This window comes from Ictalurus furcatus, chromosome 29 (genome assembly GCF_023375685.1).
Source record: "Ictalurus furcatus strain D&B chromosome 29, Billie_1.0, whole genome shotgun sequence".
Taxonomy (NCBI): Eukaryota; Metazoa; Chordata; class Actinopteri; order Siluriformes; family Ictaluridae; genus Ictalurus; species Ictalurus furcatus.
In genome coordinates this window covers 9,211,993-9,284,081 of record NC_071283.1, presented here as the reverse complement: position 1 = coordinate 9,284,081, position 72,089 = coordinate 9,211,993, and the positions used below count along the sequence as shown (strand labels likewise).

Sequence of the window (72,089 nt, the reverse complement as noted above, 5' to 3'; positions counted from 1 at the left end):
TCTATGGGATCTGACGGTGATCCAAATCTAACTGATGTTTCTGTGAGGTTATTTATGAAGCTCGGTGCAGTAGCTGATGTGTAGGTACGTTTTATGCGGTAGCGAGGCGAGGTGGAAATATTATGATCAATACGTATTATGAACGAGATAAGGTAATGGTCTGAGACAACTTCAGACTGCGGAAAAATTATAATATTTTCTATACTTAGTCCGTATGTTAGTATGAGGTCAAGAGTGTGACCACCATTATGAGTAGGCCCGATTACGTTCTGATTAATCCCTACTGCATCTAAGATGGACACAACCGCTAATCTTAGAGGGTCTTCCAGGTTATCAAAATGAATATTAAAGTCTCCGACGATTAATGCTTTATCTACAGACACAACCAGGTTTGAGACAAAGTCTGCAAATTCACTAATAAATTCAGTATATGGCCCTGGGGGTCTGTAAATAATAATTAGAGGAGTTGACTTATTTTTTATGGCTACATAACTTATACTGGTATAAAGAATTTCAAAAGAATTAAATTTATGCTTAGGTTTTTGTGTGACGACTAGATTTTTACTATGGATGAGACCAACACCTCCTCCTCTACCAGTTGAACGAGGCTGATGTACATAACTGTATCCAGGAGGACTGGCTTCATTTAATGCTATGTACTCGTTTGGTTTAATCCAAGTTTCTGTTAAACACATTAAATTACATTCCTGATCAGTAATGATGTCGTTAACAATAAGAGCCTTAGACGCAAGAGATCTAATGTTTAATAGTCCTAGCCTCAGATCAAAAGTGCTGGCTGTGCATTCAATATGATTTAATTTTATGTTAATTAGGTTACGAAGATAGACTTTCTGAGATTTTCTATATATTTGTATAGCTCGGGGAACAGACACAGTCTCTATAGTATGTATTACTGGTGCCGGATTTTTAATTGAACATTGATTATACTGAATGTTGTTATTATTGGAAGATGTACTTACGGTAGGCAGTCACTTGGAGTGTAGCGCCTTGGAGATGTTGTCTGACAGCAGTTCCGCTCCAAGGCTGCTGGGGTGCAGGCCATCAGGACGAAACAACCTAGGACGCTCCCAGAACAGATTCCAGTTATTGACAAACACCAGATTCTGCTCATTACACCAAGAGACTAACCAATCATTTAATGCTAGAAGTCTACTGAACTTTTCTGCTCCACGTCTGTATGTGGGAAGAGGTCCAGAGACAATGATCTTCGCGGTGGGCGATCTGCCTCGTAGCATCTCGATCAGGCTGGAGAAGTCCCTCTTCAGAACCTCCGTCTGCCGCAGCCTGGTGTCGTTTGTCCCCGCATGCAGCACAACCGCTCCAATGCGCTCGTCCTTCTTCAGGATCCCGGATACCTGCGCAGCGACATCAAGGACACAAGCACCAGAAAAACAGTGTGTGCACACCTTACCCTTAGATGAGGCTACACGGACGTTCCGCACAATGGAGTCCCCGACGATCACAGCGTTGGGTCTGGTCTGACGGAGAGGGGCGAAGCGGTTCCTGGTTGGAATCTCGAACACTGGAGGTGGAGAGGGTCCAGCCCACGCCTTCCGCCGCTGGCTCACCCAAGGCCCGAGGTGTGTTGGCGCCAGCGTGACGGAGACCACGGCTGGGAAAGTCCTAGGTGCACGGTCCCTGCACAGAGAAACACACGGCGTAGAGGGGCTGGGAGTGGAAATACCACGCTGTGTGCTTACCTTGGATATGTGGGCAGAGGCACAAGATGTTTCCAGCACAGTTTGTCGCTCCAGCAGCTGGGCCTGCTTGTCGAGTAGGCCGCGGATCTGCTTCTCCACATCCTCCAGTTCCAGCCGCACCATGTGAAGCTCGAGCGAGTCCTCATCTGCACTCAAAACCGGAGAGACAGCAGACATATTTGTTTTTTAAACAAAACAGCGGTAAATGAGAAATAAGGAACGTAAACAAGGCTAGCGGTAGGTGATGCTAGCAGGCTACGGGCTACAAGCTAGTCGCAAGCTAGTCGCAAGCTAGTCGCGGATGTTTGTAAAAAAAACAGATCAAATTTAGCGACAGCGCAACGTTACGATTGTTTTATCTAAAGTAGTGTCAGTTATATTTGTATAATGTAAGGTAAATAATTTTAAAGTATAGAGATTAGAAGAAATTAATGTAATAGCGTTAGCTCGAAGGGTGCTGCTTCCTCCAACTAAAAGTTTTTATTAAAGAATTACAACACAAATCTATTTGTTATTAGACTTTGATTATGCGGAGCATTTGCCATACAAGTCTCTGTGAATGGGTATTATAGAAAGGATAACTTATTACAATGAGCACATTAATATAAACTTGAGATATGAATTGCAGCCTTCAGACCTTCTGACCTATCAGATTCCAGAGTACAACAGCAGTGTGATATAATTTGTATTAAATACATAAAAATCTCTATTGATAGTGCCATGAAATTTGCAGAACATCAGTTTACTGTTACTTATTTATTAATTCATTGATTTATTTATTTTACCTGAGTGATATGACAGTCAATAATTTTGTCATTCTGACTTACAGGTGGCAAAAGTATGTCGTAAACAAGAAGAAGTGGTGAAAGAACAAAAACAACAACAACAACAAAAAACATAAAATGTGTGAGGTTTTAGGTGTAGCACTTGGAACTACTAGCTAGCTGATGCAATACATTTATTAGTTAGAAGTACTAGAATTTTTTGTTTGTTTGTTTGTTTTGGAAATGTATCTATGAAAAATTATTGTAATTAGGCCTACTACAGCGTTCTTACAAGGTGCTTGAAGTGCTTGATTTTGGAATTTGGTAATTTAAGTACTGGAAACCCTTGAAAATAGCCATTTTTTATCTAACAGTGCTTAAAAAGTGCTTGAATGATAAAAAGTCAATAAATACGACATTACTAAATAACTTTAAAGGGTTTATTTTCTATAGAACACGAATACAGTCCTTTTACTCAAAATATGACTCCCCGCTGCAGCCCCTCCTCCTCCAACTTTTTCGAAAAAAGCACCTAGCGTCATATCTAGTGACTTTTTAGACAAACCTTAGCTATTTTCCGTCGAAGAGAATGGCCAGTACTGCCTGGTGAGTGTGAGGTCCTGCTTTCCCCCTGGAGACACGCCTCTCTCTGCGGCTACTCTGTTCAGTGAAGGGCAGAGAGGAGCAGCACATTCATTAGTTTCTAACTTTCTCTCTGAGAGATTATTTTACATGGAAATATAGCACAAAATCACAGTGCACCCGTTGTCTTTAACTTATGTGTATGGTGGTTTTGTCAGATGACGTCGCGGTTATAAAATCAGGATTTTAGCAGTGCAGAGCAGCAGCTTTCAAAAGGTTTGAAAGTGACTGCTGCTGAACCTATAGTCTTTTATTGGGCCGTGGTTCAGTCACTATTTCATACTTGTTCTGTTGTCTGACAACAGAAACAGAAAAAATACATGAGAACAGCTAAAGTAAATGAGAACAGCTTTATTGGGAATTTGGCTGTAAAGGGCTGACATTAGGCAGAAGGAAAATATGATGTAATGATGTAATGAATATGCTAATTAGCACATGACATCATCTAGAAACGTTTGGACACAGTGCTCCTGTCACTCACTTGGAGTATTTTAACATTATGGTGAAGATGAGGCAATGCCTGGGAAATACAAATTTAGTCCATCACAGCAGGGAAAAGGAGCTATATTAAAATTGGCTGTGTTTTTTAAATTCTTATTATTATTAATATTTTTGGGAATTTAAAAAGAGAAATAAAGAATGTTTGAATGACATCTCTTGTATAGTCCATGAAAGCAAAAGCATACACAGTACTTGAAAAGTCATTGAAAATCCTGGAATTTCATTATGAAGCATCTGTACGGACCCTGTTACTATGTACTATGTCATTGATGTATTAAACATGCCCTCTTGATTTCTGGGTTTAGCATAGTTATACCTCGGTTTGAGTTTAAAATAATAGCTAGATTTTCTGGTAGAATAATGCTAGTTAAGTTTCTCTCACAAATATTATTGAGTTATTGAGATACAGTATATTCAGAAGCCTTTCTGGGAAAGTGAGAATTTCTAGGCTAACATAAAAGAAAATAAAACACTCAAATTTTCCTGGTTGTAAGAACTGCTCATTCATCTGTACACCTTTACAGTTTTCATTGCAGATATATCATGAGCTTTACTGAAGTTATACAATACTCCTAATCCTCGTCACCTCCCAGCCAATCAGTCATCACAGTCTTGATGAAATTTGGTATAGTTGGAAGCATGTTTAAAACACAGAAAGTGCTGAGATCATGTAAGAATGAGATTTTACTCACTGGCATAAATGTGTTCACTTTAAACTTTGTTCCTTCCCTTAAACACTTACCTGCTTGAGAATTTCCAATGTTTGTAGAAGGATGATTCTCAGTACAGCACATTAAAAATTATTAATGGGCTTTTAATTAATTACTTAATTAATTAATTTGTTTGTTTGTTTACTTATGTGAGACAATTATGGGATTTTCTGTTTAATACATGTTCTTTTTTATGCTTTTACATGATTTTTTCTTATTTGGTCATCCTTCATTCCCTTAAATCAGCACTTCACATTGTTAGTATCAGAATCTTATTTAACATGCAACATATTCAATGATCTGTAACTAAGACTCAATAAAGAAATTCTCATTACACAGAGTGTCCAGAATGTTTCTGAAATACTTCAGCCTATGATTAGCCATGGATTCCTGGGAGGATATTGTAGCATTCTCTGAGGATTTCTTCTTATCACACCATTGTAAAAACCCATACCACTAAATACTGGCTTCTTCTTTTAATTTGATTGTCAGTGCTCAACTCAAACCAACAACTGAATTATTACAAATATCAGGAATGATTGTGACTGAAATAAACCACTGATTATGTCCTACTTGTTTGTTTCTAGATTGTATGACTTATTTAGCCAAATCTAAACTCACCTCTCTATTTGTGTAACTGGATACTCAGGATAATGAATTTTCACTCTGGTTTCTTTAATTATAAATAAAACTATCAAATAAAAATGTGACGCACTTGCAGCACAATGCGTTCTCAGATCAATAGTGGGTGACTGTGTTCCCTTTCAAAGGGAACTTCACGTTGCGTTAGCTTAACTCTGTGGGTAGCGCCCTTGCACGTGACCGGTATCTGAAGCGTATATTTTTTTAATTAGCATATGTCTACCAATATGTAAACCAATGCAAATATTTTACACTACAAATACAAAATGTCATGCACTATGAAATAATAATAATAATAATAATCATCATCATCATCATCATTTTCTATTTATTTATTTATTTATTTATTTATTATTATTATTATTATTATTATTATTATTGTTATATCATTATTATCATTATTGACAAATAATCGTTAGCAGTGGTCAGTCACTTTAGGGCCCTTAAAGACGTTAAAAGATATTACTTAATATTGTCCTATTAGCACCTATAACAAATAAAAACCAAGATAATTTTAAGAAATATCAGCTTTCATTAAGCTTGTCTATTAGATGCTGAACATTACTCAACCAATGGCAGCCATGTTGTTCAAGATTCACAATTGTCCATGTATATGCTCGCTGGACCTTGGACAAGGACAATTCTTGCAAGATGTATTCATCAAGTCTATTGTACCAGTGGTTCCACATTTACTCTCAATTTCATATTTTGTTCTGTTATAGCGCCACCAACTGGTCACATTCAGTATTTTTTTAGAATTGTCCTCAGGTTGTACCGATACGTAAGAATCCCAAGTTTGGTGAAAATAGCTCATTCTGTTCAAGAGCCACTGTAGCCATTTAAGTAAAAGTGTTATTATTGATCTAAGTAGTCCAAAGAATTATCCTGCAATAGGATTATTACAGTTGAGCAAAAAACCTAGGACTACCTTGTAAAACTAAGTTTCTGAAATAATCTCAAATATTTAACAAACAATTTGATTTATTTGAATGACAGCAGTGGTCCTAGAGGTAAAGTTTTTCAGAATCAGAAAATCTAATGTATGATACAAAGAATATGTGTATATCTGAAACATTGAATGATATACAATCATATTCTCCCCAGTTTTTTTTTTTTTTTTACTATTCTAGTGCCACCAAATGGCCAAACTCCTCCATTTTTGCCACCTTCCCTCAGACTGGGACCCTACATTAGTTTACCAAGTTGGGTGAAAATTCCTCATTCCCTTCAAAAAACCTAGGACTAGTTCCAAAAAGTAGGTTTTACAAACAATCCAGGATGGCAGAAATGAAATCAGAGATAGAACTTTTATTCGTCTGGTCCTAAGGATTCCACAGGTATGAGACACTTGAGTCTCTGACAAACAGGTCAACAGTTATTTCCATTTTTCTGCTCACTAAACATACTCACTATAGTGCCACCATCTGGTCGATTGGGCTGAAACATTGTGACACTGTAATACTCTGGGGTACTACCTTCCCTCTAAGTGTCAGTCTCTAGGCCTTACGGTTTGGTCTGCACAATCAGTTTTATGGCAGAATAATAATAATAATAATAATAATAATAATAATAATAATAATAATAATAATAAATTAAAGCTGCAAGCAGCGATGAACGGGCCCTCGCACCCGGGTGCATGTTGTGGCTGCTCTGTCAGGGGAATGCCATTCCATTTTTTTTTAGCACTTATATGTTGTTAGGAGTGTATCACGATGTAAACCATGTAATTTCCTGTTGGCAGCAGGTGGTGCTATGACTATAACTGAATATTGGCAAGTAGGTGTCTTCAGGTCAGAATTAGTATGGAACATGAGGTTTGTTGTGGATTGAACATTGCATGTCTGAGTTTGTGTAAAACATGTTAGTTCATGTTGCCAGCCGGTGCCGCTGGCTCTTCTTTTAAATAAATATTAACCACTTTTGAGATGTATGCAAAGTTTCAAATGTTGGCATATTTTTGATAATTATTGATGAATGACCTCAAATTGCCAAATAGTAAAAAATGTGAAACTAAATTACTTATTTATTTATTCATTGATTTATTTTTTTATTTTTACCTGAGTGATATGACAGTCAAGAATTTTGTCATTCTGACTTACAGGTAGCAGAAATATATCTTACACAAGATGATGATGATGATGATGATGATGATGAAGAAGTGGTCAAAGATAAAGACCATCAAGTGTGTGAGGTTTGGGTGTAGCACTTGGAACTGATGTTATATATTTATTAATTAGAAGTACTTGAAGTTTTTTAGTTTGTTTGTTTGGGAAATGTATCTATGAAAAATTATTACTACATGGTTCGTACAAGGTGCTTGAATTTGGCTTTTTGAAATTGAAGTACTGGAAAACCTTTATAAATAGCCTTTTTTTTATGTAACAGTGCTTAAAAAGTGCTTGAATGATAAAAAGTCAGTGAATACCAAATAGTTAAATAACTTAAAGGGTTTATTTTCGACGGAATACAATCCTTTCACTCAAAATATGATGCCCCGCTGCAGCCCCTCCTTCTCCCTCTCCTCCTCTCACTGTTCACTCACTTATTTTAACAGAGACAGCTCTGGTCCACTTCTCAGACACCTTTAGCAACTTTATTGAAAAAGCACCTAGTGACATATTTAGCGACTTTTCGGTCAAAGGTACTTTCCATGGAAGAGAATGGCCAGTACTGCCCGGTGAGTGGTCCTGCTTTCCACCCGGAGACACACTTCTCTCTGCGGTTACTTTGTTCAGTGAGGGGCAGAGAGGAGCGGCACATTCACTCACTTCTAACTGTCTCTGAGAGATTATTTTATATGGAAATATAACATGAAATCACAGTGCACCCGTTGTCTTTAACTTATGTGTATGGTGGTTTAGTCAGATGATGTCGCGGTTATAAAATCAGGATTTTAGCCGTGCAGAGCAGCAGCTTGGAAATGGCTTGAAAGTGACTGCTGGTGAACGTAGTCTCTTATTATTATGAAAGCAATATACATACAAAATACATTTTGCTCAAATTAGCCTAAAAATAATAGTTTTCTTCAGAGTAAACAGAAATTCCTGTAGACATAAATTCCTGCAGATTTTACACAATTAAGTTCCCAGTAAACTACTGTAATGATTACAGGATGCAATTATAAAATGACCTAGTACAACACGTTATTTTACAGCTCAAGAAAAGTTCCATAATAATTCATACCATTACATGGTTGAAACAATGATGAGAATCAGTTGAAAATCAAACACACTTTTCTTCAAGAAAAGGTTGAAAATTACTAAAATATCCCAGAATGCATCTCAATATTACAGTGATTCATCGCACATTTTTAATGCAGGACCTTAATGTGAAATTTTAATGTAAAAATTAAAGCAGTTGCCTTAAATGTGATAGATCTTTAAACACTGTGTACAGTATCATAGTACAGTGTCCCTAAAACACAACACTGTACATATACACATAACACTTTTGTTTAATTTTAACTTACATGACATGTCAACCATACAAGTCCATGTAAAAGTTGTTCACATAAGCACATTACTATTACATGTAGCACCTTCTGACCAATCAGATTTGAGAATTCAGCACTGCTGTGGTATAAATTACACATAATACCCTCTTCTCTTTTCCTCTTTCAGTATTCTCTTCAATCTTCTACAGGCTTTCACTCGCAGATAAAACTGTTGGACTACATATCATGTTCCATTGAGAATTCATATAAGTACAGGGTACCAACATTCTGCACAAAACTGTGAGTTATTTCATGGCAATTTTTATATTAGTGCATATTTGTATACAGTATATAAAGTCCTGGTTAATTCTTTTCAGAAATATGTTGCAAATAGTATTGATTAAATTGCATTGGGTTGATTATTCTAATCCCAGAATATTTTTTAAATAGCTATTAGAAAACGTCGGGGTTACGCATGTAACCCTGTTCCCTGAGAAGGGAACGAGACGTTGCATTTAGCATAACAGTATGGGAACGCCTTGTGCGCGTGACCGGTATCTGAAGCTTGTTTAAAATCATGCCTCTACTTATAGGCCTGCCATGATCAGGTGACGTGGCAATTAAGCGCATCGCATGATATACATATATGGCACCTGTGAACCACGCCGCCAGCCTCTATTATCTGAAGCGAATACACAATTCACAGGCCTGCCCTGGTATGACAGTGCTATGCAACATCTCGTTCCCTTCTCAGGGAACAGGGTTACATGCGTAACCCCGACGTTCCCCTTCAAAGGGAACTTCGACGTTGCATTTAGCATAACAGTATGGGAACGGGAATACCCACTCCGTCATACCGAGGGTACGGCCTGTTCAAAAATACCCAAGCCCGAGGATCACTGCAAGACACTCGGGCCCGGGGTGGAATGAATATCCAGGCTGTAATAACGAATGACTGTGTGTGGCGTAGACCACCCTGCAGCCGCACACACATCCTGCAAGGATACACCTTTGGACAAAGCCTTCGAGGAGGCGACCGCCCTAGTGGAATGAGCTCTTATGCCCAGAGGCGTGGCGAGACCGCGTGTCGTAAGCCCTAGAGATTGCTTCCACTATCCAAGTAGAGATGTGCTGCTTTGACACAGCATCACTTTTCTTGTCGCTGCCAAAGCAGACCAGTAGCTTCTCCGACTTACTCCACTGGCCGGAGCAGTGGACGTAAGTGCAGAGAGCCCTTACTGGACACAGCAGGTGCATCCTCTCTTGTTCCGGTGTGAGGAACAGAGGAGGGCAGAAAGCCTGCAACACCACAGGGTGGGCAGCCGATGTAGGCACTTTAGGAATATAATCCGGCCTAGGATACAGGAAGGCCTTGGCTAATCCAGGGGTAAAGTCAAGGCAGGAAAGGGCAACAGAGAGAGCTTGTAGACCTCCCACTCGCTTGAGAGATGTCAGGGCCAGTAAAAGAGCTAACTTTAGAGTCAGAAGCTTCTCAGAGACTGACTCTAAGGGCTCAAATGGGGCCCCTGACAGACCTTCCAAGACCACAGCAAGGTCCCAGGAAGGAATACATGGCCTGCAGATGGGCCTCAGCCTTCTGACACCACGCATGAACCTCGAAGTTAGAGGATGTTGCCCCACAGAGGCTCCATCAACAGGGGCATGGCTGGCCGAAACGGCGGCCACGTAACCCTGATTGTAGAAGGAGCCACCCTGCTGAGCACTTTCTTGTAAGAACTCCAGTACTGTAGCTATTGTGCAGTTCACTGAGTCTAGCTGATGTTCCTCACACCACAAGACAAAAGCCGCCACTTGAGCGCATACAATTTCCTTGTGGATGGGGTCCACTCTAGGGGCTCGAATGGGGCACCCAAGAGACCTTCCAGGACCACAGAAGGTCCCAGGAAGGTATGCGCGGCCTGCAGATGGGCCTCAGCCGTCTGACACCACGCATGAACCTCGAAGTTAGAGGATGTTGCCCCACAGAGGCTCCATCAACAGGGGCATGGCTGGCCGAAACAGCGGCCAAGTAACCCTAATTGTAGAAGGAGCCCAGCCCGCTGAGAAACGTTCTTGTAAGAACTCCAGGACTGTAGCTATTGCGCAGTTCACTGGGTCTAGCTGACGTTCCTTACACCACAAGACAAAAAGCTGACACTTGAGTGCATACATTTAACATGGTTTCTACAATCTCAGTTGTGAGACCAGAATCTATGAGCTGGTGCCCCTCAGGGGCCAGACCCACAGTTTCCGTAGTTCTGGCCGAGGGTGATAAATCAGCCCTCTGGCTTGAGACAGTAGATCCACTCTAGGGGCTCGAATGGGGCACCCGACAGACCTTCCAGGACCACAGAAGGTCCCAGGAAGGTATGCGCGGCCTGCAGATGGGCCTCAGCCGTCTGACACCACGCATGAACCTCAAATTTAGAGGATGTTGCCCCACAGAGGCTCCCTCAGCAGGGGCGTGGCTGGCCGAAATGGCGGCCACGTAACCCTGATTGTAGAAGGAGCCCACCCTGCTGAGAAATGTTCTTGTAGGAGCCCCAGGACTGTAGCTATTGCACAGTTTACTGGGTCTACAGTGGATCCCTGCAGACGGGAATCTCCCAAGGAGCGCCATCTCGCAAGGATATTATTCCTCAGAACCATGTTCGAGCTGGCCAAAAGATGCTACTAGCAGACTGTCTTGACGAACTCTCGCTAGAGCTTGTGGGAGCAGAGCGATGGGGGGAGCAGCATACAGATGTGACCTCGGCCACATGTGTGGACTCCACCCCAAAGTCTCCCAAGATCCAGCTTTATCTTGCTCAGTGTTGATAGGATTGACACTACGCATATTGTGGATAGAAACGTCCTCATCGTAGTAGAATCCTATAACCCCTAGAAAAGTTGTCCACTGCACTGGGGAAAGCATACTTTTCTGAGATTCAACCTGAGCCCCAAGCTCTTCATGTGGGCAAGAACAACATCTCGACGTTGAACCGCCAGCTCCCTGGATCGTGCTAGAATTAACCAGTTGTCTAAGTAGCTTGGTACATGGATGCCCTGGAGTCCCAATGGAGCCAGAGTGACATCCATGCACTTTGTGAAGGTGCGAGGGGATAAAGCTTGCAATATACCTATGTGGAAATATGCACCTTTAAGATCTATCGCCACAAACCAGTTCTCGAACTGAATCTGTGGCACGATAAGTTTGAGCGTCAGCCTCTGAACCTGTATGTCCGAAGGGTACGGTTCAGATGACGCAGATCTAAAATTGGCCGCATACTCACACTTTTTTGCGGAACAGGAAATAATGTCTGTAAACCTCCCTCCCTTCAGGAATGGGGTACATGTTCTATGTCCCCATTGTCCAAAAGGGGGTTCACTTCCTGCGCTAATGTCGGGCTCTGGACTGTGCTGACTGCTGTGGTGAGTACACCTATGAACGGGGGGGGGGGGGGGGGTCAAGCTATATCTGGACCCGGTAACCCTTTCTACAGTAGACAGAACCCATGGAGACACATTTGGCAGTAGTTGCACGCTGCCTGACTGGTCTTTTAGTGACGTTAACTATTCCACATTCTATTGGAGGGAAGCATCAGATATCAGATTTTCGTTGCCCTGTGACAGCTCGCTGACCAGAGAACACTGAAAACCTGGGGACCGCCTTGGCTAGGGGAGGCCCTACAGTAGCACTGGGGGATACCTGCCCTAACAACCTCACGTCCCCAGATACATCCCTCCACGGCCCCTCAGGACTGCTCTTCTTTGCCTGCTTGGCCTTTATGACCATTCTCAGATCAGGTCTAGTAGCAGACCGCGACTGTTTCTGCAGTGTGAGGGATTTCCTTTCACTGGGTAATCACTTCAAGCAGCTCTTTATATGCTGCTCTCAGTTTTTAACACATCCATCTAACTCCTCGGAGTCAGAGAAGAATTATTACCCTTTTGGCTTTCCATAGCGGAAGGAGGAGTCGCGACGCGAGCTCCAAAATCCAGCGGAGAGCCGAACCCGGAAGACAGAGCAAGAGATAGAGCAGCGCTCGTCCTTGGCTCATCTTCCGGATCTATAAGAGATCACCCGAACCTGAGACAGCTGGCTGCCTCGGCAGCGGCCGGCCCAGATCCGCGAGGCTCTGAAACCCGACTCGCTTCGGCTTCCATTTTTTTCGAGAAGAGCGCGAGTTGCGAGCCGAGCTGCTTAATGTAGGCGTTACCATGCGCAGCCTCTCGACGCTGCCATCGCATACTACACCGCTAACACTTCACCCAGAAAGTGTGCACTTTTCCCCGTGATGAAACGGGAGCAAGCCGTAACACACTTCTTGAATTCTTTCTCGCTCATTACTTACCCCCCTTATCCTCTAAAAAAGAGATAGAAAAGTTCAGATATTTTGAGAAAATATCGAGTAGAAATGAACCGTTTTTGTCACACAAACAACAGACATACGGTCTCGCTGAAGATAATAAGGCTGGCAGCGTGGTTCACAGGTGCCATGTATATATCATGCAAGGCGCTTAATTGCCACGTCACCTGATCATGGCAGGCCTATAAGTAGAGGCATGATTTTACACAAGCTTCAGATACCATTCACATACACACAACACTACACAAGGAGACCAATGAACACTTCATAATGTCTTCATAATTCTAAGTAAAATTGTAGCTGGACAAATCAAATGTTGTTCCCTTTCAAAGGGAACTTCGAAGTTGCATTTAGCATAACAGTATGGGAACGCCTTGTGCGCGTGACCGTGAGGTGTTATAAAATTATCTGAACCAATTTATTTGCAATACCAAAAGACACATACAGACAGACAGACAGACAGACAGACACACACACACACAGTATTATAAAAGCAAGGCCAATTCTTGGCAGAACATCTGGGCAATGAAAACACCTGTCAGTCACATGTTACAATACTTGCTTACCTAAAAATTGTGTGGTCTGACAACAAAGGTGCCATGTTCTAAGTTGTTTAACACATCTAGACATACATCTCAGGAAATGAAAGCTGAAATTTTTGAACTATTGTCTCATATTCATATTTTGTTCTCACACCCAAATGTCTTCAGTGTATAGCAAAAACAAAAGACTTGGCCTTGCCGCTCAAACACTTTCAGAGGGGACTGTATATATGTTCTTTTACTTTTTCTCTCATCATATGTAGGATATAATATTTTCCTTACTTATTGTACTCTTCCTTCTTCTCTAAATTATTATTATTATTATTATTATTATTATTACTCAGGTAAACATATTCTATGACTACAATTTGATTTTCAGTCAGTTATTTTCCTCTGCGTCATCAGTGGTGTTGGTAAGTGCTATGAACTTGAATTTCTTTCTTGCTAAAACTTTAGATTTTGATTACTACAAAATAAATAAAAATAAACAGAACATTATAAAAATATTTCTTCCTAAAATGTATGTGGGTGTTAATAAATGTTAGCATATTGATTATAATATGAACTATAAAACTATTATACTGTAGCACTTTTGAATTCTTACATCTGATTGGTAAAGAATTTTGATGAATTCACAGGGACCAGTATATTACCATTCTACATAATCTACAACTAATGATAAATTGGTAAAAATTCTGTAATTCAATAAAGTATCAATGTATAATCATTGATATGGTAAAGCAAACATTTATTTAACATTAATTGAAGGAGTCTCCAGTCTCAGGGCTTTGAAACAGTTGGTATGATTTCCTCCATGGGAAAATCCTCAGAATGAAGACCTTTTTGCTTCACAGTTACTCTGTACAGGACAAGCTGAATGTTCTGTTTATTAAGTTAAAAACTTTTCCTTATTGAATCTTTAAATTTTGTGCACCATGTCAGTGGTCCTTCTCACAATATGGGCCATACATTAGATCTAGTACTGTATTATGATATCTCTGATCTAGGTTAGAGGTCTTAGATGATTTCTGACCATTACTCAATAGTGTTTCAATCTGTCCATCACTACTCCTTCTCAGCCTGTACGTTACTCTCAGTCTATTCATTCTTTCACTGCCAATCTTTTCTTCGAATTTTATCTATCACTTTTCACAATCGATGTTCCATCTGGAGCAGACATTGATTCACTGGTTAAATCTTTCTATAAATCTTGGACTGTCACTCTTGATAATGTCGCTCTGCTTAAACCAAGGAGAGTTAAAGGTGTCCCACATCCTTGACTAAATGACATCACCCGTGCTCTCAGACCAGAGTGTAGGAATGTTTTTCTTTAAAGTAACTGGTGATAATGCACATTGACCAAAAGTATCGTTTAATCGAATCGACTTTGTTTTAAAGTCTAGGAGAGATGCTTTTATGGACGCTACCCAAGAGACCTATGAGGAAATAAAAACTTGAGCAGATTGAAGGTGCTATTGTATACTCACAATTTGACCTACCATTAAAACCTTCTCCTCTGAGCTCTCTGACTCATTCTGAAACCAGTTTCATCAGCACGGTTGGCAGATGTTGTCTCCAAGATGAAGTGTTCCAGTTATAAGCTAGATATTCTTCCGCCACATCTTTTCAAAGACATTTTTACAACTGTTGGCTCCAGTGTGACATCTATTTAATAGCTCCTCAGCGAATGGAGTTGTTCCAAGCAGTTTTAAACATGCAATTCTACATGCCTTATTAAAAAAACCTCTCGCATCTGACAATACACAAGAATTATAGACCAATCTCCAAACTGCCTTTTATGTCCAAGATTCTGAATAGAGTCTGTTCGCAGCTCTATTCCTATCTAAATGTATTAACATTCTAGATACATTTCAGTCGGATTTTAGATCTTTGCACAGCACTGAATCTGCATTATTGAGGGTCTCTAATGACATTTTGCCCTCCATGGATTCTGGCTCACATGTTGTTTTTAGTTTTATTAGGTCTCAGTGGAGCGTTCGACATTATCGACTATAACATTCTTTTCAATCATCTCGAATGTTTGGTTGGCATCCAGGGAATGGCCCTTTTCTTCTATGGCAGTTCAGTTAAAATGTGGTGTCCCTCAAGGGTCAATTTTAGAACCCTTACTATTGTCCCTGTATATGCTTCCTCTGAGTTTTATTTTTCAGTTTTTTTTTTAGTTTTGTTATGCTGATGATTCTCAATTTAATTTTCCTCCATGTCCTCTTTAACTGGACTCGTCAAATGTACAGGATCATGTAAGAAGTCTTGGATTGATTTTAGATTAATCATTACTTTTCACCAAGCAAATCAGTGCTGTTGTGAAATGTTGCTTTTCCCATTTGAGATATGTTGCTAAAGTCAAACATTTTCATTTTAGCAAAGACATGGAAATTCTGATTCATTTGCTAATTTAATCTCGGTTAGACTGTTGTAATTCATTGTACATTGGTCTCCCTCAAGCTGTGTTATCCCGCTTACAATTAGTTCTTAAATGCGGCAGCTAGGCTTTTAACAGGGTCTGGAAAGAGGAATCACCTTACCCTGGTGTTAGTGTCTCTGCACTGGCTTCATGTGACATTCAGGGTGAATTTAAAAATTCTGCTCTAAGTCTATAAGGTACTCTCTGGGTTTCGCACCCGAATATATCAATGATCTTCATCCATACTCCCCCACAAGAGCGCTCAGGTTGTCTGATCAACTTCTTTTGTTCTGTGGTAGGTCCTAAATTCTGGAACAGTCTCCCTTTCCAGGTGAGGTCAGCTTCTTCAAAAAATGTTTAAATCTTCACTGAAAACTTATTGTTATTCTCTAGATTTTGAATAGGTCTTTTAATGAAATATGTAAATACTTGATGCTGTATGTAAAGTTATATATTATTATTATTATTATTATTATTATTATTATTATTATTATCACTATAATTAGATAGTTAGAGTCCTAACTAGAACTAGAAGGTACGACCATATCACACCGATATTATCAATACTGCATTGGCTCCCAGTAAAATCTCGCATTAACTATAAAATACTTTTATTAACCTATAAAGCACTAAATGGTCTCACGCCACAATATCTAAGCGACCTTTTGGTTTTATATAATCCGCCACGCCTACTTAGATCAAAAGATGCAGGCTATTTGACGGTACCTCGAATAGTGAAGGCTACAGCAGGGGGAAGAGCTTTCTCTTATAGAGCCCCACAGTTATGGAACAGTCTTCCTATTAGTGTTCGGGACTCAGACACAGTCTCAGTGTTTAAGTCTAGGCTTAAAACGTATTTGTTTACTCAAGCCTAGCCTGACTAGATTCTGTTCTACTACTTCGCAGTCATAATTATCTTTTTTCTCCCTCTCTCCTTTCACCGAGCCCCACATGAATTTATGGAGATACTAGAGATCCAGATCCTTTCTGCCTCTGGATGGAGCTCAAATCTTCTCTAATTCCAGACTGCTGGGACTACGGCTGCTCCTAAGGCCATACAGACTTCATATAAATCCATAATGAACTTTTTCACACCAACTGTTGTTACCCAGATGAGGATGGGTTCCCTTCTGAGTCGGGTTCCTCTCAAGGTTTCTTCCTCTTAAAACATCTTAGGGAGTTTTTCCTTGCCACCGTCGCCACTCAGTGGCTTGCTCAGTTGGGATAAATTCGCACCTTTAATATCTGTATACCATGTTGATATTTCTGTAAAGCTGCTTTGAGACAATGTCTATTGTAAAAAGCGCTATACAAATAAAATTGAATTGAATTGAATTGAATAATTTTAAACATATCTGTGATTGCTTATTTGATTGATTTGTAAACCACTTTGGAACAACTTCTGTTGTTTTAAATGTGCTCTATAAATAAAGGTTGACTTGACTTGATGACTAAAAACAGAGAGAAAAGAGAGGCTGTTGAAGGAATGTTTGTATTTATCTGCTATAACACAAATGATAACAGGATGTAGTGTTGTGGACTTTCCACAACATTAAATGGAAATATGAACAGCTAAAAATAAGACATGCCATTTTTAGCTAATTTAAAATTGGACATGTTGTTATGGAAAGTGATCAACTTCATGCTGGTCCACTTTACCACCTCAGTATTGATTATTTATAACAGCATGATTTGATCAATCTATAGCAGCATATTCCAAAATGTTTTATTCCTTACACATGCCATAATTTATTACAGCGCATAAAGAAGCAGAAGAGAGAACAAGCCATGTCCATATTCAACTGTCACAATCCTTACTTACTACCATGGAGGTATAAAATCACCCTAAAAACCCGTCTGATCATCTTCATCATTACTGGTTTTTGTGGGGGCTTTTTATCTCTGCTTTTGGCTCTCAGTGTTCTGTACCACCATCATAAGAGCAGAGGTCGAATCTCATTCATCGTCATCTTCCTTCTACTCAGTGACCTGCTGGAGCTGATTCTGAGTCCAGTCCTTGTAACATACATTTTCAATGGAAATGCAGGTTGGATGCACCCTTTTATCACCCTGTTATTTGGAGCTAGGCTCTGTGGTCATCTGCTTCACCAGGTGGTGGCATTAGAAAGCATTGTTACTGTAAAATATCCATCACTTGCTGTTATTTTCTCCAATTCCTGCTCTATTACCTTCTGCATGTTTGTGTGGCTGCTAGCAATTGGGTGCCAGTTCATCCAAAGCCACTTTATTTTTGTAATAAATATGTGTTTATCTGTGTTACCTGTAACTACATGTGCAGCATGTATAGTAACATTTAAAGCCCCTCTTGACACCACCAAAGCCACAGCCAGGAAACCAGGAGTGTTAGTGCTAAGTGTTGCCATGTTTACTCTGATCATTTTATATGTGCCATTTTTCTTGGATAATTTTTTTTGAAATACCTTTTATGTTGGACTGTCTAGTAAGTATGAGACTGATTTCAGAGCCCCTCCTGTGTGTTTTCATCTGCAGGGAAAATCGAAACTAAATCGAAAACCAAACAATTTTTCTGCAGCACAATAGCAAAGTGTATATATATATATATATATATATATATATATATATATATACATATATATATATATATATATATATATATATATATATATATGATAAAAAAAACAGCAACAGAAGTGATATTTAATGTACAGTAACAGTATTTTCTATAATATTATAATATTATTATTCAGCAACTATATATTGCTATAAAATCTATTTTTTACTGGTTACTTCATGTAATAAAATATAAGACACAACAATATAATAGTAAATAATGTTTAAATAATATTATAGTAAATAATACTTCTCTATATCATATATCACTTCTCTTGCTGTTTTTTTTTTTTGTTTGTTTGTTTGTTTTTTACTTTTTTATTTCTTTTTTATTTCTTTATTTGTGGTTTTTTATATTCATTTTTGTATTTACAGCTAATGGCTTCTGGGGGATAAATGTTGACATTTCACATAAAAAGTAAATTCAGAAAAGGAATTGAACATAATTATGCATGCATTGTATGCACTATATGAACTGCTACTGTTATGAAGAATAAACAATAATCAATAAAATTTTTTGCTCTGTATAAATGGTGTTGGAGTTTAAGTAACCTTAAATTATTTTATGATTTGTTGAAATTATTATTTGTTTTGGACACAATACAAGAATCAATTCACTAAATATATAATCATTAGATCTTGAACAAAAATGTTTCACAGGTTTGTCACGTGGGACTGCACTGGTAGCTCAGAAATAAAGATTCAATAGGCTTTGGATCAACTGCAATAAAGTAGCTACTGAAGATGAATTATGATAATAATAATAATAATAATAATAATAATAATAATAATAATAATAATAATAATAAAATTTATAATGCTAATAATAATAATTCCTGTTGCATTGCTATTCTTTTAATATTTTTATTATTAATTTATTCTGAGTGCATAATAAGAACATTTTAAACATTATTATCATTTAAGTTAACCGTCACAAAAGACAGATTAATGTTGGTGTTTTAGTTGGAACACAAACCAACAAATTCATCAACCATTTAATTCAGTAAATACCTTAGATTACATTAAATAATATACAAAATAACATTAATTCAAAATAAACTACATTTGCATAAATGGAAGTTAGTGAATGTATCCATCCATCCATCATCTACTGTTTACTCCTTTTCAGGGTCACGGGGAACCTGGAGCCTATCCCAGGGAGCATCGGGCACAAGGCAGGGTACACCCTGGACAGGGTGCCAGTCCATCGCAGGGCACAATCACATACACACTCACACACCCATTCAAACACTATGGACACTTTAGACACGCCAATCAGCCTACCATGCATGTCTTTGGACTGGGAGGAAACCGGAGTACCCGGAGGAAACCCCCGCACATGCAAACTCCGCACACACATGGCCCCAGCGGGACTAGAACCCCGGACCGTGGAGGTTTGAGGCTGTGCTTAGTGTATGAAAGATCTTTTATGAAATATATATGTAAGATATTTTTATCTTATATGAAATATGAAAGAGATTTCTCTTTCGGTATATGAAAGAGATTTTACAGGCAGGATTTTAGTTTATACCGGGATTTACATGCGAGTGAATTTGCTCAGTGTGGTAAAAGATCTTATCTGTATATTCTCTCTTATCTGTCTTATCTGGTCTGTGACTAAATGCTGGCAGTTATGTTAAACACACACAAGCATATACCTTCCCTTCTGATTAAATAAAAACAATAAAAAGGAATAAAATGCATATCTAAACTGTAAAGTACAGTTCTAAATATTTAACCACATGTAGGGTAATAAAGCTGTAAAAAATAACAATGTAAATTTTTGATATTTCTCTAAAAGATCATTTGCTCCGTCTATAATGGGGGTCTTTCAGAATTAAAGAGAGCTTGTGACATCCACCTCATATTCAGAGTTATGTGGTTTTTGTGTAGATATCTGCAGTGTGCGCTCTTTTTGCCCATTGCATGACAAAATCATGCACACATTCACATACCCATTCACACACTTCGGGCCCCCAACCCCAGGAAACATGCTAACCACTAAGACACTGTGCCTCCCAAGCCACAGTATATTAACAGGATATTACTATTTTTATTTGTTATTTTCATTTGTTGAATAATAAAATAATATTTAGCCAAAGTTTTAGTTAAAGGTACACTATGTAACTTTATTGTTCAAAATAAACAAAAGGTAAATAATGAGTAAGTACAACATAAATTCATCTTCCAAACCATGTTTTTGTCTTTCTCTGCTTCAGTAGAGTAAGCCTATTATAAGTATTTATATTTTAGACTTGTCTGGATGGATTTCTTGGGAAATTGCATACATATGTCATTCGTATGTAGCCATCTAGCTCTCTAACACAGTTCATTGTAAAGCATTACCTATTATAAGGGTGATTTCTGTGTGGATTGTTATCGCACAGTGCTGGATTTTATTTTCAAGGAAGGACTGTGCAAATTATAAACCTAATGGGTAGCTAAATTTACAATGTTTTCAGCTGATTAATCAGCTTGTGACCCTTTCCATCTAAACTGGTCTTATCTCTTGAGCCTAGTAGCGAATGTTTTATGAGCAGTAAGATAATCTTTATTTTTTATAGTTATGAGAAAGAACAATTCACTTCTACTCCAAGTAAAACACATCTTCCACTGCCTGTACCATGTTTGACCTTATCAGACTAGCAATCGTTATGTTAACAACTTTTTATAACATAATTCATTTAAAAACATCAGTGTTTCCATTTAGTCAAAACCAGGGGCATTAGCTGGACTCTTAATCACCCGGGTCTGAGCCCAGATTCTCCTCCATGAATTTTTTCCAGCTCAGCTAGTAGCCTAAGTTTTGTTTTATGGACGCTGAGGTAACTTAGCTGTCAATGTGTGACATGATCAGAAATGATTAACAGTCCAGCTAACGCTCCTAGTGGCTGCGCAGTTTAATGAGCAATGAGCATGAACGCATGCTAAAATTACTGAAAGAACTATGAATTTCACTTTGTAGTGTATTTTTGTAGGTTTGATAGTTTTTTAAAGTAACTTGAAAGAAAGTGATTAGTAATCTGATTACTTTTTACATGGAGTAATCAGTAATATAATCAAATTGCTATTTTAAAGTAGTAATTAGTAATCTGAAGTGGATTACGTTTTTTGATTAACTTACCCAATACTCCAAATAAAGGCTTCTAATTTACATTTAAACTAGTGTGTGAGTGAGGTTAAGTTTGACTGGTGCAACTAGATGCTAAAAAACATTATATAGGCCAGTACAGTTACAATAACAAAACACATAATTTCCTTTTGCTTGATATGTAAGAGAATTTTAAGATATACTAAATGTTTTAATTTACAAACTGCTCTTTTATTATCAATTCTCAAGACAAAAACCAAATTAGTCAAAATATCTAAAGCAGAGAGGAGAAAAAACATGAGGAGAAAAAAACGCTGCCCTGTGTGTGTGGAGTTTGCAAGCTCTCCCCGTGCTGCAGGGGTTTCCTCCGGGTACTCTGGTTTCCTCCCCCAGTCTAAAGACATGTATGATAGGCTGACTGGTATGTCCAAAGTGTCCGTATTGTATGAGTGGGTCTGTGAATGTGTGTGTGCCCTGCAATGGATTGGCATCCTGTCCAGGGTGTACCCCGCCTTGTGTCCCATGACCCCTGAAGGAGAAGCATTATAGAAGATGGATGGATGGATAATAATAATAATAATAATGATAATAATAATAATAATAATAATAATAATAATTATTATTATTATTATTATTATTATTATTAATTATTGTTATTATCAGTTGTTGCTATTGTATAGTCAGTTAATATAGTCTGAAATGCTTTTACTTCTTTAACTGACAGATACTGAGTTCAGATACTGAGATTTCAGATACTGTGTACATGTGTGTGCATGCATTTACTTTTGCAGCTCTCATCCATGTATCTAAGCAGCTAAAATTGTGAAATTCAAACATCTCCTTCCAGATACACACACCTTTTATGCTGCAGGCACATCCTACTACTATACACTCATCAAGCAAATTGCCTTAAATCTTATGAAATCTTATTGGTTGAATCTAAATATAAATAAAATAGCCCACCTGAGAAAACATCTTTGATTCAGACGTTGAACATTTTTCTTCTTGCAAATGCAAAATGTATTGCTATCACACATAACACTAAGCTTTAAGCAGGTCAGTTCAATATTGTTTTAAGCACATTGTTTCAATCTTCATAATATTGTGTGTGTATGTGTCACATACACATTCACACACCCATGATCTTTTAAAAATTAGTTTGTGTTTCCTCATGTTCTTTTTGTCATGCATTTTTTAGTTTGGACATCTGAAACCATTTAGTATGGCAAATATGCAAAATAAACAGAAAATTAGGAGGGGGGGAATCATTTTCATGGCACTGTACAATCTCTGTACTTCGGAACCGCATGGAATAAATGTCATGTTTTGACAACAGCTATTTCATCATCAACCATTTTGAATATATACTGGTTTAACCTTCAGAAACTTAGTTTACTATGCTGAAGTACACAGCATTTATTTCCTGTATTCTTCTTTAGAGCTATATATACTGTAAACTGCATACTCCAGTAAAAACATCTAATACTGTGACAGTTAACATGTATATTGAAGACTAAAAACTTAATTAGGTACTTCAGCTTAACTGTATAGTAACATAGGATAAAATCCTATAAATAAAATTATGAGGATGTTGTTTGTAACTGGTTAGGCATTTCTTTTACCAAATATGTAGTATGCTTTAATGTGTTTTTTTTTTTAACCTTTGTCAATTTTTCTTGCTTTCAGCCATCAACTGGCAATGTTGCACAGTGAGTGAACATACATTTCAGCATCATGCCATGTTAAACCAGTTTTTTTGGTTTTCAATTCATTTTCCCCGCCATTCTGTGTAAACTCAAGAGATTGCTGCCTGTGAAAATCCTAGATCAATTCAATTCAATTCAATTTTATTTGTATAGCGCTTTTTACAATGGACATTGTCTCAAAGCAGCTTTACAGAAACATATAAACACAGAATACAGATTTTAAGTGTGTGAATTTATCCCTATTGAGCAAGCCGGTGGCAACGTTGGCAAGGAACAACTCCCTAAGATGATATGAGAAAGAAACCTTGAGATGAACCAGACTCAGAAGGGAACCCATCCTCATCTGGGTAACAATGGACAGTGTGCTGCTGAGAGCAAGGAAAAACATTCATGTATCCTGTGCCAACATTATGCCCTGAAAGAATGAGTTCCAAGAAAAGGTGTGTCCTTTTAAAGAAAAGTGAAACATGTAATGCATTTACAGTTTACTCACACTTACCATTTCTCAGTACACACAAAACTGTAGATGTATCCTTTTAATTCAAAATAAGTAACTAGACAACTTGAGCCATTTAAATTTCAGGCTTCTTTCAATTGCAGTAAAAATAGTCAGCAAGTTAATTTACAACACTTATTGTTACCAGGACAAAAAGCAGTTATCACCCATGAGACAACTCATTTAAATATTGTTTCCACCTGCTACTTTAAACATGACTTTATTCAATTACATAGTCTCTTTTTTTTTTTTTTTTTTTAAACCACCAACCCCATGTACAGTCCTGATTAAAATATTGGAACTATTGGGAAGGCCTATATCACATTGTTTTTTTTTTGTTTTTTTTTTGCTATATACTGAAGACATTTAGGTTTGAGATCAAAAGATGAATATGAGACGATAGTTCAGAATTTCAGCTTTTAATTCCTGATATTTACATCTGGACAACTAGATCTACAACTACAGAAACATTCTGTCTGTCAATTTACAGAGAAGTGCATCCATCTGAGTGGAACTTCATCATGCAGCAAGACAATGACCCAAAACACACTGCCAAATCCCCCCCAAGAAGCAACAGAAAATGCCTGGAAAAGCACCATGAAAGAAGAATTTAACAGTTTGGTGATGTCAGTGGGTCACTGGATTATTGGTCACTGTTATTGGAAGCAACAGATATGCATCCAAATATTAAGTGTTATTTACTTTAAGACTATCTGTTCCTATACTTTGGCTCACCTAAACATTGGGTGGTGTAGATTAATCTAGGTGTACATATCAGGAAAAAGAAGCTGAAATTCTGATCTATCATCTTTCAATTCATCTTTTGATCTCAAACCCCAAATGTCTTCAGTGTATAACAAAAAAAAAAAAAAAAAAAAAAAAAAATTGACCTTGCTGTTCCAATACTTTCAAACAATAAAACAAAATAAAATAACACACACACACACACACACATTTTTATCACATTGCATATGCAAATTAAAATCTCTATTTGGAATGGTAATAAATCAGAGCCACTGTGTACTGGTTTTACTGTAGAGGTAATGACTATTTCAAAATTGCACTGTGTGAATTATACTAAATAAACAGTATTTTACTCTGAAACTATTATTTCATAACTGGGTTTCTGGAAAAGTCTGACACCTTTCTGATTAATCTATCTGGTAGTACCTGGATAGTTCTCCTTTTGATTCTAGATAAGTTTTATTTTACTTGTCCTTGTTGCCTCTGGCTTACAAAAGCCAAAACCTAAAGCATCATCTGGATTTTTGTAAAGCTGCTTTTTTGACAATGACTACTGTTACAAGTTCAATATAAATACAACTGTAATGTGCTTTAATATATAAATATTGTATTAAAGTAAACCTATATAAAACAAACCTGTTGCCATATGTTTACACAGCCTCCTGTCTTTCAATATGGATATCTTATTGATGTTTATTTGTAAAAAAAAATTTAAAAGATTATCATAGTGTAAATTTATCAAGATTACCACATTACATTATACAGGCAAATTCACATGGGTTGTTGGGTGGTTTAATTGCTGTTTAATATCCTTAAAAGTTAATATCCCTTGTACAAAAATGGACTAGGAAGACCTAAGCAGACACAAACATACACTCAGACCAGGCTTGGATGAAGATTCATTAATTCAATCATCTTCAGTAACAGCTTTATTCTTGTCAGGGTCACAGTGGATCCAGAGTCAATCCCAGTAGCACTGGCAGCAAGGTGGAAGAATTCACTCCAGATGGGATGCCAGTCCATTGCAGGGCACACATTTGTATACTCGTTCATACATGGGCAATTTACCATAGCCATCCACCTACGTGCATGATTTTGGGCAGTGGAAGGAAACAAGAGCATGCAACGGAAACCCCTGCAAACCTCCATTCAGTAACCCTGGAGTCCATACAGGATCTTGGAGTTGTTAGGCAGCAATGCTACCAACTGCACCACCATCCTGCCTGGATAAACATTATACATGAAAATTTGGGAAATGTTTCCTTTTTATGAATAGACAGATAAAGGTATGCAGCCAGGAGAGTAGTAACAGTAATGAAAAAGACAAGAAAGAGCCAGAGGAATGCTCAATGTTTTAATTACACCTATAACTCCTGAAGAAATCCTGAATAAATATTTTTTTCTAAGAATATACTGTATATAAATTAATACAAATGTAAATGAATGTGGAGGTGCAATTACACTGTACAGTATAAATGAATGAAGACTTCAAGATGACGGTGCAAGGCAAATCTCTACAGTAGTCTTCACTTTCATTTCAGAGTAAATGCAAGATATAGAAACAGTGACTATTGTTTGTGTTAGTCTTTACTTTCATTTCATTGCAAATGGAAATTACAATGGGTGGAGCTAAACAAACCTCATGCAAATCATTGGATGAAAAACTGGGGCTGTATTCTGCTATATCATTTAAATGACACCTGAGCACATTCAAACAACATTCAGAGAGAACCCTCTACCTCCTACCACACAGGTAAGAAATCTGCACAGATCATTTATCTATTCATAAAATTCATATAAATAGTAAGCAACACAGCTTAAAGGTAAAAGTACATTATATATTATTGGCTTCCTGAAGGAGTTTTGCTTTCAGGGAAGCCCCAGAGAGATGAGCCAAAGAACCATTAAACCTTGTTTTTTTTGTTTTTTGTTTTTTTGGTAAAATGTCAAATTGACTTTAACATCGTTAAAGTGATTTAAAAGGTCACAAAATTTCTAGGCTTTAAATAGACATGTCATTTTGGCTAAACACGTGGAAGTGTTCTCATTCATATATCACCATTGTAGTCATTTTATTTTTCATTTTATAATTGTCTCTTGTTACATTTCTGTAATGCATGGTAAGAGGCAAGACGCAAGAGTATGAAATCAGCTTGTTGTATATAAAGAGCAATTCATGACTCATCATCAAAGTCTGTAGCAGGTGTCCAAACAGAGGCAGACAGAAGCAAACAGGCATACTCAATAATCATATACAAGAACAGAAGCACAGAAAATGAAAAAAAGAAAAAAAAAAAACCCATGAACAGTGTATGTCATGCTGGGGAGCACACTACACACAGAGAAAAATAATTTATAACAATTGCACTAGACAGCAAAGAAAAAAAAAACTATTTCATTCTTCAGACCACATTTTCTATCTGTGTATTTTTTTCTGGTTTACAGGAAAGTGCTTGTGTTTAAAAGCAGTTGTCTAAAGCTTATTGAAAAAGTCTGTCGTGGACTCTTCTACTAAAGAAAAAGCAGACAACCTCGGCCGCATGAACTACATGAAGGTGATTTGCATAATCTGACCACGTCTAAATAAACTGAGATTTACCTGTGTAAACACTGACATATCTTTTGGTCTAAAGTCAGCAACTCTGAACACATTCCACTGAGTTTCATTAGCTGAAATTGTGTTCACTCACTCACTTGTCATTACTGTCACAAAAGCAAAACATAGATATACAAAAGCAGATGTGTTAGTTCTGAAATATATAAATGGGTAAGATTTTTTATTAAACTGTGGTAATTTATTTATGGTAAAAAAAAAATAAAAAAATAAAAAAATTGGTGAGCACCATGTCTGCCTGAAATTACTGACAGATTTACTGTGGTTGCAAAAAGTATTTGGACACTTAAGCCACATTTACAAATGTATGAATTTCAATGCATTAGAAAACAAAATGTAAAACCAAGTGGCATAATTTTTGTAAAACAAAGATACAACAAACATTTTTATAAGCAAAACAATTCTCAAAAAATAGATTATGTTTAAAAATATAAAAATAATAGATATACTGGTCATAATTAGGACACCCAATAGTATCTTCACTAAAGATTACAGTTACAGTGTTTTAGTATTTAGGTTCTTAACAACATTTGGGCATTGCCACCTTATGGAGGTTTAGGACAGTTGCAAGTGCAGATAAGAGCTTTAATGAAGATTACAATATCCAGAGAGCAAGGCAAAAGACAATAAACAAAGACAGGCATTGGTCAGGTGATGAGGCAAACAGGCTAGGGCAGAAATCAAAGACTTAGCAGAATCAAAACCAGAATAGACAAAACATTGGAATGGCTTGGTAATAAACAGAAACTATGTCAGTGGGATTGGGAAAAGGTGTGTGTGATTAGTCCTCAGGAGAAGGTGAACGTGTGTATGTGTGTGGGAAGTGTAGTTGGTGGTGCATTCTGGGAAATAGAGTCGTGAGTTTGCCATGACATGACAGGCATGAAATCAGTTGTGGTGGAAGTTTTGTCCAACAAAACCTTTGTTATCCTGCTGACAAATCCACGTTCATCACTTGAATAATTTCTTTACTAATAAAGTTGAATGAACACAAGATTGCCAACATCATTGTGGGTCATTCCATCTCAAGTGGTCCAATGCGGATTACCTGACCATTTTTACTCTTCGTAAGTTTTTTGAGAGATTACCTCTACGTATTGCCATTTTTTAAATTAATTATTATTATTTTTATTATTTTACTTGGTTTAAATACAACAGCCATCTTTGTGTTATGGCACACAACAAATTTTGGTTATACAAGCAGTTTACGGAAACCTCGATATGGCTCAGGATGGACCTAGCTCCTTAGATCTCATCAGAAGGTATGGACATACATAAACATTTTGCCTGTTCTTGTTCCTTAGACTTTGAACTTAAGTTCAAATGTAATGCTCAAGATTGCTCACAGTTTTAGGGTCAATTTATAATGGTAAAGGTTCAAGTCTCAGTCTTAATTGTTTTTAAGGGGTACCTAGGTAAGTGCAGTATAGTGTGCATGCAGAACATTTCAGGTTTGAGACATCTCTTATTTTATGGGGGAGGGAAAGTGCAATTAAAAAAAAATCCCTTCACTTTTGGGTTGAATATCTCTAGTGGGGGACCAGATACAAAAATGAACAATATTTTACAGTAATTATGTTTATGATTGACATACAATAGCTTGTGTGAGATCGAAAATGTTACTGCATTGATACTGGTAACAGTAAAGCATGATCTATCACAGGGTTCTTCAAATCTACAGAGTTTAGCTCCAACCTCCAAACGTACCTGCTTGTAATTTTCTAGTAATCCTGAAGACCTTGGTTAGCTTGTCCAGGTGTGTTTGATTAGGGCTGGAGTTAAACTCTGCAGGACAGAGGACCTTGATGGCCAGATTTGAAGAACCCTGATCTATCAGGTTGGTACAGGTGGACAGTTGGCATCCATGAATATATTTTATCCAGATGTGGAATTACAGTGTTCAGTTGGGTGTTTTACAAATGAAGATTCCCATTAAAAATTTACACTAAAAGTGGAACTGTGAGCCATCTTGAGCATTACATTTGGACTCAACTTCTAAGTCTACGGAACATGAATGTGCAAAATTGTTATGTATATCCATGTACCTTGTAATGTGCTCTAGAGATCAGTTTTTGTTCCATGGAGCTAGGCCCAAACTGAGCCAAGATAATGAGGTTTCTGTAAACAGCTGTATAACCAATATTTATTGTGTGCAATGACATATAAATGTTGTAAAATACAAAATATATTTATATTAATAAACTGGTGGTTCTGTAATGCCAATACATAGAGGAAATCACAAAAAAAAAGAGAAAGAAACATTGAAAATTGTCAAGCAATCAACTCTACAATTATTAGACCATTTGATATGGACTGGCCACTGTAGGACAAACAGCCATGTCTGTGCTTGATAGTATCCCTATCTGAAAATAAGATACTTCCCCAGATGATACTGTATTTCTGTTCATGTTCTTTTGCAAATTTCAACCTTGCTTTCTGATTCTTGAGGCTGATGAACCGTTTCCCCCACATTACTCTCCCTCTGTATCACAGGTGATTGTTTTAAGACTACACAGGAAGTCTGCCTTCCCTTAAAATTTCATCAAAATGCAGCAATAAAATGTTTACCAAAGGTATTAGCACCTTACTAGCAGGGTTTCTTTTGAAGGCCCCGACAAAGAGCTAACAGACACCTAGTGAAGCCCATGCATGTTTCAATGGGACAAAAGATTAACACTCAATGGACACCCTGCCTGAGTGCACAGGCTTCATTGGGAGTGAATGGAGTGTGGGCCAGTGCCAGTGTTGGCCAGCATTTACTGGACAGTGCACTCTTTCTTTGTCTCATAACTGTGAGACCCCTTAAAATGGTGGAACCTCTTAACCAGGTGCCAATCAGTGAAATGAACATGACTGATATTTCTACATATCAGTACCAGTCACAATTGACTGGAGCTGCAGTGGTGCTGTGATTTAGCAGCTCTTGTGCTTTTTTGGCACGAAATGGTAGAAACTGCCAATGTTGACCAGATTTTAGAAAAGTCTTTTGATGCTCATACATACAGAGAGACTGAAAATGAAACAAAAGGCAGACCAATGCCCAAGATTTTAATTCAAAAGTCAAGGAGCAAAAAAAGGCTCTTTTTAGCTGTCTTGATACAGTATAATTGATTGACTTACATACAAATTGATGGGCATACAAATCCCTGTAAATAAGCTATTTCTGTAGAAATGATAACGTGTTAAAATGAGAGCATTCATATAAACCAATCATTCATGTTAAATGAGCATATATAATGTGTGAATATATTGTCAATAAGTCACCACTTCTGTGTATCCATGCTCGTTGATCCTGTTTTGAATAGTTTGTGCTCTAGTTGTATCTGGTCATTCTTACTGATGTCTGAAGCAATCCGTTCTGATATTTCTCACCTGTTTTTCTTGATTTTACTCATAATTGTCCTTGCCCAGTCTGCTGGCGGTCTTTCTGGGGCTGCCTATACGTTGTCTGATTTTATTCATAAGTCCTCCACCTTTAAACCTTTTTACAAGTTGTGTTGATCTGGTGAATAGAGTGGCCTTCTTCTTTGTGCAAACAGATATACTTTTCTCAAAAATTACTTCCCACTTCTTAGACATTTTTGTACACTTTTTAGACACTTCTGGACATGCCCACATCTAGTCGCCAAAGGTAGCTGTCACTCATGTTGCCAGAAGTCACCAGCTCTCTTTGAAAATTAATGGTCTTCGGTTGCTGCGAGTCGCTGTATGTATGAATGCACCTTTAGATTTCCATTTTTAATTGATTAAAAAAATTCAACAGTATAAAAATACAATAACTGAAATTGAATAATGGCACAATCTCCTAGCAGTACATAATAAAACAAAAAAACCCCAGTAATTAAACATAAATTATTTAAACCACTACTGTTATCACTCATGGGTGTATACCGTCTATCCAGCATTTTTAGCTTAGAAGAAATTGTCTTAAAACATACTAATTAACTATAACATTTTAATAAAGTGAAAAATGTATGAAAAGTAGTTGTTTTATGTATGTTATGTGCCACACTTTGAATTAGCTTTGTTAGCAATACTCGCTAACTATACTAGCTGAGCAGTACATGGGAACTCATTGCAAGATATGTTGTACCAAATGCACCGTACAATTGGTCCATGGAATTATTTGCGCCAATTGTTGTGCGGTTGTGTGTGCAAATAGCTAGAAACTTAGTGTGTGTTAGCCTTAATTTTTTACTCTATATACTAGCTAGCTAGCTACCTAGCCACTAACCTTTTTTCATTTCAAACTGACTAAACACAATTAGTCAGTGTACTTTTTCTTTTTGCATTTTTCCAACCCGGGTATACATGGGGATTCATGATCACTGCTTGTTCATAATTTTCTGATGTTGCTTACATTAGTTACCTAATTTAGTTATGTAAATTTCAGTTTCTATTCTTTTCACACCACAAGGGGGCCTCCTTTGACTGCATGATGCATAAAACCTTTCACTAAATGATAGTAAAGTATGTTTTTTGCATATCTATTTTAAAAATCAGGAGTTCCCTGGTGGTTATTGCCGTCCAAACACAATATTCCACCACCTTAATCTTGTGTCCTAATACATTCTTACACATGTTGCTCTTGAATAGTTACTAGTTTACTAAGGAACCATATTGTGAAGTGTTACAAAACTGTAAAATATTTATTTTTTAAAAAATATTAAATATTGACTTTACAACCAAATCCAAATGATAATTTCTTTTCATTTCATTCTCCAGCAAGGCACTTTGGAAGTCACAGAATTAAAATCAATCAAGGGTTAACCTCAGAACTCAGGCCTGATGGCAAATTATACTGTTCCTTCTCACCGTGGTGGGCAAATACCACTACAGCCTCAAGACAGAGACCATCTGTCAGCCCTTGATGTTGTGTGGGCCAATAAATATGAGGGTGAAATGATCAGTTCTGCAAATGCCATGGAGATGGAATTCAAGTTTTACAAAGGTGCCCCACCACAATGGCTGAACTTCTATTGGGCTGAACAAGAGAACTCCCCTTTTGTCAAGCGGGATATGTATCAAGTACTACAAAGAAAGATCAATGAAACTAAAACTAAAAGGTGGCGCTTTGCTTCTATTAATTTGTCCCATGAACCAGGCAGTGGAGGGTCCACCTTGGCCATGCAGGTACTATGGGACCTGAGAAAAAAGCTCAGGTGTGCCAGAGTAATAGATTCTGCAACAGACACGAAGGCCATTGCACAGCAAGTGCTGCGGTTATTTAGAGCAGGTGGTTCAGAAAACCAAAACACTGTTCTCCTTCTTCTGGACAACAAGCACACAATTGATGATACTTCATTTCGAGAAAACCTTGAAGAAAACCTCTTTGATGAAATTAAAGCAAACAATATCAGTGCTACAATCCCTGTGGTTATCATTTTAAACTGTCTCCGCCAGAAAGATTTGACAGAAAGAACAGAAAATGTGAAACTGTCCTCAAGCCTTTCAGAGGAAGAGCAAGACAATTTTAAGAGAAAACAGTCTGACATCATTCAAAAACATGGAAACAGACACACTCAACTTTATGCCTTTAACATTATGCTGAGAAATTACGATCAAAGTTATGTTAAATATGTCTGCAAAAATTTTCTGCCATTAAAGAAAAAAAGGAGGCCACGCAAACAACAACTTCTGGCTTTTTTGGCACTGATTAATTCATATGTCCCTGGCTCTGATCTCCCATATGATCTTTGTCGGATGTTCATTGGGAGGGAAGGTAATAATGTTGACGCTTTCTCTTTGGAGCAAAATATGCAGCCCTTCACAGACTTTCTGGTCATATTCTCAACAAAGGAAGAAAAGGCCAGAAGTGAGGACGTACATGTACGTATGGTACATCCCATGATTGCTGATGAATGTCTAAGATTGTTAACTAAAGCTGGGGTAACCAGAGGTGACACTACATTGAAGCTACTGAGAGAAATGTGCAAAGATGACATGCCTCCATGTTTGGTGAAAACTGTAAAAAAATTACTCACAAAGCGAGAATATAGGCTGCAAAAACAGGAAAAATTCTCCAGAGTGATCCTAGATATAAGAAAGGAAAGGCCATCCATGTGTGTTGCAGTGTTGAAAATGGCCTTGAAAAAATTTACAACGGATCCATTTTATCCACAAGCTCTTGCCCGTTTCTATTACATTGGGATGGAAGATTATGAACGAGCTAAACACTGGGTTGAAATGGCAATTATGAGGGATAAAGGAAACTCCTTTATCAGAGACACCCTTGGACAAGTGCATAAAAACTATTTAAAATATATTATCCGTGAAAAACAATTGCCATTGAAAAACCCTGAAGCGTATGCTAGAAAAATCCTGGAACTTGGAAAACAAGCAACTAAGGGTTTTAAGGATGAAGAAGAAGTTGCTAAGGCAGAGGAGGCACCAGAGATGAAAGAGCATGGCATGACGAGCACATCTACCATCTTCAACAACAGGGGTACCTTTGGCTACATGCAAGCGGCAAAGATCATTTTTGATGAACTCACAACCCTTCACAAGGACTGGTCCAAAGTACTTACAAAGGAAGTAACTCCGCACTGTTTTCTCAACTCTTATGGAAAAGGCAAATGTGAGAAGTATAAGAGTCTCATTACAAGTCTAAGAGATGAAGTTGAGGTCAAGTTCGAATTTTTTGAATGGTATCTCCTTTACTCAAAGCCAAGCATCCACAAAGATGAACCCACATACTTCTGGCCAGAAGTTGATGAATGCTACATGAAATTTGTAACACAATACCAACAGAATAAGTCAGCATTTCAGATCCTCAAGGAGAAAAAGGCCAACACATTTGCAGGATTACTGTACACACAAGACAGAGACACTGAACTGGAACTGATCACTGAACAATGGAAAGATATTTATTTGCAATCACAGAGTGATGCGCAGATTATCCAAAACTACGTTGTTGCAAATGTCATGTTAAGTCAAAGGAGTAACACATCCATAGCATCACTGGAAGAACTTCAGGCAATGTTACACAAGCTCTGGACAGAACAAAAAGATAACAGAAGTCCAGAATTCTATCTCTTGGTTCTTCTGCTCTTTTGGCCTGATGCACAACAGGGCAGACCCAACAGTCTGGACATGTCTGAATGTGTTAGGCATATGCATCATTCCTTTGAAAGAACGTACAAAAATTACCTACGCTCTCGTTACCTGGTGCCTCTCTTCTTCCTAACTGTAGGCCACGGACTACATGGATTTGTCCCTAAATCATGTGTAGATGAAACTTCAATTGACCTTCTTACTAAAGGAAGTGAAAGAGTTGAAATCCCACAACTGCGACGTGTGAGAGGAGAGGTGAGAAATTATAAGGCTTTTGCTGTAGAAGGATCTGAGAAGATTGAGGTTTCTCCCGATCGTCCAGCCAGTGTTCGTGGTGAAGGAAAGGTTTCTTTCTATCTTGGCTTTAACATCAAGGGACCTGTGGCTTACAACATTAGATATGAGCAATAAAGCTGAAGATAAATACATTAGATATGAGTCTGAGCTCCAGTTGAACAATAGGGTTCAGTGAATACACAGAAATTGAATGAATGCAACCTTTATGTAATATTAACGTCCAATAAGGATGAAAGTAAAAACAGGGATTCAAAAATTTTGATAAATATATCATCACTAGTGTAGGGTCAATTTAATCAATTGTACATGATATAATGGGTTTAGTAATGTCCTTCATAATGGGTCATGTTTTGCTGGACTACCATCAACTGCACAAACTACACATGATCTGAAACACTGCTTTTATATAAATAGATCTCTGATGGGATGGTAGAATTTGACGTACCTTCTGTATCTTACTGCTAGAAAAATCAAATACTATATCATTCCTCATTAAAGTTTAAAATGTTCTAAATTTACTATAAATGCAGTCTGGGGCAGATTCAGAGTCAACATAAGTAACTTAAAGTATGTCAATATTTATGCAAGGAATGTTCCTCATATTCAGACATGGGTTACACATAAGCTTAAATCGATTTTCTGCAGCTGCCATTCAGATTATATAAAATACTTGTGTGTAGCTCAAAGATAGCCAGAATTTTCTTGAGTAAAGTTGTCCAAGATAAAGATGCTGCTTGACAGCAATGTCTCCAATTATGATGCAGTGTCCTCTGAGTGAAAAAAAACCCTTTTGTGTAGACTTGTAAAAGACAATGCTATTAATTACTGAATAGTGTCATATGTATGTATTTAATAATAGCCTCAAATGACACTCCATAGTTTTCATAGTATATGAAAAAAGTTGATCCATAGTTTACATACACTGTGACGCATTATATTTACATCAAACTGTCTGGATCATTCAAGGTCAGATTCAAGGTCAGGGGCAAACTCCGCCTTGGTATGTAGCTGAAGAGTATAGCACGCATAACTCTGATTACTTCCCTCAGTATGTACCTGCACACTCTGTAATCCATTTCCTGAAAATTAATTACATGAATATAATTTCTTCATTTATATTAATACAATAATACTAAAAGCATCCACACCTACATGAAAAGACATGACTTTAGCTAACACACTTTGTGTTTATGCAATTAATAATTAATAGTTTGACATCAATAACTTGGGTGTACTGCAAACAGACATTTGGGGAGTCAGTCATTTTGTAACCAGACATCACTATTCTAAGCTAACCAGCTTGGCAGTCCCGCAGAAATGCCTCTAGATAATGAGATAATAAGCATGTTTACTGCACAGAGGGTCACTATGTACTGTATATTTCTTTTGTTGTTGTTGATCTTTTGCACTGTCATCTAAAATGTATGGAACATATTTCTATTTTAAAAGTTAATTATAATTATGTAGCTTGTTAAAGAGGTGGTGGAGGGTCTTATGTGGAGGAGAGGATTTATTTATTTTTTTTTCATTTTTAGATTCCATTGAGAGCTTAGGTGAATTACAATATTCTTTGAAACAGTGCATGCTATTAAATATAACATTGTAATTATGCATTGTTGTAAACAAATAAAATCAACGAAAGCATCTAAAGGCCTCTTAATCAATTTATTTTTGGCAGTTAATTCCTAGCTGAGACATTAGTAGTCTGAGTGAAAATGTTCATACTGACAAACTGAACTCTGCAAGGCTCAATTTAGCACTGTGTGTTAATTAAACACTGGAGGTTTGCTGATTAAAGATGAGTAATTGTTTCTTGGAAGCATTGCAGGCCTTCTTAGTCTCATTGTTAACCTTAACCAGAAAAAGCTAAGACAATTTAGATTTAGATACTCTGAAGTAACTGTTTCCACAGATGAACACAAGCTTGACTATAGAAAAGCACTTTACTGATATGGAGTGAGTGTAGATTTTGGTGGAGCAGGATCACATTAATAACAATATAACCTCAAACAAAGTTAAGACGGGGATATCATATGGAAGTAAAATAATGACATGTCTTTGAAATAATTAAAAAAAAGCATGTTGAATTGCACTAATTGAAAATATAATGCTTTGTAATAAGAGTTCTTGTATTTTAATGCATTGTATTTCCAGGCCTTAAATTTTTTGGGGGTGCAGTTTGACATAGTTGTATATTTAAGCTGGGAATATTTCAATTGGAAACATTTATCATACAATTTCATTATGAAAAATTCAATAATCAATATATGCCTTCTGAAGTTCATTAAAAAAATACTCAGTTTGTTTAAAAATACCACCTATAATATTCGACAGGCAAATTTTAGTCCATTTGATTTCGCTTTAAAAATTCGCTTCCACAAATTCAGTGGGTAAGATTCAGTAAGATATTCAGCACTGCACATCTGGGAACTGCAGGAACAGCAGAAGCATATCCATGCATGATGCATAATCTCCACCTGCTGCTAGTCCGTCTCCACCATCAGGTGGTGCAAGTGAGTGTTGACGAAACCCAAAGCAACAGGTACAGTGAGAACTTCATAATTGCACAGAGAAATTAAGCTCAATATTAATCAGAGCAGCAGAGAAATCTATCCCTAAAGTGTAAGGAAATGGAAGGGAGAAAGTTGTTCCATGGTGCAGTGAAGACTGTTCTCATACAATTAAAAATAGACATCAAGCATTTAGTGTTAAAAATAACATTGACACCAGAGGCAGTCAAGAATATCAGAAGGAACGAACTGTGTGAGGTGTGTTAAAGAAGATGATTGGGCTGTATAAAACCAGAAATATACCGGTATTAACAGGAGAAGGAAGAATAGCTATCACAGAAAAAGACAAGGCAGAAATATTAGCTAAAAGCTCATAGTAGTTGTGCCTTCTGAGATGCTTTTCTGGCCATTGTTCGTTGACAGCTCTCATAAACAAGGCGTTTCTGTCCGCATCACTGTCACTGGATGGATGTTTTTTCTTTATTGCACCATTCTGAGTAAACTCTAGAGATTGCTGTGTGTGAAAACACCAGGAGATCAGCACTTAAAGAAATACTTAAACCAGCCCATCTGACACCAACAATCATACCAAAGTCAAAATAAATGAGGTCATTTTTCCCTATTCTGATGGTTGATATGAACATTACAAGAATCTGCATTATTTTATGCACTGCTGCAGACTGGAATAAAGTTGGTCTTGACGTTGGACATTCGATATTCGCGGAAATGCGGAAATTAAGGGACCGTCTCTAAAGTTACATACGACATTGTTATACACGATTCTAACTTCAATAGCATTTGAAGGGAATGACTTATAGTCACAAAACCAACTGGAAAGTGTTCATCTAGGTGTCAGGTATGAGACACACCTTTTTAAATTTTTGATATTTATCAAAATAAGTTATTAAATCACATTTAAATTAGACATGAATTTCACTGCAGAATGGGCTCATACACAAAATATACCATTATTTAAAGCTCAATAGCATTTGAAGGGAATGATGTACAGTCATATAACCAACTGTACAGTGTTCATCTGGGTGTCAGGTATGCGGCACACCTTTTAGATTTTTGATCTTTAACCCTACAATGCATGAACCAAAAAAACCTTCACGAATTCATAAAGGGGGTCAAAATGACCCGTACTGGATTGAATGGTTTTCTTCAAAAAATTGATGTCCTATTAATGAAATTATATAATTTCATTTATATATATATATATATATATATATATATATATATATATATATATATATATATATACACACACACACACAGTATCTCACAAAAGTGAGTACATCCCTCACATTTTTGTAAATATTTGATATCTTTTCAAGTGACAACACTGAAGAAATGGTATATTTTGTGTATGAGCCCATTCTGCAATGAAATTCATGTCTAATTTAAATGTGATTTAATAGCTTATTTTGATAAATATCAAAAATCTAAAAGGTGTGTCTCATACCTGACACCTATATGAACACTTTCCAGTTGGTTTTGTAACTGTAAGTCATTCCCTTCAAATGCTATTGAAGTTAGAATCATGTATAACAATGTCGTATGTAACTTTAGAGACGGTCCCTTAATTTCCGCGAATATCGAACGTCCAACGTCAAACCAACTTTATTCCAGTTTGCAGCAGTGCACACTATTTGCTGATTAGATAATTGCATTAATTAGTAGGTAGGTGTACAAATTGTGCTAGGTGAGTGTACACACACACACACACACACACACATACATACATATACACACACACACACACACACACACACACACACACACACACACACACATATATATATATATATATATATATATATATATATATATATATATATATGTATTCTAAGGCTTATGATTGTGATTGCAGTGTGATCTGACAATGAAAAGCAATGCAACTGGCAATCGCTTCTGAAGCAAAGACAGTGCTTTTTAAACAAACAAAACAACAACCTACTGCTAATTGTTTTTTAAACATAAAGATGACGCGATATAAGGACTATGGCACGGAAGACCTGAAACCGTTTATTACTTTTTTTTCTTATTCTTCCTCCTCTAATAACAAGTGAAGCCGCATATCGTTCTCCTCCATTGTTCTTCGTGTTGTTGTAGTTCTTTTTCGTTGTCGTCCTTTACACCAGAAAACCTGTTTACTGCTCCGTACTGACTCTTGTAGGCCAGGACGGGTAGTGCAAGTTGTCATAATGCGCATGCGTCGACGGCTTGCGTACGCGTACATGTCAAATGGAGTATACTTTGAAAGGCTATGCGTATGCGTGAAAAAAAGCGAACTGTACTTTAGGTTTAACGGTCGCTTAAAAGAACCGACTCGTTTGCGCGAGTCGACAGTCAACGTACATTGTTCAAATAAAAAAGATCCGACTCTTTCACGAACGACGCATATCGACTCTACTGAGGAGCAGGTATTACAATTCGGCAAGTGCATTTATGTTATGATTTGGGGCCAGTGCGCTACTTATTATGAACCAGATCTTAGTAACACCACCACGGGGACGTACATATTTCCTAAAACTACAAGAAAAGAAAGACTAGTAACGGAATTTGAGAATATCGGAGAGTTCAAAGGGAAGCGTGAGGTGAGGAGCTCATCTGATACCGCTTTTAAGCCCAGCTTGTTATTGTGTATGATACGCTGACATGAATATTTAATTTGGTTAATGCCCGTCTTGTTGATATTGTCGAGGCTACAGGTGTCATTGGAGGCGAGTTAATCCTCGTCACAGGGGACTAATCCGCCGTGATTAATTCATCGGGTTATTTTAAAACAAACACAACAGCGACTAAAGTGAACCAAGGTTTATTTATTTGTTTATTAAACATTTTGGATATGTACATATTCATAATTAACGTTTGCTGTTGGGAATTGGGAACGGTGACGCCGTTTTTGCTGAAATTATCAACATACTTGACCGTTAGCGTGTATGCTAATTGTCGGCAAAATATTTACGTCTCGCGCGTTTTTTTGGTAAAACTGTGCGCGTGAGTCCTGGACAAACCGTGCAGTATGACTCACTACTTCTCTTCATTTTTAATGTGCTCCGAGAGACCGAGATCACGGATCTCAAACCCCTCTGCTATACTGCACTAGATAGGACGTCAAAATAGTGCGCAACCGCTGATTTGGACGCAGGCAGAATGAAGAAGAAGCACGTGACCCGTCAGTGTATACAGTAGATATATTCGATCAGTTTATTTCCGGTAACGAGTTTTGTTTGTTTCTCTCTCTCTCTCTCTCTCTCTCTTTTTTAATTTTTTTTTAAATTTATTTATTTATTTTTTTTTGGAGATGGACATGTTAGATTATTATACGTAGATTAGATTAATATACTAATATCCCGCATGTCAGAAAGAGGTAAGATTATTTTATTAAAAAAACAACAACAAAATAATAACAGGTTGAATTAAGGACTTATAACTATAAGGAAATGCACATGTATAAGGAAACAAAGTTATTGGCTATTATTTATGTAGGACCGTATAAATAATACAATTTTGGGTCCATTTTAAGGCCAGTGTGTGTTTTTACTAATTTTGCATTTTGGCAAATTGTATAGTGAAACATTGTAAATAAAGAATATATTGTGTATAGTGAGGTATTAAATTTTGCTTGGTCACTGGGTGGATTTGTTCATGCAGGCCTGGCAAACCAGGTCTTGCTTTCGTTTTAGATTTCTGTTCAGAAACAATAAGCCTTGTGTCTTCTAAATAATTTAACTATTTATTTATTTATCTCTTTATTTTTAAATAAACGACAAGTTGTTTGCTCAGGATACACTTGTTTTAATTTTAACCTTTATCTTTATTCGGTATCTTGCTTATCTGTGAATATGTTTTAATATATCAGTTCACTTGTTGTCAAATAAATATTTTGGAGGATAATCAAAGTTCTCATTTGCTTGCAGAGTGACTTAAAGAAGCATCGTCATGGCGAAAGCTTTGGAGGACACCAGTGTGCTGGAGGAAGAGCTGACCTGCCCTGTGTGCCTAGACCTTTATCGAGAACCCCACCTGTTGCCATGTGGCCACAACTTCTGCCTGCAGTGTCTGCGGAGGCTGAAGAGCCGTTCAGAGCGTGGCCGTCTGCGCTGCCCTGAATGCCGCGAGAGCCACCGCTGCTCCAAGCAATGGCAGAAGAACTTCAAACTTGCCAGCATCGCTGACGGCTTTCGGCACCGCAACCGCACCCAGCGGCCCAGCCAGAGCCGACCAGGACCCTCATACAGGACCGCTGAGGTGCGCTGTGATTATTGTGGTCCGGACATTACCGGTGATTCAGCCAAGAGATCCACAGCGGTGAAGACGTGCCTGAAGTGTGAGGTGTCCATGTGTCCAGAGCATGTGCAGCACCACCTTGAGCTCCCTGCCTTCCGCGAGCATCCGCTGGTGGAGCCACTGAGCGACATGAGGAAGAGAAAGTGCATAGAGCATGACGAGATGTTTCGATATTACTGTATGGATGAGCGCAAGTTCCTGTGCAATGCATGCACCATTGAGGGAGGTCACAACAGGCATGCTATCAAAACGCTCAAGAATACCATGAAGGACCTGCGGGTAGGATGCACAGTACTGACATGACATACTGACACGACATTGTTTTACACTGGCATTAACATCTGAATGTGGTCTTTAATAATAAGAGGGTAGTCTACAGGTATGATTATTAACCATTTTCTAAATTCTCCAAAGCCAATTCTTGAACTGCTCTGTGTATATTGTGTATATATCTGAATAATCTCATATAGGATCTGATTGAGTTCATTTACCTGCCAGATACAAAATGCTTTAGTTTAATGGTGTTCATTAGAGATGCAGGATCAGGATTTTTACAGCTGATACCGATTTCTTGTCATCTTGGTCGACTGATAACGATCCAGATACCAATCTTTTTGTTGCTGTTTAAGCTTTAATCAGGAGGTTTATCATAAACAGTTAAATGTAAGATCTCTGCTCATGGCTACAGTTAATTGAATTACAATATTAGCAATGAAAAATACTGTTGGTTAATTTATAAATAAACAAGCATAATATATTTAGTTTTAAATATCTTAAACAATATATTTATTCAAAGTCGCACAAAGTACTTTTTGGTCGCACTGTAGAGCTCTGGCACATCAATACACAAAGCCCCACCCCAGTGAACTCAGATAGGAGTGTTATTCAGGAGGTATTAACGAGGGCGTAATAAGTGGTATTCCTTCATTCATCTTCAGTAAGCACTTTATTGTGATCGAGGTCCTGGTGGATGAAGTTCAACAGTCATTTACATTCTTACACTAATTCACACATAGGGGAAATTAGGGACACTGGTTCCTGGTTCAGCCTTGAGCTCGGGTTTCTTTATGTGTAGAGTTTCTCCCCATGTCTGCATAGGTTTCCTCCACATCCTCCAGTTTCCTCCCACTGTCCAAAAACTTGTTCTTAAATACCCACTAGATGTGAATGTGTGTGTGCATGGTGCCCTGCAAAGGTCTGGCTTCCTGTTCCACATTCCCAGGATGTATCCCCACCAGCATTCCCAGGATTGACTCTGGACCCACTGGGATCCGGACTAGAATAAAGCCTTTTTTTTTTTTCCTTTTGCACTTCATTTATGTCTTTTTCCGCTTCCTCTATGGCTGTTCAGGCTTGGGCTCTTGACTGGTGTCTAAGTCGGAGTAAGGAGTGTTGGCATGCTGAATTTCTCAGTTTAATATATCTGCTCGCTATCCTGTAACTGCTCCTCCTCCACCAAGGAGGGACAGTTTAGCGTCTCCCACAGGCGCTGCTTGATCCTGTGGCCCAGCACCATGGAGTACACCGGAGTGGCTTTCCGGTGGATGTCACCAGCTTCCGGTCCACCACTGAGTGGTAGACTCCTTGGTACTCTGGACCGCTGAGACCGTGGATTATAAGGGGTTGGTCCATCAGAGATTCTCTAATGGAGCTTGTCCCTGGTTCAGTGGCAGCAGAGGAGGCTGGTTGTGGTTGGATTTCAGGAAGCATAATAGCGTTTATAGTGCAACAGGCTTCCAGTTGTAGCTCTAGCTTCTGCAGCTCTTCCTCTTGTGCTGTTTCCCATTTTCTCTTCTTTGCAGTCTGAACCAAGAAACATGACAAGATGTTTCAATCAATATCATGTATAAGCATGTCTGATCTGCTACTCCAAGTGTTCATTTGCTATACTCAAGAAAAAGAAATGTTTAGACCTGACGCAGAGGGTTGGCATGTTCTCTCTTATGATGCCTGCAGTAGTCATGATGCTGAAAAGACATTTTATAGTGCAGTATTATTTTAACAACGTGCTTGTACTTAAAAGTAAGTATTACGTGGAAATTGCTTAACAATTAAACCGCACATTTAAATGAAGCAAATAAAATAAATACATAAGTTATAGTTGTGAAAAGGACCTGTAGGTGATGACAGTTTCGACCACCTGAGCACTACCATTGTCATAGCTAGTAGGCACAAGCTAGCAAAGAGCTAGACAAATGTTGGCCTAGCTACTGTAGTTAGTTAGCCACTAACTTTTTCTATTACATCAATTAACTGAAACAGAAATCGGATAAACTGATTCAATCTGATTAGTGTTCATTCCATACTGGACCATTTCTTTTTTTCCTTTTGTTTTTGTGTTTTTCCACCTCAGATCTTTGTGATCTCCTGATGTTAGTTAAATAATTTACTTAAATAAATTGCAGTTTCAGGGACGCCCTGCGACTGCCTCACACATACAGTGCATCCGGAAAGTATTCACAGCGCTTCACTTTTCCCACATTTTGGTGTGTTACAGCCTTATTCCAAAATGGATTAAGTTCATTATTTTTTTCCTCAAAATTCTACAAACAATACCCCATAATGACAACATGAAAGAAGTTTGTTTGAAATCTTTGCAAATTTATTAAAAATAAAAAACAAAAAAAGCACATTTACATAAGTATTCATAATATCTTTTCAGAATATCTTCCAGTTGGATCATTTCTGCATTCCAGTCAAATGGGAAAAAAATTAAATGGAGCAAACGATCTCAGAAACGTTCATTGAAAGATCCCTAAACATTAAAGATAATCTTAAATGTTAGAGTGATTAGTAAGCATTAGATTATTTATTAGATTTTAATTGAATCTAATTATCATATTACCAAGCAGTAGTATCCGTTGAATCATATTCATTTAAAATTTATTTTAAGTCAGTGGTCGGGAGATTTCAACACTTTCATTTTTTCCATTTTTAAAATCCAATTTCAGTATTAAAATGTGCTGGTTTTATGGATCTCAGTGGAATCACAAACTGATGGATGGAAAACTAGCCAGATTGCAGTTTTATTTTTTCTATCTTAATATGAGTTTAAAGTATAATTTTAAGTCAGTATGTGAATTGCATTCAAATAAATTATATTTCTTATAAAATGTACTTTTGTTGTTATATAAATAATAAGTTACATATAAATAAAATAAGTTTATTGCTTATAAAATATTCTTTCTGTCCCAATTAAGTCTGAAGCAGCTTTTTATAATATATATATATTATATATATATATATATATATATATATATATATATATATATATATATATATATATATATAAAATACTACAGTTTCGTGTACTATGATAAAGAGTTGAGGTGTAATGCAATGCCATTATCGTATCTGAATCTGAATTCGGATTTAAACTGGAAAATAACATGATTTAGACCACAACCATTCATTTTCTATGTACATCACACAGGTATACTTTGAGGTCTCATAGATTAAATTTTGGGAACATATGCGGCCAAAATGGTTGCGATTTCGAGCCTTGAGGTTATTGATTTGAAACATGCACATAGTCTGTTGGACAGGACCGGTGTTTAAAATGCCATGTACCTTTGCGTACATATTTGTAAATGTAACATCAGTGGAACACAAATGGTATCTCAATCGTGGAATCCAACCTTGTAGTACTAAAAAGAGAAAAATACCCTCAATGCAGTAATACAGTATGTCACCCTTTTAACAGGCAAGAGTGCACTTATTGAACTGCACTTGAAGACCCTGTCTTTATTACAGAACTGGATGTTTATAGAGAAAAACATGTTTGGCAGAATATGTTCAAGCACAATCCATTTCAGCATGCATTTGGCTAATGAATATTCATCAAGATTACAATCACACTGCAGTGAATATCAAAAAGTTTGTGAGTATAGCATTCTATATATAATTTAAAAAATGTGCATTTGGTCAAATTATCAGAGCGCTGTTGAATGTTTCAGAGTGCTTTTTTCTAATTGGTCAGAAGTTTTTCCTTATTTTACTATAACAGCAGCTCTGTAGTAGTGCAGGCTTTAACTCAAATCAAAGGTTTATATTAATGCACCAATTCTAGTATGTTACTAGTATTCTAGTATGTCTGTAGTACCAACATACACAGGGACTTGTAGAGCACATGCAAGTGGAAAGTAGAAAGTGACAGAAGTGTGAAGCTTCTGTATGACTCAGGTCTCTTGTACAATAATGCCTACAGAATTGTTCAAATCATTAACAATACAATCACGTGCCATCTCAGTAAAGAGCTCTGGAACACAGGAGAAAAGCAGAGCAGTTTTGTTTTTTTTTCCTGTGTGCTTTGTCCATTGATTGAACCATTGAGCAGTAGAGAATATGAACTGCGAATCTGTGTTTCACTCTTGCACCATGTTTCTATAGTGTATTTTTTGATTTAAATGACATGCATTAAATTATTTCCACAGAATACTGAAACGTCATTTGTAAAAAGTGAACGTAAATGTTTTATACATGTATACCAACTGAGTTAGAGCTCAGCTTGCGCTACAAAATGGGAGGCACTTTTTTGTTTTTAAACCATTTTGGAAGTGCCTTGGTCTCATTAATATGTCTCTCTGTAGGCATCTCTGGACACACAACTACAGAAGGTGAACAGGAAGATCAGAAGAGTAGAGAAAAATGTAAAGGAGCAAAGAGAGGTGGAACAGCAAAACAAGGTAATGCACCATACTTGATTCCCTCTATCCCTCTCAAGGCATGTCTTTTATGCACACACTTGCCTGCACTGTTGTAGGCCTTCCTGGAGGAAGTGGACAAGCAGGTGGACACCCTCCGAGGGGTTCTGATGACCAGGCTGGATGGATTCCTGTCATCGCTGAGTGAGGGCGTGCGTGCCTATGAGGGGGAGAACAGCCTCAACATCCAGCAGGGCGTGGTGCAAACTGAAGAGGACCGCAATCGCCTGGGAGTTGTCCACGCAGGCATCGAGCAGCTGCTACAGGAGAATGACCCATTCCAGTTCATTAAGGTCAGCCTGAATTCCATCTACGGTCATATGCATCATCACTTTTGTTTATGAAATGAGACTGGGTGAGCTGTTAAAGGAAAATAATCAACAACGGTGATCGTGATCGCAGATCTTTGGGATGCATCGTGCTTGCCCTGGTCATGAACAGCTAACGAGATAATACAGGATTTTTTGAGGGTGCAGAAGAGTATTAATCTAACGACTAACCTAACCTAACGACTGTTATGAAGCATTTGGAACCATTAATTTTATTAGCCAAAACACTGAATTGAGCAGGGCTTATAATCTGTAAATAGCTTTTAATATTCCAGTAGATACTGTGCTTATTAAGGTGTTTTGTGTTTTTGTGTTTAGTTTTTTTTTTTGTTTTGTTTTGTTTCAGGAATATATGTCATGTGCCAAAAGGTAAGAGGCGAGTTTGAGTGCTACAGTGGCATTAAAAGGCACCAGTGTGAATTTGATGATGTAAGTTACTGTCTGTGTTTCTCAGTTACCGCAGGCTTCTGAAAAGGCCACTGTTTCAGCCACATGCTGTGACAATGGATACAGAGGTCATTGAGGAATGTATGGAAGGAAAACTGGAGGATTTTATGACTGATCTGCGGGAACACATCACCACATTGATTAACACTGTCTGTAAGTTGGAGTTAGTAAGAGTAGCTGTGCTAAAACTACATAATCCAACTGTTGGCTCATTTGTTAAAAAAAAATATATCCTTCAGTACCTGTGTACTGTACACCAAGTGAGAGGATGTTTTCTCCAAGATTGACACAATTTGGTTTTAAGACTTAAAACACCAGTGATGAAACTGAACACGCAGTTAACATGCTGAACTAAATTGTTCTAAGGTATAAAACATGACAGGGTGTGCTGTTCTAGGAAAATAAACAATGACGGGATGGTATGATGCGGCCTGATGTGAGGCAGAGTAAACAAACCACCACAAAAGATCATTTCCCTATAACAGCACATCCTGAAGCGTTGTATCCTTCTTTACCTCAAAAAATTGACAGTGATTACAGCTTTCATTTTTTAATAATTAATTTTGTTATAATTTTTTTTTATCGATTTATCATTGTGGAACATTGAAACCAAATGGTACTACTTGTATAGGAGAGAAGTCAGTCAGTCCAGACTTCTGTATTTCCAGCCACAGATTCTAGCTCCTCCTAGGGGATCCTTACATTTTCAAGCCAACTGTAAAATATAATCTTTGCAGTGGGTGCAGGCCATCCAGTGGGCTGTGTCTGATACAGCTCTAGCGGGAGCTGACCAAAGGAGCTACTCTCACTTCGGAGAAGCAGCGGTCCTACTCCGAGGCTCTCCCAAACTTTCAAGCTCCTCTCCCTGCAGAGGAACCTCACTTCTGCCACCTGTACTCTTCACCAGTTCTTTATTTAAAAGGCAGAAAAATATGTGTGTTCCTCTTTCAGGTAAAGGTGATGAGGTAGATGAAGGAGATGAGGGAGTGGAAGAGGAGGAAGAGGAAGATAACAGCGAAGAAAATGAAGACGAAAATGATAGCAGCAATGAAGAGGAAGAGCAAGAGGAGATGAGCAATGATGAGGAAGACTCTGACCACAGTGAGTCTACTTATGACTACACCCCAGAGGAGGAAGAGGAAGAGGAGGATGAGTGATGCTATACTCACTGAGCCTTCTCCGCACTTGTAAGCACTTTGATTAAAAGTGATTGCTTCTGTACCTTGTTTCATTACTTTTTGATAACCAAAAATGCATTAATATCTCTAAATATTTAGTAAGAATTTCTATCCCAGGCTGGCCAATAGGGAATCGCAATGTACGCTCATCTAAATTACTTGATACTATACTTGATACTGTGAATTCAACCTGGAGTCTGATAGTGATTAACATCTGTGCTTTAAGAAAATAATATTAAACATTATGATGTATACATCATTTTTGATAGAACTGCAGTTGTATAAAAATAAACAACAAAAAAAGTGTTTTGATACTACTGACTGTGTGTGTGTGTGTGTGTGTGTGTGTGTGTGTGTGTGTGTAATAATTTGTAGTTGTGCATCTGAACTGTCCTTTCAGGATGAATGTGTTGGTGTAATATAAAATGAGCCTTGTTTCTAATTCAAGCACTGAATGTAATTGCGTTTTTTTTTTTTTCTTTCTACATTTCTAAACCTGTAGCAAGCTAATTTTTGCATTAAAATAAATATATACTGGGCATTGAATACTTATATTACACTCACAATCCACTTTATTAGCAACATCTGTACACTTGTTCATTCCTGCAATTATCCCATCTGCCTGTCATGTGCCAGCAGTGCATAAAATCATGCAGATACAGGTCAAGAGCTTCAGTTAATATCCACATCAAACATCAGAATAGAAAAAAGGGACAAATCTGTGACTTTGACCGTGACACGGTTGGTTTAAGTATCTCCTGGTATTTTCAACAGTCTCTAGAGTTTATAAAACATTGTTTGGTCTTTTTCCAACCTTTACCTGTCCATTTTCAGTGATCCTGTGCCCACTGTAGCTTAGATTCCTGTACTTGGCTGGCAGGAGTGGAGACCGATGTGGCGTTTTTTTTTTTTTTTTTAATTTTTTTTTACAGAAACCAAAGTGTTTATTATAAATCATCCTATATTTCGAAACATATGGATTGTGTTGACAATAGAAAAATGCTGACTTTCAATTTAGAACCGGATCAGAAATTTACAATCATACAGGAGAAACGAAACGCTGGTCATTGAGATCAGTTGCATAAAGACGTGATTCATTCAGTGCATTGTATCAGTTCATATTTACAAAGGAAATCAAAGTATAACCGCCAAAGTCCACTAATCATCAGTGGAGACATGATCAGGGTTTGCGCGTCAGCGGATTTACTCAGCATTTGAACGCGACGTCCTCAAAGAATTTTAGTTGCTGCACCATAACGGCGTACACTTTGTACTTCTCTTCCCCCATCTGCTGCCGTAGCACGACCTCTCGCTTGTCCTCGTCCTCCTCCTGCAGGATGTCCAGGATTTTGTCCAGCAGTTTCACTCCGAGTCCTTTAACCATGTCTGTGCGCAAGTGCTCCACGGCTGTCCTAATCTTAGCCGGTCCTGAAGAGTCCTCTGATCGGAAGTCACTGAAATAGAAATCGCGCTCTCCCTCTCTGCTTTTCCCATGAAGCATCAGCGTGTCTCGGTACGTCGTGTTCAGTTTGAACTCGGGCAGCATGGCCGAGTTAGACCGCGAGCTTTCCTGCTCACACAGGACGTCTCTGGCGTCCATTCGTAATGTCTGCGTCATCATCTGGACCAGGTCTTGCATCTCGTTGGTCTTGCTTTTGCCCTATCTGTAGTCTCCCTCAGAGCGCTCTGTGGTACTGGTGGATGAGCTGCACTCCTCATCCGAGTGACACCATGATGATTTTCTCTTAGGCTGGTCCGTGTTCTTGGCATTTAACGAGGCAACATCGCACGACGTCCTTCTGACAGCAGGAGCTGACTCGCTCTGGTTTTCTCGTATCTTCCTCAGCCGCCTCCTCTCTCGGGCTGATAGAAGCCGATTCTGGGGTATAGGGTCATGTTGGTGATCAGATTGAGAGTGTGTAGAGTGTTTAGCCATCTCAACTTCACTTCCTTCCCTCCTTTTTATACCTACGGTTGGGGAATTTTCATGAAGTGGAGGCAGAGGCCTGGAATTGGCTGCTTTAATTTTGCTCTCATCGTGGGCCACATCTCTCTTATTCTGTCTGCACTGACGGGACGTGGACGGCTCCACGGAAGAGAAAGTAGTATGAATATGATGCTTGCTGGTTTCTGAAGGAGCTGCAGTTTGCTCTGGGTTGTAAGACTCCATGAGTGCCACTGAAATAAATGGCTCAAGCAGCTTATCGGTGGATTCCAGAATAGTCCCTCTTTCTCCTGAAGGATGCTCTGCCTCAGTTTTTACGTCCTCCATCGCTGCCTGCTGCAGCAGTTTCATGATGTCCTCCTCCACAAACGGAGCTCTGCTGTCTTTTACGGGTTTGATTCTTTCCGTGGGGTTTAACAGTTCTGTCAAACTCGAACTCAGTAAAACAGGCGGGCGTTCTTCCTTTCCGATAAGGACACCTGACACTTGTGTTGTGGGGTGTGGCTGAGGAACGGCCGTGTCCTCTTTCTTTTTCTCGTCTCTCTCTGTCCGTTTGGCCGCTGAAGCTGCGGGTCGATGGGGTTTCGTTTTCCGTAGCTTGTCCTTGTATTCCTGAGGTTGAATGCCGATGGCAATATTGCTGATGGTTGCTACGTTCTGATCTGTCGAATTCAGGACGTCCTAAATGTCCTGACTTGGGGAGTTTATGAACAGGGGTGGGTTTGGGAGAATATTGTCCTTTATGCCGTTGTGATGTTTGGATTGATTTTCCTCTGACCTGCTTCCTCTGCTTTTCTGCTCAGAGTTGACACACTGTGGCTCCTGATTTTGAAGAACAGGCACTTCTCTTGGTATGTCTCTGTTAGGCTTGCTGTTCACCTTCTTTTGGGATCTGGCAGTTTTCTCTTTAGTGGCCTCCAAAAAGACGGCAATCTGTTGTTTGATATAGGGCTGCCGCAGAATGTGTTTGACATCTGGTCTGTCGTCTGGCCTCTTACACAACATTCGCTTGATCAGCTCTCCTAGCTGAGGATCGTACTTAGATGGCATCTGAGGCAACTTTCCCTCTACGATACGGTACACGAGCGAGTTCATGTCTTTTGCATTGAAGGCGTGTTTCAGAGTTGCCATCTCGTACACGCAACAGCCCAGAGCCCAAACATCCGACTTGTAGTTGTACGACTTGTTAGAGAAAAGCTCAGGACTCATGTAGTACGGCGTTCTGATCAGGGTGCTGGCCATGTCATTCTGATTCTCCAGAACACGTACAATGCCCAGATCACCCACTTTGATTATGTTGGTCTTGGTCAGGAAGATGTTCTGCGTTTTCAGATCTCGGTGCAAGATGTGTTTCTCGTGTAAATACTGCAGTGCCATGGCGATCTGGACAAACCACTCCACCACCTGTCTTTCAGGCAGCAGCTCACCCTTCTGCTGCTTCAGCCTGTGATACAGGTCTCCTCCCTCACAGAAGCCCATAACTATATAAAGCTGATAGTCTTCTCCTTCCCATGATTCCCGGTAGGTGACGATGTTGGGATGTTCGAGCTGTGACAGGAGCTGCACTTCCTGTTCAGCTGCCCGGTGCTCTAGCTTCGGCGATGTTCTCAGGTTCTGCTTCTTGATGACGTACTATTTACGGTCAGATTTGTGTTGCACCAGGTTCACCTCACCGTAACTCTCCTTCCTCACTACTCGGATGAAAACATGGCTCTCCATAATTCTCGGTAAATTCTCTAATCGTAGTGTTACATCGCGGATCAATTGACTAATCTTCACTTGATGCACAAGCAAGTATTTTTGCTGATAGTATCCAAGTTCAAACTTTTGATTTGATTTTTTTTGTGTGTGGCAGCGATGCTACAGGAAATTGTCAAGCCAGGCTTTTTCGTCACCAAGCAACGTGGCCACGTGAGCATTAGAGTTTATTGGCTCAATGCCGTAGATGGGATTTTTCACAGCGCCCTCTTGAGGTTAGGAGGATGTTTACAGAACTTCATCCATCCATTTTCTATACCAGTTATCCATCCAACACACCTTTTTATGTAATAGTTATTTTTGTATAACTATAGTGTGTGAAAATCTCAGGAGATAAGCCACTGAGATCACAATTTTCCCCCCATTCTAACGTGTGATGCGCACATGTCTGATGTGTGTTTGACCTGTATCTGCATAATTTTATACATTGTTCTGCTGTTGCATGATTGACTGATTGGATAATTGCATGAATGAGCAGGTATACAGGTGTTCCTAATAAAGTGGCTGGTGAGTGTATATTAGACTAGATGTTCATGTGTGTACTGCAATTTGTTTTCCAGCCATAAATTTGTTTTTTGAATATATATATATATATATATATATATATATATATATAAATAAAATAAATAAAGGTAACATTTAGTAGTGTATTTAAGACAAAAATTAAATAATGAAGGTATTTGCTGTTTTATAGTTTTCTGACTGATTAGCAATTCATGTTCTTCTCAACAGTTTATTTGTAAATAGTTTGTAAAAATGAGCAAATAAAAAAAAAGAATTATTGGCTTTAATATGACATTCATTAATGAGCATTATCAAAGATTCCAGTCAGTGGTTAGAAAGAAATTTGGTAGAAAATTGTTTTCTTTTTGTATAGTAATAAAGAGCATATTGTTTATATGATGCGTAATGAAACTTATAATGAAACATAATGACATTTAGCACAGTTTCAATATTCTATTACAGATTTATTCCTCCTTTGCTGTTATAATAACCACTCTACTGCAAAGGCTTTCCACTAGATTTTGGAGCGTGGCTGTGGAGATTTGCCCAATTAGCCACAAGAGCATTAGTGAGCTCAGGCACTGATATTATGTGAGTCTGGGGTGCGGCTGGTATTCCAGTTCATCTCAAAGGTGTTCAGTTGGGTTGAGGTCAGGGCTCTGTGTAGGCACTCGAGTTCTTCCAGTCTAGCTTTGTCAAACCATGTTTTCATGGAGCTTGCTTTGTGCACAGGGGCATTGTTATGCTGGAACAGGTTTGGGTCCCTTAGTTCCAGTCAAGGGAAACTGTAATGCTACCAGCATAGACACCCTACACAGTTTTGTTCAACAGTTTAGAGAATGGATATGATTGTAAGGTGTCCACATATTTTTGGCCATATAATGTAGTTTTGTTTCAGATGAAGTAAAAAAAAAATCTAACATCTTCAACATTCATACTTAAATGATTGTAAGATGCATGTAGCCTTTTTATGCCTCTGCCATCAAGTGGTGAAGGAACTATACGGAGTTGTCATTGTAACCAGCAGATGAACAGATTAGATTTAGGAATTAATCTGAACAGGATGAAGGTCACAGCAAAGTCAAATGTCTGAAATAGTTTTACGTCAATAGCTTTCTTCCTGTTTGAAGTGTGTTTTAAGGGTAGTTCTTCCATACAAATTAGACTAGACTTGCATCCAAGTTGATGTTGGTGTTGAGTTCTACTTGTCTTGTAATAGGCTCTTTATCACTTTATTGAGGGATTTCTGGTTTCCCTTATCATGTTTTCACTAAATTATTTTGGCATCAGAAAGAGAAACATCTTCCACACACCTTCCACAAAAATAAAAATCCCATCTATAGGTTAGCAAATGTATTTTAATATAATATATAATTAAATATTTATACAGATTTCAGCACAATGACATAATGGCATCATTTCAGTTTAATTTACTTCATAAATGTATTATTCATTTTTCATACTACATCTATATTTTGTTTATTATAATTGCAAAATAGCTGTCCTCAAGAAAATAAAATGAAATAAAATAAAACAGCATACAGCCCGTAAAAACGTTAAGCAGTTTGATGTCAGGAAAATTATAAACTATTAAGAGATGCATATCAAAATAATCAGCATAAGAAAAAAAAAAATCTGATCAAGTCATGTGCAACAGGATCCTTCAGGAAATTCTTAATACTCTACTTCAATCATTTATTGGGACTTCCAATAAGATCCTGGCTGAAGATTCTCAAATAAAAATATGCTAGAATTCAAGAAGTCATCACTTCAATGTTGAGATTTGTGTCATTGTTGAAGGAAACAAGTTAATTCTGGAGAGCAGATAATCAAATGGCATGTGGTCAGGGCTGGATGATGCACTTAGCAGACCTTAGTAGCCATGCACTTGAATTGTTGGTTGCAACCTTACATGCAAGTTGAGGCTCCATAATTTTTTTTTACCACCTCAATTCCAAAAAATTTGGGACACTGTGTAAAATGTAAATGAAAACAGAATGCAATGATTTGCAAATCTCATAAGCCCATATAAACCCATGTGTTATATGCGTTTATGAGATTTGCAAATCATTGCATTCTGTTTTTATCTACATTTTACACAGCTCCCAACTGGAATTGGGGTTGTATTTCTAAATGACCCTTGAAAAGGAAAAAGTGCTGCAAATGCAATATAAATATCACACCATAAGCATGTCTTGCCAGGAACAATTCCATGTCAATAATATGTGCCAGAACTCATTGGAAAACCAATACCTAAGACACATCTATTGTATTATAACTTATTTCAGCATGGCATGTAACAATCTCATGCTTATTTTCACTCACATGGGCCTAGCACTGCACTGAGCACCTCAAAACACACTCATAAACACACACACACACACACACACACACACACACTGCAGCACTCTTGCCTTTAACGTTCTGTTTAATATATGCTGTATTTACAGCATGATTTGTGATCAAGTGTTTCTGTACAGTCTCTAAGCAGACTAATTTGGCATAATACCAAAGCAGGAGAAGATAACTTAAACTTTATATCTCTTGAAATATTTCACATATAAAAATCCTTTATGGCTTCTAATAATAATAATGATATGATATTTATTTCTTGGTACTGAAGAAAAATCAAGTGAACTTACAGTGCCTTGCGTGAGTATCCCCCTGCCCCGTGACCTTTTCCAACACAGGAACGGTTCAAAACCGAGAACCTGAATATGTTAGAATGGCTCAGTCAAAGCCCGTTAAGAATCTGTGGCAAGACTTAAAAATTGTTGTTCACCATCCAGATTGACAGAGCTTGAGCAATTTTGCAAACATATCAGGATCCAGAGGTGCAAAGCTAACGGAGACGTAATGTATTCCCGCAGACTACTAATCAACTATAATTGACCCAGGGGGTGAATACTTATGGAACCAACAAATGTCTGTTTTTTTGTTTGTTTGTTTAATTAACCTGTGTGTTACAAAATTATATTTTGCAGCTTCAAATGTTAGACATATTGTGTAAATGGAAAGGTAAAAATCCGAAGTAAGCCCATTTTAACTCCAGGTTATAACAGTATAAAATTTTGAAAAGTTCAAAGAGGGTGAATACTTATGCAAGGAATTGTATTTCAGCATATGAAAACTCTCGACATACCCAACTAGAGCTCCTATAACTAGTGCTCCTATAACTAGAGCTCCTATAACAGGTAATTCATTACTGGCTCCTTTCTAAAATCGCTATATTAAAGGACTCTACCTTTCATAATGCCTTTAGCAAAACTTTATGTGCAAAAGTTATTGGCTAATTTTCCATTTTCCAATCTAATTTTTTAAATATGAACATTTTCCTGTTAGTTGAGGCTTACACTCTGATCATCTCTCCATGTTTTCTATGTTTACCTTGTTAATAACACATAACCATCATACAGCTTCCTAGACTATTATCAAATACGTTCTAATTTATCTACAAGCAAAATCATGTTTGAATCCTGTCGCGTTAGCAAAACAAGCATAGTCAGAAATGATCAACTACAAATGATCTGACATCACTGTAACAAAAATACTAGAATAAAATAAGAAAGAAAAATTGTCTTATATCAAGACAAATATATATATTAAGCAGAAGGTAGAATAGAAACAAAAATACATTAATGGATTCAGTACTGAAGTAGTGAGAAAATAAAGTAGCTATATTTCCCCCAAGTTTGATGGCTACAGATGGCCAATTACAGAGTCTGATTCGGTTTTAAAATGAAATTGAAATTTCATAGCAATCAGAGGATGAAAATAATAAGACCAAACAGGAGTATCAAAAGAGAAAGCATTACTGCCAGATAGCAAAAAAATCCTGAGGCAAGACTCCCAAATAAAAACTTGTCTTTTTTCCAATTGAAATAATAGCAAAATCAGGCTCAATACACGTCAGATTCATTGCAACTATTAATTGACACACATTCTCATATTTTCCAGTTAGTAAGCAAATTTCAGTACATAAAAACCAAAAATACATTTGCATTAAATAAATAAATCAATAATAAAACACACTGCTATAAATTCAGAATATATATTTACAACTTACCTAAAGGTGAACACATCAGCCAGAATTGGAAAAATCTTTTGATTAATAAAAAATACTTTAAGTTTAAATAACTGAAAAATAATTTTTAAAGGTTATTATATTTAGATTTTTGTTTGCTCTAGACTTTTTTTTTCTGTAATAAAGCTAATGCTAAAATGAAACACTGTGTGGGTCAGTCATAAGCCGATAACGGCTCACTTTTACCGTTAGATGTTTTTTGCAGCATTGTTAAAGTCGATATGTTCTTAATGTCATGAAATCCAATTTGCCAATATGACATTTTGACAGTAGGACCTTCTCGTGCTCTTACGTTTAAGATGTTGTCCATTATACACTAGAAATGTCAAATTCAAATTTTTTAAACTATTGGTCAATTATATGCCCAATCACAAATACCAAGTTCACATATTACTTGCATGTTGAGGTACAATGACCAAGAAATGCTAGGAACATATGTAACAAATATGCACAGTGCCATACTATGTGTTATCTGCATAGAGCTATATCAGTACCGACTAATTTCATACTGTGAACCTGGCAAAGCAATTGGTTTGCATTCATATAAAATGGTTTGCATTAATGTACAATGATCATATAGGGACTAAAACCGGATTAACTTTATAGACACGTAATTATCCTTGCCTTCCTATACTGTTTTTAACACACCCTTGTTGACATCCCATGTGAATTATGAGCATATAACTTAGCCATATGTACACTTCTTCCAATTTATGCAGTGTGCAAACCAGCTGGTTTGCTGACTGTGTTAATTAGCTAGCTTCCTAACTAGCTAGTAGAATAAAGTCATGTATTACGGTATTATTTAGATTGAGTAGTCTTGTCTACATAACACAACACAAATGTCTTATTGCTCATCTAATACACTTCTTGGCATTGAGCGAATACAGTACTGGAACGACTCTTAAAGGAAAAATACACCCTAAATGACTTGCGTGTTACTATTTATAATGATAATATAAACTTTTTTTGTTTAAACTTCGCTCATTGACATGGCTGTCTATTTTCACTTTGCTTAACAGTTTCCCACATTACCCACAATGCCATTCAACTACCTGCTGATAGTGGCGCCAGTGGGATTAGTTCTCATTTTATGTCTACCTAAAGGGAGCGATGCAGCAGAGCTTTAGACTTTTAGTCAGTCCAGCTCTATCACATTCCCATCTGTGCACTCTGTTCAAACAGATCAGCTTCCAAAGCTTCAAAGCTTTCATGCTAATACCACCACCAATGCCATCACACTCGTCATCTCATCGTTTGTTCACTAGCGGAACCAAGACTCTGCTGTACTCAGCACAACTGTGTTGTGTAGCCGCATCTCATTCTGTAACTTCTATGTTGGAATGCTCATTAATATGATGTTGAATGTTGCTGAAAATTGGTGAGTGAGAAATTATTATTGCGCTTTTGTTTTTAGGAGCCAACAGTGAAAGCTAACTGTTATCCCTTAGGTTTGAGATTGTTCAAATTTGTTTCTCCTATTAAATACAATTGTAACTGCACTAGTAATGTCCACCGTGACATCAGCGGAGCACATACTCATAGGAATAATAAAAATAGAGCACAAATGAGCACAAGGATTGTTAAACACAAACCAAATATTTCAATATAAACATGTTTAATGTGTTACAGGGTGAACTTTTCCTTTAAGAGGGCAACAGGGATTCTGGCTCAGGGAAGGTGATGGTGTGTTAAAAATAGTATTGAAATGCTGCCCATGACTTTTCCAAAAGGGTTATTAACTAACTGATTCGTCAGCGTCTTGGCAAGTCAGAGCTACAGTAACAGGTACAAGCTGGGATTTACAAATGCAATCTGAGCCTAAGCAGTGTGACCAATGATTCAAGCTGTTACTGTGAACTGCCCACAGACTGACAAGATATATAAAAATAAAGTAAGGACATTTCAAGGCCCATTTCGTTGGTGTCAGTTGTTATATCATGATTAATTGTAAATTTGTAAGAGTTACAGTTGGGGCATGTCTAATTTATACAATAAAATTGACCTCGCTTGTAGCAATTTTTGTTGTTGTTGTTGCATGAAATAGGATTGATTAGCTTGTGGCAGTCTGATAAATGATCAGACATCAAAAATGACTAACCATGTAGGACAAAGTCTAGATTTACTTTCACACTAGGTAATAAAATAAGCAGAACATTACACCGGTTTTAAAGCAAATAAACCAAATGAATTATATTAAATTGGCTTATATGTGCAAAGATTCAGACTTCTTAAACTACCCAGTTGAAGATTAAACAGCAAAAACTATCACATGGTCACAAACATTGAAACTTACATACACAGCTGGAAAACAGTAAAACAACTAAAACCTCCAACCGTCAGACTGAACTTGGTAGGCGATTCTTCACAATCCTTAATAAAAAGCGTACTGTCAATCCAATCTGATGTTTAAAAAAAGTCTTGCTTACAAAGGTCTGGATAAGCATCTGTTTTTAATTTCACACAGGGAGAATAAACACATACTTCAAAACGATGTATGTCATCTGTTAAGAATCTGTGGGACTAGTCAAAAGTGGTAACGTGAAGCACCACTGCGAAAAAAACAAACATGTTATTCAAATTGTCTTATTTTTATCCATGAACTAATCATTAATGGTTAAGCATTAAAATGTAATTGTTGATGCCGTTCAGTCAGATGAGTTGTTTATCCAGCCCTATGTAAGAAATGAATTTTATGAAACTGGTCCTTTACAAGTTTTAGTTGAATACCCCTGATACGTTCTGACAAGTAATCACAGATCTACCAGGTATTTGTTATCAGAAGGCATCAAATCATGAATTCACTTACTCCATCTGTTAGACTTGGCAACCAAGGTTACAGAACAGTATGACCAAAGTACTTCATAGAAACAAAGACGATACTTGCAACAATGCTTAATACTACATAACCAATTAACATCAAACTCTGAAGATATTTCGGATCAAGTTTATCACAGTCCAACTGGAGAATTCTAAAGGCAAAATTCAACTTATGATATCTACAATTTGCCAGACAAAATCACATGAAAATAGCTAGCAATATAAATCAAAACACAAAGGTTTACTACAAGTAAACCAATCCAAAAATACATTTTGTTTGTTGGCACAAGGAGAGGAGAGGATAGGTATAAATTGGACTTTGTTGTTGTTACACAAACCTAGTTAAGGTCTAGGGGATTTTTGGGGACCACATATACCCTGCAAGTGCTGACATTTAACACTAGCTGTAAAAAGAACATCACAATTGCATACACACGAAAACATTATTTACTCAGCAATTATTCTAGCACTTAATGTCATATGAATGCATACTGGTATTTAGCATAGCAAAAGCAACAGTCTGTTGAGGCTGGGCAAAAGAGACACAGTGATCTAGCTAAATATTGGCTAATATTAGCTAAATAATTTTAAATCAACAGTCTTTCTGCAACTGGACAAGATCATATGATGGCTTGGAGGATGAAGATGCACTTTTTTGTCAAAATGTTTTTGATAGTACATTAATTCAGAAATACTAATTCATTTCAGAGACCGTTTCAGTTTCCTATACTATATATGACAGTTTATTAGGGGTCCAAGCACCAGCAGTGCTGGAACCCCATATTATTTGCTAGGATTTTAAACCAGGGGTGGACAAATCACTAGCCCAGGACAAGCTGATTTTCTATCTGGGCTGTTTGTTTGTTTTCCTTTGCTGCCCAGCAGACAAGTAGGTTAAACAACCAAAGAAATAAAATAAAACCTTACTACTTTCGCAAAACAAAAGTTTTCATTTGATTTTCATGCGACACCTTGAATACCACCGCCTATTGCACACATTAGCCAAGGCAATCTGGTTGACAGCAGTCACGTCACAACTAAACATATTATAAAATAAAGACATCAGACTCCAATCAACATTACAGCTTATAGAAAACATTCACCGATGACTTGCTGACTTTTTTGCTGAGGTCGCAAAAACAATGTGATACATCGCAAACTTTATCATAGGATAAGGATTATGGTTACAGTTTTAGTTCATATACTCAACTCATTCCCTTAGTCTGTATTAATGTACTTAACTAGCTGGCCATATGTTACATTATGTGAGCTACCACTTTCTAGCCTAGTCAGTTAGATTCACCAAAACACCACATTAGCGCTTCCACTTCACTGGTGAACTAGCTAATAAATTTGTGATTTATCCACCCCTGATGCCCCAATTGGAGTCAGTGCTTGTTTACTTTAGTACAGTAATTATATAATTCTGAATTATTACATTGTTAATTGTAATGCTAATGTCCATCAGATTTCTCAGATTTCTAATTATGCATCTTATGACATTTTCATGTAAATGTATAGTATGCTGAGAAGTACAAATAATTCATTCACAGTTTATGATTTAAAATAATATACAAACTCAACATTATATTAAGCCCTAACAAGCCCTGTGCTTGTGCAAAAGTTGTCATTTTATGAGCGTGAAGCCAATAAAATTACATGGAATGATGTATTTTCGGTCACTGTTTAATCCTCAATCACAAACACTGTTTATGTTTGAGGTATTTAAATCTAAAATCCCAATATATATGCCAATGAAACTTTAATATGGGCATTCTTATCAATATCTGGAAAACAGGTAACCCTCATGATATGTTTGATATGCGATATAAGCTATTAATCATACAATGCTTAGGATAAATAAACAAAAGAAATAATTAAAAAAAATAATAATTTAAATTTAAACAGATCTAATCATGCACACATGTAATGTGTCTCTACGGAAGGCAAATGTTGGCTTTGCAATTATCAAATGATTCTTGCCACTAAATTCTAAACAGTTTTGCAGGTTGTTAACTTGTGAGTTTTAAAGGGAATCTACAGCCAAGTGAACTGTACTTACACTATTACTAAGAGTAGCATAGTTGAAAAGAAACAGGCTGGAAGATTTATCACCATATTAGATATGTGAAAAGTTCTCGGTTACTCGGGCTGCTGAGACTACACTGTTGCATTCAACATTTCTATGGTCAGAAAAAAATTCTCTTCCATTCACACACACATTCGCTTACATACTCACTGACAACAATTTTCCATAGCAGGAATCACAATCTCAGTGACACTCACGGCAAACACTAACTATTGGTCCATTACATCTTTCCTTCTCTTACTCCTTCTTTCACCTTCTTCCAGATTTCAAAACTTCTCGAGCCTCCAGGCTTCAGAATGTGGCTTTGAAGCATTTGCCAATTCAATTGGCTGTTTAGTTGTTTGGGTGATGGCTTCTGGTGAGCAAGTGGGACAATGCGGGGTTTAGAGATGAGAGCTGAAGATGATTTGACAAGGTGGAGTGCCATGGACAAAGAAGAAAGGTCACAAACTTCAAGCTCAGACTTTCTTAGGGGGAGGAGCCAACTTGATAATCTCATCTTCTGAAGGCTGGCGAATTATATCTGCAAAAATGAGAACATTAGGGTTTTGATTTTTTAAGTGACATTTGGTTAAAATGGGGTCAAAAATTCTGAGTGTGACACAATCCAATCCAATTATGCTTTTCAGTGACTTTGTGTATAATTTGTAATCTATCACATTTTATCTATGGTCTACCAATGTAGCCAATGTATGCCTATAGTCTGTTGTATGCAACGTTACATACATTTTCCTTCCCTCAACCCTGCCCATTCCCTGCTGATGAATTGCATCCCCATAGCATGATGCTATCACCAACATGCTTCAATATGGGGATGGTGTTCTCATGGTGATGAGTAGTGTTGGATTTTGCCTAAACTTATTGCTTTGTTCCAAAGCCAAAAAAGGAACATTTTGGTTTTATCAGACCAGAGAACATTTTTCCACATACATACACATAATGGCTTATTTTTTTTTCAATAACGCCTTTCTTCTCATGACGCTTTATGATTGCTCTTTAAAATACAGCATAGTTCAAGTACATGGAAATAACTTTTTTTGTAAAATTCAATTTTGTGACTATTATGACATGGTGATATATCATCACACCCCTAATTAGCATACAGTACTTGTCCTCATGAAGACCTAATGAGGTAATATACACTTCTCCACACTGGACATTTAGATTTTTTTGCATAGTGGTTGGAAAGCCATACTCTGAAATGACTGGCGGTAAATTCTGATAAGGGTTTAAAAAGAAAAATGGTTGGTACCCTTGTATTTCTTGGCTGATGGGATCCGTGTGAGTTTAGTGTCAATTTCATCATCTTCTGAGATCTTCAGCACTGTTGTACGGTACTCAATGACCCGTGTCAAAAGATCAGGCCGTCGTGAGATTTCAAAGATGTGCTCAATGTAGGAGAGGTTATCTGCAGACGGACAAAGAAAAGACCAGAACACAAACACATATGTTATCCGTCCAAACAAAGAAATAAATTTTCTAGTTGTATCTCAAAAAACAGACATGACTGAAATGGAAACAAATGAAAGACATTACAGTGTCTAACACCTAGAAAATTAAAGTCTGTTCTTCCCACATGTCCATTCTCTCACCCTGAGCTAGCTTATCATTTTTTTCCAGGTAACTGAACCACTCTTTGGACGAGGTGATGGAGTTGCTCTGGTCTTCAGGGATGTCCTCCTTGCAGGCCGATTTCAGCTGCTCCAGATCCTCGTTAGTGATGTTCTCGCACAGGTCGCTCAGCAAAGAGCTGTATTCCGACATGTTCTGGAAAAAAAAGGGATTTTTGTTAAAAAAATAAACACCTGAATGGGTAGCCATTCCAAAGATCTATGCAAGAGATGTGAAATTACAATTAATGAAATTAAAACCACAAAAAACATATTAAATGTGTTTATATTGAAATATTTGTGTAGCAACGTAGTGCTAATTGTTGATTGGTGCTATCTTTTCATTAAAAGCTGCATTCACAGGGGTACACTGCTTACAGTACAAAGGTATGTAATAGGAGAAAAAAAATTAAAATGCTTTTAAACATATTCGAACTTGGACTCTAAGTTCCAGAATGAACTGCTGCTATGTGATGCAGTTGGGCTCAGTTATGGAAGAGACTCGGCTCAGCTAGTTAGCTACAAAAGATCTACAGGATGACAGGCACAATGACACTGATGGCTGTATTTACCATTAAGGTTCAAGCTTTGGAACCTGATCTATTTGAGCAGAGTGTACAGATGTGGAGGTGGTAGAGCTGGACAGACTAAAGGAATAAAGTGCTGCTGCATCAATTTATTTAGGCAGCGATGAAGCTAAGGATAAATCACACTGGTGCCACTATTAGCAGGTAGTCAAATAGCATTATGGGAAATAACTGTTAAACTTCTTTCATTAACATTATTTAAGCTAAAGAATCAAATAATTTAATTGCTGAATAAATCTTGCATGCCACCATATGAATTATAAAGATAATATGCAACTCCTTCAGGGTGGGTTTTTCCTTTTAAATGCATTACAGGTCATTTGATCCTCAAATATCATTTACATTTCCAAACCTTAAGTCTAGTTATCCAGAAACTAGATGGAAAAAATACAAAAAGATTAAGACATGCTATGTTTTAAGAGGAATCAAGATATGGAGTTCACGTTAATTTGCCTTGTACATGGCCTCTTCTAGCTTGCTCAGGATAACACACATCTCTCCGAGCCCCTCTAGTGGAGCTCTTATTGAACATGGTTTGATAGAAAGACTCAGAAGACTTATATTTTGGAAATATTTTGGAAAGTGCTGTTATGTTGTCATTATAATGATTGATTGGTGTAGTTCTCAAATGCAGATTTATATACCACATCATTCATCCACATCAAAATGGACACAAGCAGTCTGCAGAATCTGAAGCTCTTATGCAAGCTTGCGTATTCTAAAGTGCAGCAACTTTAAATTATAATGAATTAAATGAACTGCTGGGGCAGTAAAACACATCCCCTTCGCTGTATGCACAAACATAGAGCTCTCTGTGTATGAAATGTGACCAAATTGTACTGTTCCCAGCTGTAGGCTTCACTATCTACCACTATTATGTGGTACTGTATGTATTTACAAATATATGTGCATTAGCCACAAAATAGAATGAATAAAACCAGGGACACAAAGGCATCTTTTACACACATACACTCAATTAGAAAATGAGCCTCTGCTCACTGCAGTTCCTCTATTGTAAATTGCATATATATAAACAACTGGTACAGAGCCATGGCCTAAATACAAGCATTGCAGTTACAATATCTGGGCAATAGAGGGCCTTAGTAACAGGCATTCAGCAATAACTGAAAAAAGGAGGGACTCAAGAGACTCAGTGTTTCAGGTGAAAATAAACAGCTAAACCAGAGGCTAGGAAATGGGCTCAAACAGGATTAAACAAATAAGGCAACATCATTACTATTTCAAAACTCAGCATCAGTATACTTGAATAAGATAATCAAAAATAGTTATATGTGGTGGCCTCGGAAAGATCTTTGACATTTTCTACTACATATACTGTATATATACACGTAAATCTCAGGCATAACCCCAAAAGTGGAAAATAGAGAAAACTGCATTTAAAGATTTCACTGTCTATACCAATATAGCATACATTCAAGTCCATAAATATTTGGACATTGACAAATTTATTGTTATTTAAGTTATCTTCCATAGTACATAGGAGTTGAAATTAAATGAATATGGGCCAAAAGAATATTTTATTTGAGGCTTTTTACATCAAGATCATGTGAACGCTGTAGAAATTACAGCAATTTTTTATGGGGCTTCCCCTTTTTAAGCGACCAAAAATAATTTGACAAACTAACAATCAGAAATTAAATTGCCATTTTTAATACTTAGTTGCAAATCCTTTGTAGTCAATAACATCCAGAAGTCTGCCAGAACCCAGAAACATCACCAGATGCTGGGTTTCTTTCCAGATGCTCTGCAAGGCCTTTACTACAGTCTTCAGTTCCTGCTGGTTCTTGTGATGTTTTTGCTTTTGTTTTTTCCTTCAGTAAGTCAAACCCATGCTCAGCTGGATTTAGGTCAAGTGACTGACTTGGCCATTGCAGAACATTCCACTTCTTTATTACTTCTGTATGCTTCAGGTCATTGTCATTATTCATTATTTAATTTCAAATACTATACTGTGTTAGACAGCTAAAATAACAATAATTCTGTCAATGTCCAAATACTTATGAACATGTTTGTATCTACAGTATATGGCAGTCTGGGAAAACCCATTGAATGTTGGTGGTTGAATTCTGGCAAATGGACAAAAAAGACAAAGTATAAGGCCTTCGTACCTGACATCACTGCCAGACTTCACTAATGCGCTTGTGGCAAATCCCCACAGCCACAATCCAAAATCTAGTGGAAAACCTTCCAAGAACAGTGGAGGTTATTACAGGGGGGCACTAAATCTCGAATGGGATGTTCAAAAAGCATATGGGTGTGACAGTCAAGTGTCCACAAACTTTTGACCATATAATGTATGGTCAAAAAGCAACAAGGAATGTTTTTATTTCCTTTTGAATCTTGCCTAGGCTGACTTTCTAGTTATGATGAGTAAGGAGCTAGTTTAACAAACACGGTGGTAAAAACCTTCTATAGTGAATGTCAAATTTTGATCAAGTTGTTGGATAGCAAAGTGTCAGCTAATAAGCTTAATCAATTGGATCAGTTTTTGAAATGCTCAAACCAACCCACCTGTGCATGAAAATCCCAGATCAGCAGTTTCAGAAATATTCAAACCAACCATGCCACAGTCAGAGTCACTGAGATCATATTTTTCCCCATTCTGATGTTTGATGTGAACATCAACTGAAGCTCTTCAACTGCACCTGCATGATTTTATACATTGCTTATATACATTGCTTTGTACACCACTGCTACGTGATTGGCTGATTAGATAATTACATGAGCAGGTGTTCTGGTGTTATTAAAGTGGTCTGTGATGTACAAGGCATGAGACACTGTCACGGAGGTACTGTCATACTTTTATGCTTTAGGAATATCTGTCTTGCACTTCTTTTTTGAAAGCAATGACAGCAGTACTGGTGTCATTACAATACAGTACAAAGAGACAGAGACTTGGCTGTCTTTGCATAAACGGATATGACAAAATAATATGTGTAAATGTTATCATGCTGTGAATTTTTCAAACCGTTACATCTTTAGTTCAAATGCATTTAACCTAGTAATGTAATTCCAAAGCTTCAGTACCCCCAGCAGCTCTACGTGTCTAATGCAGCTTCATTAAAATGCTAGAAAAAACCATGCAGAATCTCGGAGAAAGGTTAAATGGCAGCTCTTTGATAGGTCAAGTTTAAGTGGTAGGCTAAATGAAAGGTGTTTGATTGGCTTCGCCGAACAAAAGTGCTCCTGTAATGGAGATTTGTGCTCTCCAGACACTGACAGTAGGATTGTAAATACTCCCACACACTCATTACCATAAACGTCACAGTTCATCTTTTCAATTATGCCAACGTTGAAAGATCGGCACGGCTGCCCTGCATTACGCACAGGTGAAAATATGCACAAGAGGGAGTAAGAAACAAAAGCTTCTCCACAGTACATTACCCAATTCCTTTTTGAATAGCACATTTTCTGCTACCTTTTTTCTTTTTTCCTCAGTGATGAGTATTAAGCAGGAAGCTTGATGCATTCATGAGGAAAGTTTGCAACAATGACAGGGATGGATTTTAGGCTATCTATTGCAATGCATGATTTGATCGTATGCCTCTTTCCTTCTCTTTGCACTTCTTGTCTGTCTTCTCTGGGAAGAGTATGACATTGTTCCCCACACTGCCTGCCCCCCGTCAGGCACACGAGAGAGAATTGGAGAAAGGACCTGTCCTTCACATTCTCACATACAAGCCTGCTTTTGTCTGCCTGCTCAGTCTCCTGCTTTCTGCCTTGTGTGTGTGTGTGTGTGTGTGTGTGTGTGTGTGTGAGTGAGAGAGAGAGAGAGAGAGAGAGAGAGAGAGAGAGAGATGTCAGGGCTGTACTGGTTCTGGGCATGCCATTTTGTCGCTTTTGTGCATAAGCATGTGTGTGTGTGAGCATAAAAACAATTGGGATGGTTCCTCTTCCCCATGACTAAATTCTTAACTCCCCCTTTTTTTTTACAGGGTCTGGCTGGGAGCCGCTCAGTCTACAGGCTGCTCTTTTAGGCTCCACACACTGCTCTTTTAATGCTGCAGAATCTCCAATGTCAAGTGTTAGTGTACTGGACTTGCAAAACCCACCGCTAAATTCAAACTAATGTCAAATCCAAATGCTAGCACTGCAGTATTCTTATTAATGACAAGTAATTGCCATGTGACACACTGAACTGTCGAATTATCTAATCTAGTCAGAAAGTGTTGATCAGAAGCATTGAATTCTCAAATCTGATTGGTCAGAAGGTGTTGATTAAATTCTAAAACAGCAGCTGACAGTAGTTCTGGCTGAAATCCGAATCACAGGTTTATATTAATGAGCTTGATGTAATACGTTATCATTTTTATAGTGACGACTAATTCACATGAGACTTGTATGGAGGATGTGCCACATTATTTTTAGCTTAATCATAAACCGATTTTAAAGTGTTAGTATTTATTGACGAAAAACATATAACTGGTGAAGCTTTCTGTGAGGAGATGTTTATTAACATTATGGAAGGAGTCTCTAGTGTCAGTGCTTCATAATAGTTAAAGGTGAAGCTGTTCCTGTGCATTTTCCACTACAGGAAAGTCTTCAGGACAGAGGACTTTGAGTTTTGCGTTTATCGGTGACATGACAAGCGGCATTTTTTTTCTTCCAAAGAGAGCAAAAACAGAGGCTGGTGACTGAGTGAATGCTTATAGATGTTATAAGTGATAAGTAAGAAATAATTAATGACAGAGTGGTCTGTGCAGCCTGATGTGAAGAGGATGGATTTTACCACCTGGAAGTTGATTATTTTCCTAGTCATATGTACCACACCAATTTGCCAACAAGTCATTTTTATATTTATCAAAGAATGGCAGTTTACATTTACATCACATTTACATTTATTCATTTAGCAGATGCTTTTATCCAAAGCCACTTACAAATGAGGAAATACAAGCAAAACGATATATCAAGCGGAGAACAATACAAGTAGTGCTACCATGCAAGATTTATAATTGAGTTCTAGAGAAGCAAAGTGCGCAGAGTAGAGGTGTAAGAGCCAGAGTAATTTTTAATTTTTTTTACATAGTTATAGTTAATGAGGAATGTGGAACATCTGAGAAACAAATGAGTTCTTGAAACATATCCTGCTTGTTATTCCTACTTAGAAAAACGATGCTTGAGATCAGATGTCCTAAGATTTTTCCACCATCTTGGGTTAAATATGTTCCACTTCATTCATAATAACTGTGCTTTATTAATTAGTGTCCATTAAACAATAGCAGTGTTAGATCTGCTGGATTTTGAAAAAATAACTATCGCAAAAATAACTATTAAAATCCTTTGTTAAACAGATTATACTCAGTCATCTGGGAAGTTTCGTATAAAAGCTAACAATCTAAAATAAACACTTGATATGATTTCAAGTGTTTGGAGTCTAAAAGTAGGTTGATGTCCCATGAAAGGAGTACCACGACAAAAGTGATAAATGATACTGAGGAACATGTTGGAATATGAAAAAGCAAGCATGAACGCATATTTTCTAGCCAAATGAACCAAATTTGGAGTGATATAGCTTTAATTGCTAAGTAAATTTACTGACACTGCAATTGAGCTTTTCAATTATTTGATTGTTCTAACAAATAGATCTACAAAAGCTTCACAAGCCTCCTTTTGATCCCACCCATTCCACTGTTTCTATTAGACATACAGTGCATTGATGTGTGATTGTGCATGCATGTGTGTGTGTGTGTGTGTGTGTGTGTGTTTGTTTGTACAAAACCCAGTCATGGCACTACCACCGCAACGCCATTCACCCTTCACACGGCTGAGATTGCCATGACAACCAGACCGAGCTTGCCTTTCAGAGATGGGAGACTGTAACCTAGCAACAGGGCAAGAGTATAACCCCCAACGAAGTTTCCCGCTTTGCCCCTCGTACCCGGCCCTCCAGGAAGAAATAGAGTCACAGAACAAATGACAAAGATAGATGGAACACACCAGATAACAAATATGTGATCGTGATGCACACACACATGCACTCACATGCACACTTACATAGACACAAACACTTCATGTTGCCATTTATACATAATTATATAAATATTTGGAGCTGTGCAAAATATGACAAATTGTTATTTTAAATGGATAGTAAAAAAGAAAAGTGAAGAGACTGTAATAAAACATTATTCTTTCCTTTCTATGCCAGCAGCTGTCATTTCTAAGCTGAAATGAAAAATAAAACAACATGCCGTTATCGTATTACTCACACTGTCTGCAAAACGTTCCACCAGTGAACCACACACGCTGTCTCTCAGAAGATCTAGTGAAGATGATTTAAAGGAATATTTCTTATTTCCAATAGAGCTACTCCCGATGACATCAGCAGGCTTGCTATTTAGTGACTCTACAGTGTGCACTAATGCAGGCTTCAAGGCTAGAGCCATGAACACACATCTCTCTCTCTCTAATGATGGTGATTTGTTCTCATTATTCAGTGTCAATGGGCAAAAGTGCTGTCAAAAATGGAACTATTTGTCATGGTATTTCATTTTTCAGACATCTACCATGGAAAGAAATGAGAGAAAGCAATATTTTCTATATTAAGTGCCATATTAAATTTCTACAGTATATTTCATTATAATAAAATACAATTTGGATTTGTAACCTTACCACAACTGAGTTATATGTCAGTTATATAAAGAATTACACATCCAATCCACCCAGTTTGATTTTGATACTCATCTGATTAATTTCTGTTTACTACAAACAATCCAGGCAAAATATTGTAGTTTTAGTAAAAAAAAAAACAAAAAAAACCTCAACAATTAAAATCAGTTTAGCATAAGGAATGAATCTGAGTTGTCTCAGAAAATCCAATCAATCTGGTTTTATGCATCTTCTCAAACACTGCAACAGGTTCCTTTTAGTTGTTGGCTTGAATTGTAGTGAAAAAAGTAACTATGGCAACGAGGATTTGGCAAGACAGATCTTACTGGCTTGATCACACATACACATATACACACAACTGTGAATTAATCCACTCCAACAATCTGTCAGGTTAGTACTATTATTACTGGAAAAGCCATCTCACACACTGGGCCACTGGGTACATCCATCCATCAATAATCCTATGCAGGCTCATGGGCAGCCTGGAGCCTATCCCAGGGGACTTGGGGCACAAGGCAGGGGACACCCTAGATCACACACCCATTCACACACTATGGACAATTTAGAGATGCTACAGCCTACATCACACGTATTTGGACTGGGAGAACATGCAAAGTCCATGCATGCAGGGTGGAGGTGGGAATCAAACCCCAACATTGAAAGTGAGGCAAACGTGCTAACCACTAAGCCACCATGCCCTCCAATGGTCTATGGTAGCTGACATGCTGCAGTGGCTGAGCCAGAGGATTTAGTGCATACTGTGCACTTTCACTGCTTTGTCATCATTTTGTTGTTTTCAGTTCTGTGAGCTTTGCCTTTTATAAAGTTTTGTGGGTGTTACTAATTGAAATAAGCAATACCATCAGTCTTACAGTCACAGGGGGATAGCCAAGGAAGCTGTCCTGAGCCCAGGCTGCATCTGGGGCCCAGGATGGTTTAGTAATCTACTGACTAGCAGAATAAAACGGTGTAAAATATGTTTATTTGAACAAATAACGATGGTCAAAAATGTAAGCCTATGCGTCGTTTGCGACTCATCATACAGTGGAAATGTCTACACATGCTGCTAAAATTGCAGATGCTGGAAAGTAACATTTTTGTTCACCATCAGCTGTCTAACAGCAGGTTTTGTGCCAAAATAGATTGGTACTTGGAGCTATCCATGCATTTTCTCTATCTTGACTGAAGCTAAAGACAAGCAGCCCCATAGTGTGATGCTGCCAACCCAAGCTTCATCGTGGGTATGGGATTCTTTGGGTGGTAAGCTGTCTTGTTTTTGCACATAAAATAACTTTTAGAATTATGCCCAGAAAAGTCGACCTTGGTTTCATCAGACCATAACAAATATTGCCACTTGGTTTGGCAAAATTTAGGCAGGCTTGGATTTGGTTTCCAACTAGGGCTTCCATCTAGCCACCCTATCCCATAGCCCAGACATCTGAAAAATATGACAGATTGTTGTCCAGTACTTGCCAGATATTCCTGTAGCTTCTTTAATGTTGCAGTAGTTCTCTGGGCAGCCTCCCTGATTAGTTTATGGTTTGTGCTTTTGTCTATTTTGGAGGGAAGTCCTGTTCTTGGTAATGTCAAAGTGGTGCCCAATATTCTCCACTTGCTGATGACAAAGCATCAATGGTATCTCATTGTCTAAAGTTATCGATCAAGAGTGTTCCATGGTACATCTAATGTTTTGGAAATTCTTTTGTACCCCACTCCTGATCGATACTTTTCGACAATGAGATACCATCCATGCTTTGTAAGCACTTTGTGGACAGTCAGATTTCAGCAGTCAGATTAAACCCAGAAGATGTCAAGAAAATTGTACAAAAACAACTGATCTTTATTTGGGATCAGTTAATCACTGAACACATTGAGTCACATGCTTCATATTAAAAGGGTGTGCACACATATTTTCCTTTTTTTTTTCACCTTAAACAAATCTATTAGTTTTTCACATGAAATTTGTTGGTTGCTATATCACATTAAAGGTGAACAAGATCTGACATGATTTATCTTGGTTTCATTTGTATTCCATCACAAAAACCTGTAATTTTAACAGGGGTCTATAGACTTTTTAGATCCACTTAATATTATATTTTAATATTTTTTTTTATATCTATTTTTAAAAATGGTTTAGTCTGCATTTTTGCTGAAAGAGCTTCTCCACACACTGAAACTTTGGCTAATTGCAAACATTTTCTAGAGGGTCTCTGGCTGTTAGTTTCTTTCAAGTCTGGTGCACAAATAAAAGAAAAGAAACAAGATAAAGGAAAGATGGAC

At 37.6% G+C, this 72,089-nt stretch overlaps 4 protein-coding genes and 1 long non-coding RNA gene across 11 annotated transcripts; 2 read left to right on the top strand and 3 right to left on the bottom strand.

Moving 5' to 3' along the window:
* Positions 1–31,756: 31,756 nt before the first annotated feature.
* Positions 31,757–34,668, top strand: sb:cb1081 (sterile alpha motif domain-containing protein 9-like). Its single transcript, XM_053618801.1, has one exon. The coding sequence runs from the start codon at positions 31,761–31,763 to the stop codon at positions 34,434–34,436; it is 2,676 nt and encodes an 891-aa protein (XP_053474776.1). The 5' UTR covers positions 31,757–31,760; the 3' UTR covers positions 34,437–34,668.
* A 1,578-nt stretch (positions 34,669–36,246) lies between these two features.
* Positions 36,247–37,657, bottom strand: LOC128604115 (uncharacterized). Its single transcript, XR_008385141.1, has 2 exons — positions 37,480–37,657; positions 36,247–37,346 (listed from the first exon to the last, which is right to left on the bottom strand). It is a non-coding gene; the product is annotated as an uncharacterized LOC128604115 (long non-coding RNA).
* Positions 37,658–38,273: 616 nt separating this feature from the next.
* On the top strand, positions 38,274–48,324 carry zgc:92594 (uncharacterized protein LOC436996 homolog). 7 transcript variants are annotated; one of them, XM_053618937.1, is made up of 8 exons: positions 39,279–39,432; positions 39,547–40,054; positions 40,759–41,407; positions 45,718–45,813; positions 45,891–46,124; positions 46,507–46,529; positions 46,615–46,760; positions 47,559–48,324. In XM_053618937.1, exons 3-8 carry the CDS (start codon positions 40,781–40,783, stop codon positions 47,762–47,764), a joined length of 1,332 nt encoding a protein of 443 aa, XP_053474912.1. In that variant the 5' UTR covers positions 39,279–39,432; positions 39,547–40,054; positions 40,759–40,780; the 3' UTR covers positions 47,765–48,324. The 7 variants fall into 7 exon arrangements, with proteins under 7 accessions (XP_053474911.1, XP_053474909.1, XP_053474917.1 ...); XM_053618936.1 differs by lacking the exons at positions 39,279–39,432; positions 39,547–40,054 and adding an exon at positions 38,274–38,515; XM_053618934.1 differs by lacking the exons at positions 39,279–39,432; positions 39,547–40,054 and adding an exon at positions 38,274–38,537.
* A 45-nt stretch (positions 48,325–48,369) lies between these two features.
* Positions 48,370–51,449, bottom strand: LOC128604110 (serine/threonine-protein kinase Nek4-like). The gene is given in 1 exon segment (XM_053618933.1): positions 48,370–51,449. A coding segment is annotated over 1 exon segment (2,457 nt). The 3' UTR covers positions 48,370–48,992.
* Positions 51,450–53,330: 1,881 nt separating this feature from the next.
* Positions 53,331–71,376, bottom strand: LOC128604114 (astrocytic phosphoprotein PEA-15). The gene is made up of 4 exons (XM_053618943.1): positions 69,410–71,376; positions 62,578–62,752; positions 62,238–62,393; positions 53,331–61,508 (listed from the first exon to the last, which is right to left on the bottom strand). The coding sequence occupies exons 1-4, from the start codon at positions 69,584–69,586 to the stop codon at positions 61,444–61,446; spliced, it is 573 nt and encodes a 190-aa protein (XP_053474918.1). The 5' UTR covers positions 69,587–71,376; the 3' UTR covers positions 53,331–61,443.
* Between the last annotated feature and the right edge of the window lie 713 nt (positions 71,377–72,089).

What these genes read in the sequence shown, in the direction of transcription:
- sb:cb1081 (XM_053618801.1), top strand. Translation starts at nt 31,761, where the DNA reads ATGGCAAATTATACTGTTCCTTCTCACCGTGGTGGGCAAATACCACTA.
- zgc:92594 (XM_053618936.1), top strand. Translation starts at nt 40,781, where the DNA reads ATGGCGAAAGCTTTGGAGGACACCAGTGTGCTGGAGGAAGAGCTGACC. An exon ending in AGGTGGAACAGCAAAACAAG is followed by an intron (nt 45,814 to 45,890) that starts GTAATGCACCAT and finishes GCACTGTTGTAG; the next exon opens with GCCTTCCTGGAGGAAGTGGA. An exon ending in CACATTGATTAACACTGTCT is followed by an intron (nt 46,761 to 47,558) that starts GTAAGTTGGAGT and finishes TTCCTCTTTCAG; the next exon opens with GTAAAGGTGATGAGGTAGAT.
- LOC128604114 (XM_053618943.1), bottom strand. Translation starts at nt 69,586, where the DNA reads ATGGCTCTAGCCTTGAAGCCTGCATTAGTGCACACTGTAGAGTCACTA. An exon ending in TGGAACGTTTTGCAGACAGT is followed by an intron (nt 62,753 to 69,409) that starts GTGAGTAATACG and finishes TTTTTTTTCCAG; the next exon opens with AACATGTCGGAATACAGCTC. An exon ending in AAATGATAAGCTAGCTCAGG is followed by an intron (nt 62,394 to 62,577) that starts GTGAGAGAATGG and finishes GTCCGTCTGCAG; the next exon opens with ATAACCTCTCCTACATTGAG.